This window comes from Diadema antillarum, unplaced genomic scaffold, assembly GCF_040938485.1.
Source record: "Diadema antillarum isolate AM-2024a unplaced genomic scaffold, OU_Dant_1.0 seq00001474_RagTag, whole genome shotgun sequence".
NCBI lineage: Eukaryota > Metazoa > Echinodermata > Echinoidea > Diadematoida > Diadematidae > Diadema > Diadema antillarum.
The window spans coordinates 36507-102350 of NW_027272213.1; the positions used below are offsets into that span (position 1 = coordinate 36507).

The following is a 65844-nucleotide window of genomic DNA, read 5'->3' on the forward strand; positions in this document are numbered from 1 at the left end:
ATGATTCACATTTTTTTTTTTGCAGTAAGAAGGGGATCGTTCGCAATGATCTAGACAAAAAGTCTCCCTCACCCCCCCCCCCCCCCCTCATCCCTCAGAATGAGACGAACACTTTATTAACCCCACGCCTCATCGTCTTCTATTTCTCAAAAGTAAATGTGGGCCTTTGTAACCATAATGGTGAAACCTGTAGTCAATTATGTGGCTGGCGCGTTGACGATGGTGCTGGTCCGTCTTTGGGAGCTTGGGAGGATCCGATTGGGAGATGGAGGGAGAAGAGAGACATCAGGAAAAAGATAATGAAGACCTTGTGCAATTTATTGCAGCCGTTTTTGTTGGCTTTTTTTTTTTGAATGCTGGTTATGAGATTCTAGTTTCGGCATTACGAGGCTGAACTCTATTCACTGTTTAGGGAAATGCCTAAAGTTGTAATTTGTATAAATCCAAATACACACACACACACACACACACACACACACACACACACACACACACACACACACACACACACACACACAATAGTTAGCCTTACCTTATATGGATGAATAGGAATTATGGATGAATAGGAAAGCATTACATTTTGTCTGTATGTAGTTCTGAATATTAAGTAAGGGACCACAATATTAAAGATGAAAATTCTTGGGCTTAACCTTATCACTCCAGTCTGAACACAACCTTTAGATACATTCATTTCAGTTAAAAAAAAAAAAATGGGCTAGTCTATTAATATGATTGTGGGCGTCGAGGATTGTAATTGCTGTTTTGTGCTGGTATACAGTGTCATAATCATTTTGATAGGTTTGAGCTCTCAAGAAAAGTGTTTCTTATTATGGCTCATCCTTTCTTAATGTCCATAATAATATGGTCTTTACAGGGGATTGCATGCGGGGACTGGAAACATGATCATACCGTGCTTTTGTGCGAAACTGCTGATCGTGCCGTAACTCTGTGCTACTCGCTCGACAATTCGTATTCCACGTTTCGGAATATACTCAAGCATTTAGGTTACCCAGCGCAATACATGCACGTTGTTTCAACAAATTCTTATTTCTATTTCATTGGAGCAATACTGTTTACAGTCAAAATAATATCCCTTCTAAAGTTTTGCCAGAAAATCGAACGCGGTTTTTTAAACAAACAGACGCACGTCCAAACGTATGTCCAAACACATCTCACGTTATATCCAAAAGCCAAATTTGTAAATCATAGCACTGTTGTTTCTCTTGAAACAATCAAGTCCCAAGCCCGGACCTTAGTAACTATTTTTTTTTTTTTTTTTTTTTGTTCAGGTGTATCAAAAGTTTAGTTTTTCTACCATCCTGTCAATGCGTCCACTATACCGTTGGGATTAACAATAAAGATCCCAAAGGAGAGATTCATGATTATCGGGACAACGAGTACGAGCTCACAATGCGATCCCAATTATACAAATGCTCTTTGACCGCATGGACAATGAGTCGCCAATATTCAAGGCAGTCAAATCTTCAGAAAATTACCTGATATCACTTTGCTGCTGATGCAACGTGATGGAGCCTCTTGTCTTTTCGATTGCGTGTTCAGTACAATGACATAAAATGTTACGTTGGTAATTACCAGAGGAAATTAATATTTTGTCATGCTCTTCAATGACATCAATTATTATTGCGTACAGTATACATACCTGATTATTTTCTTGTCCAAGGGATTGATTTTGCATATAGTACAGCCCTCCGTCGAGGCTCTGTTATTCCAAGACGTCGCATCGAAATTATGCAGTCAGTAATCTATGATTCAACTGAGTAGATATCTTAGTATTGCCACAGTCACGATGAGAATATCACTTTTGTCCTCACATTTCTCAACCTTCTGGGATGTTCTCTTCTACAGTTCACGATCGGCATAATACGATTCATCCATTTATCTCCTTTCTTTCTCTCCTGCTCAGCTCTTTCTATGGACAACAAAGTAAAAAGATCATGATCGCAATCATAATCAGGGTCGTCTGTCCTGGATGACATGATATCGTTCATCTGGACGTGGCAGTCTCACGACATGATGTTTTTTAAATCATAGTAGGACCTACACTTTCGCTCTCGGCGGGGTTCATCGGGATACCACCTGTTACGTCGAGAGTTTGTCTTCCCTTATTATATCTTTCTTGGCCAGATAACGAAGTACAGACAATGGTGATATGTTAGAAAGTTTCATCCACCATGAATGTGATATTATGCATGTCGATGCCTTTTCTTTGTGTGTGTGTGTGTGTGTGTGTGTGTGTGTGTGTGTGTGTGCGTGTGTGTGTGTGTGTGCGTGCGTTCGTGTGTGCGTGTGCGTGTGTGTGTGTGTGGCTTTGCACTGCACAACGTTCGTAGGCGGAATCGTTCCTGTATGCAACAGTAATTACATTTGGGCCCAGGACCCTGATTTATGAAGAGTTAAAATTGATTATAAAGTTGATTTCAACTGTAAGTCTATAGCAGCCTGTGTGGTAAGGAAATTTAAAATCGATTTTATCTTTTTCCTCACAGCGTTGCCATCATATGAAGTGTCCTGCTGCTCATAACGCTTCCTCCTTCCATTTTACAACTCTCTCCATTTTCCACTACCCTTGCAGAACTTATATGGTTGGGTATTTAGGGTACTCACCCCGTGTTCAGTAATCTATTATGCACATTTAGAATTACTTTCCATGCGTTGAATCATGGGGGTGCAGACATTTAAACTATGCCATTTGCAATCTTATTTGCACAGTATATTGTACTCTCCAGTTAGGTCTCTATGATAGAACCAAGTCTGTAATGGTCCGAGAACTCGTCTTCTCGACTTCTACCCCTGGGGATAGAAGACCGTGTGATGAGAGATCTTGTCTTCTCTAATCTGAACCGGGAATTCAAGACATTGAGATATTGGTTCCCGGTTTTGGACTGACCCCCACCTCCCCCCCCCCAAAAAAAAAAAACAACAACAAAAAAACAAAAAACAAAAACAAAAACAAAAACAAAACAAAACAAAAACAAAAACAAAAACAAAAACAACAACAACAACAAAAAACCCAACAAACAAACAAACTGACAAACACAAAAAACCAACCAACAAACAAAAACCAAAAACGAGAAGGAGATGAATTATCTCGTATTCTCGGTGGCACTTCTAAACTTCCGTGCCTATGTCATGGTCCGTTTCACTGTATGGGCTATATCAATAGATTTCATCATTCTCAGCGGGTCCATATTTCTGTTACTTTTGTGAGTGTCCGGCGTGATAGTTCTTGCTTTTGCGATGTAAGGAAACTCCACCTTTCATTGTATGTCATTTCGCTTTTATTTTCATTTCCATCAATTATATGATTATAACATTTTAATATACACATACACATTTCACGACTATTGCGATCCATTCACGCAGCGGGGAATTTATTCTCCTTTTCTTACACTTCTTTTGTTGATCCAGCAGGTATTTTGGAAGGCCTGTTCCCATACTCCCTCGTCTTCCATGTCTGTTACCCGACGAAAACAAATACCCTAAAATATTTCATGTTTAGTATAATTAATTTCTAAACAAAATTCATGAAGATCACTCAGTGCAATAACGTAATGCCAATGAGTGGTGGAGACGCTTTGAAATCCCCGAATAAAAGATCAGCGCAGTGGGACAAAAGCAATATTATTGAAAAGCCCGAGGGCAAAAGTGGGCCATGCAGTACGCCTGTAGGCCTATCATATTGTGATCTTCTTTTCTCCCTTACATTAGGCCTAGATCTATATTTCAACATATTGTCAGAACTGTGATTATTTTTCCCCTTAGGTCTCATCCGAAAGATATCTATTTTAGTCTTTCAGGCAACAACGTGGGATAGTCTACCTAAAAACAAAACAAAAAAAAACAAAACAAAAAAAAAAAACGAACAAACAAACGAAAAATCTATAAAAAAATATATATTTCCTAGTTTTCCTGACCATCGTAGGTGGCGTAGTACCTCGACCTCGAAAAAGCGAGACGATCAACACGAGTGGCGCTTCACTGCGAAACTAAAAGATGGCGCCACCCATGAAAAGACGATCGACCGTCAGGACGAATTGTAGAGAGAGATGCTCTGCAGATTCACGAGCAATGGAAGTCAAGGACAGACTTCGCCTCAATTTTGAATCCATTATCAATAAGGTATTTAGTATTACAGTAGCTATGATTTATATACGCGCATATCGCGCAGTGTTGTCAAATTAAGCAAGCGAGCGGTGGCCGCAGTATATGTACAGTCCCATATACTGATATTTGAGTTTGTCAACTTTGTGCATGCATCTACCTCAAATTTGTCTAACGTTAGATCTAACCAACTTGAACTTTGAACATTCGATTTCTAAAAAAAGTCAGAGTTGCAAATAATGAAGATGAGGTAGGAGTAAGAAATGGGTGGTTAACCTAAGGGCTGTTTTTGTTGTATTAGGAAAATGTCAATTTTGAGTGTTCCTTCTTTAGCTTTGCTAGATTGGAAATGAAAGTGACGAGTCGAAAGAATAAATCCTATTCCTAATTCAACCGGTGGTTACCGTCAGTAATTTAAAGATCTTTACTACGTTAAGGCCAAGCCTAGACTCTCCTCGTTAGTAATTTTGTTACTAGACTAACAATAACAATAATTAACATGACTTGCTAGACATAAGTCATGTAACAAGGTTAAGTTGTTTGTCCAAAAGTAAATTTGATTTACACGACTGTAGATAAATTTTAATCATGTAAATTTCAGCTAATTGTTGGCTTCATAATCATAAATGAATCTTGCAATTATGAACATGCGATGGACATAGAATCTAGTAGTCCTAATAATGTAAATACGGGGTTAGATTAAGATGTTCAAATACCCAGGTCTAAAGCTTCATCGTATTTTGTATCCACATCTGCATCAGTAGCATCAAGTTGGAATGCATTCCCTTCAATTTCTATGCATAAATTTACATCCCGTCTTTTTTCTTGTCTTTAAAGTATGACAAGCCATTTGAAGATTCTCCAGTTGTGGACCTCAACCAGCTGGCAGTGGATAATGAAACTGGTAAGGTTGAATTTATATGCACATCCTTTTAAAGGAGGTATTAAAATTCATTTCATGACACAAAAACCCACACCAAGGTTTGACCTCTCATGCCCAAAATTGACTCCATGCAAAAGCAAAGGTGTCTACATGTAGCAGGCAGTCAAATTTTGGACGCCATTTGCATTGTGACGTGGATGAATTTATGGGTGGCTTGCTTCGTATTAGTGCACAGGTACCCATACCAAAATTTGACCTCGCGTACCAAATTTAAACCCCCGGAGAATGGAAAGATTTCTACATGTATGTAGCCGGTGGTTGAATTGTGGATGTGTTATCGTCAAATTTTGGATACAGCTGTAGCTCTCATATTATATATATATATTGTTATTTCTCAGGAGTCAGTTTTTTTTTTTAAATCTCTGAAGCATTGAAATAATTTGATTAATACATGATCCTGATGACTGTAAGTGCTTTCCAAACATTTGTTGGCAAGTGATCTGTCCATCTATCCAATTCATGTTTGTTCTTGTGTTTTATTCATGGGAATTCATTGTTGTACCGTATGTAACAAGTATCTTAACAATGATGGCAGTTCTGCTTATCAACTTCACTTCTACTTCTTCTATTGCTACTCTTTGTTGTTGACAATATTTGTTGATGATCATGCAGGGATGTGGGAAGGAAGTTTGATATGATTTCAGACTTTTTACTCTGCCAAAAACACACTTTTCAGATAATTTTTTTTTTTTTAAAGTTGAAATAAAAGTGTTTGAAGGTCATTTGCAGCATTTTTTATAGTTCAAAACTTTATAAAATGTTGTTGATTTAACTTAAACATGCCATGTCTTTCATTTTTTATTTGTAGAATCTCAAAAGCTGAACTTCTTTCAGCCGTTTGGATGGACTGTCCTCGCAACTGATCTGAAAAAAGGTAGTGTTGTATACATGTACTCCTTGATGTATCTTAAAGATCAGAAAACAACTTTCCTATGAAATATACCTTGTTCTGACAGTGGTAGAAATGTATTTTTCTGAACAAAAGGTGGACCACAGGAATTAATGTTTTTCTCCATTGATTATCATCATGACACTCATGTCATACAGGGTACTTTAGAAGGAGGTTCAAGGGATGGAGTCACAACAGTCTTATTCCATTTGATCATATGTTTGATGCCGCCACTCAAAAATATTTAAAGTATGTGTCAACCTTGATCTGCCTCGCTGATAGAAAGACAATTGATTCATGTCTCATTGTATAATGACCAGCCACACTCAGAGGGAGATATGTCTTTATGTTTTATTTGGTCATTACTTTTCACCATCCTTACGTAAAAAATATGAGTGGTACGTAACGGTAAAGACACAAGGATGTGCAAATAGAAATTGTGCAAAGATTGCTGAAATAAAATTCAAATAACTTGACTGGACATGTCTGAAGACCAATCTGACATATAGAGCCATGCTTGAAGCATATACCATAGTAGTTTAATTTGCTGCAATTAATGGGAATGGTGATGAATTGGCTTTCCAGGAAGGCACAGTCTCCAATACTTTCACAACATACACCTCAGATTTGCACTTTTGCACATATTCTGGATGAAATTGACTTCTGTTATACGCTTTATCATTAGATAAAATGTGATTTCATTTAATAATTTAACAAGTAAAATATACCCAACTTTATGTTACAATTCAGAGCAATCAATGCGCAGACTATATATGTATACCTTCCAAGGTAAGTAGAGTGTGAAAGGCTGAAGTGTCTCAACCACAATAGAAGTGAATAACCTCACTGTTTGTTTTTGTTTTTGTTTTCAATTTGCCAGGATTAAAGAGGAAGGGAGGTGTAAGTTCAGACAGTGCCTTGGGTTCCACTCTTTCTTCATCCAAGACATCATCCTTTTTCACTGATGAGGAAGCAAGAGGAGAAGATGGAATTTTCCCGCTGGTAACATTCTATTTTTGTGTGTTTGTTTATTTTGTCTTTATGACATCGAGAGTAATATTGTCTAATATGAAAAATTGCATATCCCCACATGAGCTGAAGCTTTGTGTATGACAGCAACCATGCGGTCCTGAATTGCGTCTCCCCTTGCAAAGTGGAACCAACAAATCATGTAGTCGTTTATGAAAACAGAATTTAAAGCAAGTGATCAATCCTCTTCTTATTCTTCATACCAGACAATGTGCCTGGTTGATCTTGATGCTGACTATTACTAAGTCAGCTGGGGCAAACCATGAGGGGTCGGCATTGTTCGCCAGATTTCTGGAGTGGGTGCGTAGGGTGGACCATGGACTGGGTTCGCACCCTGCTCTTTGCAAGGAAGTGCTGTGGGATCTTTTACACATGTGAGACTTAACTCCCTCACACAAGGGTCCTCCATTTAATGTTGTATCAGAGGGATAGAAGAGATCAGTAAAAGTACTAGAATTAATTAAAGTTGAGAGGACTGATTCACATGTTTCCAGACTTATATTAATATAAATTCTGTTTTTGTTCCTCCAGCAAAACCTTGACTTCACAAATGACACTTCCTCTGCTTTGGGTACACTCATGCGCTACAAGTACAACTCCTTCAGTGCACATCCAGAAATTATTGGAATGGAAAGAGGTAAAACTTGGACTTTACACAGTTTAATTCAAGTTCTAAGTACATGTGTAGTAGAACATATACTCTGCAATAATCAGAAGTACACTGTAGTACAACGTAGTGTGCTTGAGTTCTGCGAATCTGGCGTGAAAACTCAAATAATATAGATGATGAAATCATAATCCAATCATTCAAATAACATCTTAGGCTACAACAGGATTGTTTGATGCTACCACAAGCTGACCAGTCTCTCTTTGATTAACTAAAATGTGATGAAATGACAGTTTAGCAAATTGCTACAATTTGCAATCTGTTATTAACTTCCTTCTTGTTACTTCAGGTCAATAGATCAAGAATGAAAGCAATATGTTCAGAAGTGTCTGTCTTTACACTAGAGATGCAGACTAGATTGAGTCTAAATGGTAGAATATCCAATGCTGACACATTTATTTGCTGCAAATATTCAATTCTGATATACAGTTAATGCAAACGTCTAATTCATCAACTAAAACTCTTAAAATGTTCTTCTCATGGTAAGGTCAGTGATATAGTGGTACATAATTGTCTCATTTACGTAGTTCAAAATAAAACTGCATCATTTTATAGGAGTGAAAATTATATCTAAAGAAGTTGAAAGGAGCAGAGATTGCAAATGATTTGTGTAAAGAAAGAGAATATCCTGTACAGTTTAATCAAATTATGTAGCCTGTATAATTGACAATAACAACTTTTGTTCACTATGTGATTTGTTGTGTTGTCATATGAAATGGGTATCAACAGACCTTTTTGTGATATTCCTTTACCCTCTTGTCAGGTGAAGGCAGGCTTTCTTCTGCTGACTCATCAGATGAATCAGACGATGATCTGGAATCAGTGTGCAGTGGCCCAACAAATACACCCGAGGCTGACAGATGGAGTGGAAAACGTGTTCTAAGACATGAAGATGCAGGGGAGGATGTCTTTGGAGATGACAGAGATTCTCTGACAAGGGAGAAAGCTGTCAATCAAAGCAGACAGTCCCATTCTCCCAGTGACAACATGCAAGTGACCAGTTTGAGTGACGATGCATTCCAGGATGCCTGCATCCAAGATACTACTCCCATCTTGGATGATGATGACGAGCATCCTACAGCAGCTTTGGCTCATACTGATCAAGAGGAAGAGAGCCAAGAGTCCTCGACAGAAGATCTGTTTCCACTGAGTGATGATGAGACTGAAGATGGTGACGAGCTTGTCGAAGAAGAAGTGTCTCTCGCTCAAGTGAAGGCTAGGTTTGTGAGGAAGCTTAAGTCAATGCTTGTTGAAAACAATGGGGATAGTGCCACAGATGATGCTTCTGTTTCAACAGAAGAGACATCGGGTGCACTCATCCGTAAGAAGAGCTCCGTCCAACATGAGCAACACTTTGAACAGTTAAATGGGGCAGAGGGAGAGTCTACAAGGAACACATCAAGAAGAGCTCTAAGTTTTCCTGGAAAGTCAGACATTGTCCAAAGAACTCATGTAAGCAACAGCAGAGAGATAGAAGACCTGTCTCCAGAAGACTCTCCATTCCTTGCACAAGATGGGAGCACTATTTTAGCTGGCCATTTTGATGAAAGTGACTTTGACTTGCCTGGAGATGCTGATGCTGCTACTGATACTACTGGTCATGCAAGAGAGAGCGGTATTGAGCTGGTGAGGTGTCCTGGAGGGCAGATGGAACTGGCCACATTGAGAAGTGACCACAGGAAGAAAGATCATGCCATACCTCTTGCCTCGCCTTTGCCAAAGAAACAGAATGTTCCATGTGGTCATGAAGATCATGGATCAGACCATGTCAGAGAGTCGTGCAGCAAACTCTTGAGGACTCCCAAAACACCACATAGTAGACATTTGGAAAAGTCTGAGAGCAAAACATTCCAGTACCCTTTAGGATGTGAGAGAATGAAGGGTAGGAGTGCCTCTGAAGATATCCTCAGCAACATCATGGACTTCTTCAAGTCTCCCTTACCACAGCTGTTAAACAGACCAATGCCAGTCTTATCATCAAAGGCAGAGGGCACTGGCAGGACTGCCAAAGGCAGGAGGGTTGGTAGAGGTTTAGCTTTTAGCCCCCACAGGGAGATGTTGATCAATGACCATGTGACAGACACTCAAGATTCAGCAGCTTCCACTGACAAACAACACCACGAATCTCCTACCCAGGTTTCCCAGGAAAATGTGAGGGATCATTCAGAGACTAACAGGAAATCCAACACGTTTGTTGTTGCTGAGAATAAAAACGAGCTGGAGAAAAGTGTGCCTCAATGGCATTTATCCAAATTGCAAGCAGCTGAGTTATGTTCCAGTGGTGAGGACGATGAAAGCAACGTGTCACTCTTAACTAACAGCAGCAGTGATGACCTGAAGATGGCAGAGTCATTATCTGGACAGGAATGTACACTGGAGACCATGACAACTCCCTCTCCTTTTCAGCGGTCTTCACGAAATCTCACAAGGTTGGCTAAGACTCCAAGCATTACCTCGCCATTTGGCCACATGACGTTGGATTCTGCTGCAAAATCCCCATCGAACAAAGTTAGCATGAGGAGAGATGAAAAACAAAAGCCAACATCAAGAGGCCTTGAGTTTCAAGAGGAGCAGAAAGAATGTGCGCAATCAAGAAATGGCCTGAGAAAGGACATGGAAATATTGGTCTTTAGCAGTGACGATGATGACAGTGACACTGATGGAGAAGAGATTAAGGATTTGATAAAAGTGTCTCCAGAGTCAAGGAAACCAAACTACCACAAGCCTGAGGTCCAGATGAAAAACCGTGTAAATGGAGATTGTAAGCTATCCGTGTGTACAAAGTATAGCTGTGAACAACTGACTCTGCCTGAGCGAAAGCCGTTTACATCTGGAAAGCAGCACATCCAGGATTTCAGGTGCTCCGAGGATGATCTTGGTGCAAGTGCCTGCATGAAGTCAAACCTGCATGAATCATCATTTGTGCATGATCACTCTTCCAAGAGCAGAGGAAGCAAGGCAAAGGGAGCTGAAGATGATTTGTTTCAAGCCCGCAGACTTTGTGGAACCAGTGGACACAGACCATTCAAAGAGGAGAAAGGAGCAGAAAATATAAAGTCAGAAAGGCCAAAAAATCCTGCAAGTGGGTCTTCTTGCCTCTCCAAATTAGCTAATGGCCCTCCCTGTTCAGACAGGAAACAAACCACTTCTCAGAAATATCATCCTCATAGAGACTGTAATGGGTCTGATGCTGTAGCTCAGAAAGACCATGTGCGCTACCGTCCTAGTCAGAGAGACTCTTCAAAAGACAAGGATGGCAAGCGACCGGCTCATATAGGGCACAGGATACAGAAGAATGCTACACTTGATCAAACAAAACAGGAATGTTACCAATTGAAGGAGTCCCACAGCAACTCTCGGCACCACAAGCCGACAGGTAAGAGCAGCGCTGGAGATAGAATACCAAAAGCCCAAACTGGCAGGAGAAGCACAGAGCAGGAGGAGGGATTTGATGGCCATATGTCATTTCTGTCTTCCACAAGGATTGACGTCAATGGCTCCAGTGATGTCAACTGTCACAACAAATACAACAGCTGCTTTGAGTCTGCATCTGATGATAACCGACAACGAAGAAATCACCACCCAGAAGATGAGGTGAAATCTCGGAGGAGGAAGCAGTCTTCTCTTCAGGGGCACTCAAGATGGCGCACGAAAGAAGAATGCCACCAAAGTCATGGAAGACAAGAAGGTACATATACTTACTTTTCTTATAATTGCATGGTATAACCTGCCATATGCAGATTGTTTTCTCAGTGATCAGTGTTGACTTCAATGGAATCAAGTCAATGTCGTCCCTTTGTTGTATCTGAGCTCATTAAGATGAAATCCTCCTGGATTAGCATAGAAGTCATTCTGGAGGAATTTTTGGTCAGCTCGCCCCGAGTGCCTTTATAACATGCAACATATCATAGGTGCATTAGTCAATGCCAGTGCCATTGTGGTTAAGAGTTGTTTGTACCTCTAGATGTCATTTTGTCCATTACTTTTTTATTGAATTAAACAACTCTACAAACATATCATGAAGAGACTCTGATTCTTTTGCTTTCAGCAGGAGATCTCCCACTTTGAGGCTGTTTTCTCAATATCTCCCACTTTACCCACTTTGGTTTGAATTTCTCCTGTTCGAACTGTGTGCCTCCCTCTCAAGACGTGTTTTCCTCTGCTTTAAACTTAAATTTCTCCCGCTCAACTTTCTTTTTGTCATATACAGTCAACGTTGCTTGAGTCAAATAATCACCTAAGCCAAAGGTTTTTTCAAGTCATCTCCTCTTCATTATTCTATTGCTTTTTATCCCTCAGAAGTCAAATTTTCCCTAAGTCAAAGCTGTTTCTTCAGTCTAAATAGGCAAGGTTAACTATGCTTTAAAAACGGCTGAGAAAGCACCAGAGAGCATTTATGATACTACGTGTTCAGGTCTCTGGAGTTGGCCCTGAACCCAGGCTGCAAAGGATGTTGCACTCCGAGCTTGTGATGTGTGTATGTTCATGCAATCAGATTCTCCAGTTTGCTTAGGGGTTCGGGCAGGGAAAGTCTCCTGTTCAAGGTGCTTGGGGTTGAAGTCTCAGATCATGGACTGTATTCGTGAAGCTTGACAGTAAAAGGAAATGTCCGACTAATTTAAATGTGTTATTGCAGTGTTGGCTAGATGTAGTTGAGGTCAGGACAGACATTGCCAAAGACAACTTATATAAATAGAAAGGGAAGTGCATTTAACAGTTCAATTTTCGGCATGCCTTTCATCATGAACTATCTATAAGTCATTGAAAATTCTCTTTTCCATTGCGTGTTGCTCTGCCAGCCACAAATGGATCCACTCCCTCCAAGCGTAGGCGACTTGGTTCCACCACCGACAGAAGCACAGGTCCTCCAGCGGGGAGAAGTCCTCTAAGGGGGAGAAATCCATCCTCAAAAGCACATACACCCCGGAGCAGTTCGCACAGTGAACATAGAAACTCATGCAACACCCCAAGGAAGTTGCAGTTAAAGAATTCACAGAGATCTTGTGACTTGTTCATTCACACTGATAGTGATGTGAGCCTGGAAACTACTAAAAGGGAAAAGAGGGACAGTAAGGGAAGGGGAAGTGATGAAAGTTGCCCTGAGATGCTCCTTGCTTCGCCAACCTCCTCATCCTCATCCATGCAGTCATCATTCTCATCCGTGTGCCAGGGCCCAGGCAGATGCACAAAGACGATATGCTTTAAGTGTGCGATGGCATGATCACCGCATCGAGGATTTATTGGAGAGATTAACGGAAAAATATTTTGCTCGTTGAAAGTAATGTTTCACTGATGACTGACTGCAATAAAATGTAACTGATGGTGCTGAAGCTGGCATTTGTTGATGTATTTGCTCAGGACATTCGGCTGGCCTTGCTTATGTTGCATTCATGTGGACCTAGAAATAATTTGACTTTTTACTTTTTATTGCAAATGCTGGATTTCAACTCTGCTGAAGTTGATATCTGCCTGTCTTCTACACCAAAGGAAGCGTGACTACAGTGAAATATATTTGGGTTTTTTTTGAAAGCCATTTTAAATGTAAATTAATCAACAATGTTAGAAAAGATTTGGTCCTACTCTCAATGATGATTATAGCAGTGAGAGAGAACCAAGTTTAGCATTCCATTGCAAGTCTTTCAAAACATTAATGCACATGCCAATACCTACTGCCTCATGAGTCAATGACACATCTAATTTCTTTATGTAGTGATTAACTTTTTTTAAAAGACATGATGAAATTGTCTCCTTGACAAACTTTGAACTGTATTTGACTGTACCCACTAGATAGTCGAGCTATTTGTCATACAAATTGTTATGTCTGTCTTTTACTGTTCTTTAACAAAGAAAGGGAGGGGTTTAAAGCTAGTTTTCTGGAGTCCTGTTGTAGGAATAAAGAGGGATATGAAATAGTGTGGGTGCCAAAGTCAGATTTGTTTTTTTTTCCTTACCGTAGTTTACCGTCCGTCCAATATTTTTAGATGGTTGAATTTTAATCTAGATGATGCAACTCTTGCACCTGTGAATGCTCTGAGATATCCAACGTGGGTACCAAAAATTGTAATTTTAAGATAAATTTTTCTGTATAAATAGTAAAAAAAAAATTAAAAGATTTGGTAGGTTTAACATATTTCAAGGATGCTGAATCCATTCTGAATGAGCCAACTCTTTCATCCCTGAGGGTTTTGAGATATTTAAAATGGCTGCCAAAAATTGCAACTTTAATATGAGTTTTTTTTTAAAATTGAAAATAAATTGGTAGGTTAACCCTATTTCTGAATTCTGCTGAATCTGAGTCTGTTTGATGCAACACTTGCATCCTTGAGGGTTTGAGATATTGAAGATTTTTGGTGGCCATTTTGGTGGCATTTTGAATATCTCAAAACCCTCAAGGAAGCTAAAATTGTATCCAGATTTGGATTCAGCACCCTTGAAAAAAGGTAAAGCCTTCATTGTTGTGTCCAATTTTTCACCATTTATGTCAACAGAAATATGTAGGAATTGCAAATTGTGGAGGCCATTTTGTTGGCCATTTTGTTTGCCATTTTGAATCTCTCAAAGCTTTGAAGACTTCAAGAGTTGCATCATCGAGATTTGAATTCCGCACCTGTGAAAGAGGCAAAAATCATCAAAGAACACTTGATGGACAGTAAAACAAGGTTCACCTTGACCATAATAGTAAAACACGATGCATCTACACTGCACTGAAGCTTTTATGTAGAATGAACAATGAATCTTACCGTGGAGGCTTATTTCACTGGTGCAGGTCACACACAAAAGAATCCTAGATACAAACGTTGAGAAATTACAATGTACTCTTAACTTGTTAAAGACGGCCTGATTAATTTTCTACAACACGCATTTCCCATAGACACCTGCCCGAGTATACTCAGGGCTCGTCCTCAACGGGTTAATCCATTATTTTCCATGATAAAAAGGTTGTCGGTTACAGTTCAGTCACGAGAACAAATCTCAAACATGGGCTTTGTTTACTGCACCTACTGAGCTGCCAGCTTTTATTTTTTTTAAACAAAATTTATCATGTCTTTTTTATCTTCACAAGAAATAAGCATTTTTTTGTTCTTTTTGAAAATCTGATATCAGCATGCTCACTATATATAATTTTCCCATTTTTAAAGCCAAATATGATTTTGTCTTTATCAAAAAGTTTTAAATTTGCATCATGTTTTTAGATCTGCAGAAATTGGTAGCACTGGGTATATATTGTGCTTGTGCCAGTTGCATGAAATTGGACATGTGTATTCTCACTAACTCTCTGAAAGTTGAGTCCTATAAACTCAGAAACAAGTTTTGTAGGTGTTCTGTTTCGCAATTTACATGAAATATGGTATTGTGACTCGGAGTGGTCAATCTATCACGATGTGTTGCATCACTTTTGCAAATATGGTCCTGTTTCTTCAAACCCAGCTCTTATATCAGGCGTTGTGCACTACATTCTCAGGAAATGAATTGTATTCCACTTTGCTACTAACTTGTCGAAAATCATTATTTTGTCATTACATTTGCCTTAAAGTTATTAAATTCATTTTATTGTGTGTGTGTGTTATTTTTCATTGCTTGAGATTGTTTCGTCAATGCTAACAAAACTGACGTCTAGTTGTGATAAGGACGGTTGATGATCGGGGAAAGTATATGATGAAAACCAATAAAAAGATAAAAGATGTGCTGAATGCTATATGATATGCACACCCATATATTTCTGGGACTGATAATCATTTATGTTTTTGTAAGAGAAAGACACAAATTATTTTTCCTTCCCCAAAATGTGTCAGTTTTATTTGTTGTTTGATTGTGGATGAACCTGTTCACATATGATATTGTTTGACTTTCAACTTGTATCTAGAAATCACAGTTTTAAAGCACTCTTCCAATTAATTACTGTAGAGTACAAACATGTTTCAAATGGCTTGTGCTTGATGCTCATAACTAAGAACAGATCAGATGGAAATCAAAAATGCAAACTTGTGACACATCATGGTGATTATTATGTCACTGTTTTCACCATTTGTCTACAATGTGTGGCATGTTTGTACATAACTTTGAAGCCATATACATGTCTACAATATTCATTCCAGCTGGAAAAAAATCCCCAACATTCTACTGAGCAGATTATATATAATAATAGACACTTGCTGGATTGAAATTGACTGGAAGCAATGTAGCTGTTTGTTTCATAGTTCAGAGTGTGATGAGATTTTAATGAATAAAACGCCTTTTTAACAGTGTACATCTTTCCTGATGAAAGCACATTGCGTTAGTTTTCGCTCTCCCTCTGGCACAGATAGCTATTGTTGCATAAACGAGAGTTCTGAAGTATGATTAACAGAGTTCTTCGTTGGCTTCTGATATGTAGAGGGAAAAAAAAAGAACAACTACCCCAAATAAACCCAAAATGATGAAACGTCCACCATATTGCTTTCAGCCCAGTTGTTCCTGTTGAGTACATGTAGATGAAGAACTCTTTATTGAGAAAACCCAGAATCAGTGCTGTAATCATTTGATGGGAAATTCTCTCTTATTTTCTGTCTTTGATAAGTGCATGTTTATATGCATATTTTCACTCTGGTATTCTTAATCAAATTGCACTTCTTTTAAGAGAAGACTTTGTTTCCTGGGGGGTCAAGAAAGTTAAATGAAAATAATATGAAGTATAAAAAGGAGGCAACATATTCCAATCATTCCCCAAGTTTATTAAGAAATGTTGCCAAATTGTTTGCTGTAAAGTGAGGGAAGATAGTATTACAGTGTACTGGTAAGCCCTTTTCAAATATAATTGTGTATTTGTCTTTCATGATCACCAGGGTTCTGTACAGAGCATCTACCTTTTTACAGAGGTAGTGCACTCACCTGTGTTTAAAGGGTGTGTACAGTTCTTGTCGAGGTGAGGATTTAGCTTTTAACACTTTGCGAGATGTTCAGAAACCACTCTATATGAGATGTCAAAGAGCATGCAATTCTAAAGGGTATCAAAAGTTTATTTGATGAAAATCGGTTTTGAAATGGCTGAGATATCCAAAAACAAGGTGAAACAAAGAGATCCTAATAAAGTTGTGGCATGTCGCCTTTTATTATCATCACTTTTTTGGATATCTCAGCCATTTCAAAACCAATTTTCATCAAATAAACGTTGAATCCTTCTTAAAATTACATGCTCTTTCATATTTCATAAGAGGTTTCTCATTATCTCACTGAGAAATGTTCAATACATGAATCCCTTACCTCAACCAATACTGTACAGTCCCTTTAAATGAACATGTCACAACCATGTTACAGTCCTGTAAACACTTGATTAAGTGTTGGGCACATGGCCCTAGTGCCCTTTTAGCAAAGAATTGTACCGGTAATCATGATTCTACAGTATCTGCATGGATGAATTGTCTGCGTTGCTGAACTGAATGATTTAATCCTGATTCCATCTGTGAAAAACAGTGAAGAGGTTACTTTTTACTATAATGCTTTTGTCTATTAAAATGTGCCTACCCAGAACTTGTCATCCAATTGATTCCTACTTGTTATCCAAAATGTCGAAGGGGATTCTGGTTAAATACAGGCTTTTATGATACATGCAATGAGATACTATTTACTATGCATGCAAAGCATGTATAGTGCTTTCCTGTTATGGCGAACATGGTTATAACGAAATTCTGGTTACAACAAAGTAAAAATTCAGGCTGCAGCATTATCCGCTCCATGTTTTTTTTTTTTAATTGTTCATTTAATCAATTATAACAAAATTTTTACATGATGAAAGAAAATTGCTGGTCCCGCAGCTGTTGTTATAACGGGAGTCCACTGTATTTACAAACAGGTGACTCCCATTATAACGAAGTCTTTGAAACCAGCAGTTTTCCTTTGTCACATTAAAATTTCATTAAGCCAAACAATTAATGCTAATACATAATTGGGGGACCTGAATTTTTATTTCATTTTATCAACAATTTCGCCATTCCTATGTTCATTATTATGGGAGTGCACTGTATATATATTTTAAAATGTTATGTGTATAATACAATTTTACAGTCAACATGGCCCATTAAAGTGGAATCTATTTGGACTGAACAAACAACTTCAACTTCTAAGGGAAAATTTGACTTATGAGGGAATAAATTCAATAAAATATAAACAGGAAACTTGAAAAGACCGTAGACTTAGGTAATTATTCAACTTTTTTTTTTTTGCCAGGTCGACTTAAATTAACCAAGTTGACTGTATATGTTAACAAACGCTGCAGAGAAATGGGCCACACTACCAATCGATCATTGTCTCTGCATTCATCGTTGGTTAGGTATTGAAGCAAAATTACTTGGTGACTTACGTGAGGCAAGTAATAACAGGATTCCCTCAAATGGGACCACACAATCATTTGGACATAAAGGTGATTTGTAAATTCACAGTGCTGAATTATGCAACAAATTTCATAGGATATGACTAGCAAAAAAAGAAAAAGAAAAAGAAAAAGAAAAAAGAACTGGTAAGTTTTGATTGCATCACTTGCAAAGTGTCAATGTCGAGTTGTGCGGCGTCGAGTTGTGAGGTATACATGTACTGTATGTACACACAAACATGCATAAGCATGTTCGTGAAAGAAAAGGACATCATTTGATTCCAATTCAAACAATCAAGTCATATTATGAATATATAATACATATGTCCATTTGTATGTTATGTATGTGCGTATATATATGTTTGTGTGTGTTTCTACATAACATAATCATACTACATACATACCTTGTACATACATACAATGTACATACATACATGCATGTGTATACGATAATGTATTCATATTCTTCCATCTAACACACATGAGACAATGTACTACCTGGTAAATAAATTATACAGTCTACTGTATATTTGCCCTCTGACAAACTTTTTTTGGGGGGCGGTCGAGACATGAGTTTTGCTACTGCCTGTGCTTTGGGCAGTAAATGTCATTTTGTATTTAGTTTGGTGCCATTATGACAAAAGGGAGAAAGCTTGGAATATGTGAACACTTTCATATAATGAGATTATTTGAAACAGGGTTTACCTATTGGGGGAAAAGGCATATATTAACAGCATAGGCATGCAAATGTGGAAAACGGTGACACGACATTTGCTCCTGTAACAACTGCTCTGGTCTTATTTTCTCCAAGGACTTTGGGCTAGGGTTAGGGTTGTGATAAGGTTTTAGGTTTGGTTCGATGTGAGGATTAGGATTGTATTTGTGGGTAGAATCTATGTTTGGCTGAGCGTGCAGACATTTCATGGGAGCAATTGTCACAGGAGAAAATGTCATGGAACCATGGAAAACATGCACAATTTCTGAGAGAAGTCTCCTGAAAAGGACGACTTAACAAGCACACTCCCCTGGATGACTTGTTTATCTTTCTGCCCACCAAATTTTATTCATCTATCTTAATGAGCGTCATCATTGTAAGGCAGTACATTCCATCACAGACTACATCAACAGCATTTACAATTGGAATTTTACGTGTCACAGACATTAGAGGCATACATGTATTGTCACACATAATTTCTACAAAGGACTGTTTCAACTGCACTTTAACTTAATAGGTGACATTATACAACAAGTATTTTGGATTACATTGATCTATTTTCTTCCTCCTCTCTTTCTTAGGAGGTAAATTGCTAAAATGTGTCACATGCTGCGAGTAATTGGTTTTACAGAATTATACAAAATCAAGACTTGCAATATAAAAGAGAAAGAGAATATACACTATCAAATATTAAAGAAAGTTGGTAGATATAAACCTGGTAAATTTATGTATAAATAAATATAGCAATGTGCACACATGTCTTATACCAAAAAAATATCAACACTAAATGCCATGCTGGACTTAGGTCACCATTCCAGTTTCACGTCTTGGAAATATTTTCTTATATTTAAGATGAACTCCAAAATGATCATGGGCAAATATCAGCCAGATGGCAGCGACAGACATGTGCCTGTTGTTCAATACTTGCACAACCACACAAATGATGCCCAAACAATCTTTTTCGTTGATCACATACCTTTACAAATAGGAAAACATGACAACAAAAGAAGAAACCAGCCTATCCAGACAATTGTGCCCAATTTGTCTCTTCATACAGTGCTGGAAAGAAGGTGGTTCCCTTTTGGATTTAGCGGAAATGTAACGATTTGAAGGTTATGACTTTACTTTTTTTTAGACGTTTCTACACATTCATTCTTCTATCAGACACAAACATGAAGCATGGTAAAACAAATAACAAAAAGACAAATATATTGCATGAAATTATATCATACATGTATACATAAGCATAGCCAGGTGTCTTGAAAAAGCAAGTGAGTCGCTGCTACTTTGATAGTTCATTTGGTTTATGATTCAAACACTCCTCAATCTTAAGTCGGCCTTCAGGAACTTGGTGGAGCTTGTGTATTGTAAGTCTGAAGGGCATTTCAGAACTCTGATGTAGAGCAGATTAAAGTGAATGACTGCTATCGGAAAACCTGGCTCAAGATCTTCCTCGAATTGGCTACACATACTTTCTACTCACTTACATTGACACATATTGACACTGTGCAGACTGATACCACTGAAACACTGAGTAAAATGTTCACATTATTCCAAAAATACCTTTTCTCCTGCTGTAAGGCTTTTAAGTGCATGATACACAACGATATATCAGACATACAGCATTCACTATCAAATATAAATAATCAAATCTTTTCTTCTGCCCTCCTAGATTTGACCAAGCAAAGCTGACCATCAAAACAATAACATATCTTCCAAGAGATTTCATTAAAATAGACTACACTTTTCAACATCAAAAATACTTTTAAATTACATTTCAAAGCAATAAACCCCTATACAAGTACTATTCGTATTCTTCCTTGATACCCTTTTGCACTTTGCTTCATAAATACACGTCAGTCTTGAAGTTGAATACAATTGTACCCTAGTCTCCTCTCCAGACACGAAAGGAATTCTTTGCTGGTCTTGCCACTAACTCAATACATGACTATTTCACACTGTACTTGATGACTAAGGATTTGAAACACCTCAATCAAACAATATTAAAATTGAATAGGATTACCTTTCAATTCACCTCTCTCAATGGTGTATTTTATATAATTTAAATGCAAAGTTCTGTTATCGGAAAAAAAAAAATTAGACTGGAACGGAAAACAAATAATTACATTATTGTGTGCTACGATGAAAAGCTGCAATAAGAAACAAGGTAATGTTTCTGAACTGATTGACGGCTAAAGATAGATTGTGTTATTCATTGAACTCCATTTCCTTGATATTCTCTTTGCTCAAGGCAAAGAATACAGTATAATCACGCACACATCTGAAATCGAGGTACTTGTAAGAAATCCATGGTAGTTCTGCAAATTCTCACAGCATCCTTCTCCCTGAAACATCCATGTTCAATTTCCACCACTGCACTGACATATTTTACAGCTCATTTTCCACCAAGATGGAAGCGTATCCACTGCTTCTCACATGATCCCTACATGTGCAGAACTGCGAAACTTACTCAGCAGTCATAGACCAAGTTTTTAGCGCAATCTATAATTTGTCTCGTTTGCTCATTGAACGCTCGAGAAACATATTTGAAATGCAACATACTTGCGGATATCAGCCGAGAAATTTTGTTCACAGCCACATCTAAAATTTATTGATAATTTTGGTAGACTCAGGGTGCGAGGTTTACATTGAAACATCAGTATCACATGAATGTCAGTATGTTCAGAGTACATTTCACTACATTAAATTTGCTACCATACCCATACCCTGTCTCGATTATGAAAGATAACGTCTATGCTTAATTTTTGGAGCTGCATGTAATGAATGCCAATTCTAATTGAACTCTCTCTTCCATTGAACTGCTGTAACAGCACAAGTTTATTTCATGATTTAAAAAAAAAATGAATGGAATGAGTGACTCAGCTCAGCTATCACCAAAACTACAACGATGAGACACATCATTATCATTTTCATTTTCTACCTTGTTTTTCTTTTTTAAAAATCCTCTCCATCCTCCCCGTATCAAAATACTTACAATAGAAAAAAAAATCACTACTAGATTCTACATTTCTTTCTTTGGATGCAGGCAGCTAGTACCAATGTAAGAGTTTCCATACCATATATACAGACAAGGCTAACAGTAAAGAGACGCCACATAATGACTATCCATCCCAAACATAGCTGCCAGATCAATTCTTCCTCTATACTCTTCACTGTGCCCAGCAACTAAGCAACGAGACCTCAGACAACATCTTTCAATGAGGAAAGTACAGTACTCTCTGCATAATCGGGTAGGCTCGGGCAGAGTGTTTCTTATCCGATTAAGCGGAGTACCCGATTAACAGAAGAACACGTCTCATTCACAACTGACACACACAATGTGTATTTACATACATTGTACACTGCACCAAACACCTACACTGCATGCTTAACACGCGTGTTTACACGGCATATTATACATCCCTTTCGTGTGGCAAGTCGGTAAAGTGTACATGTGTTTTCATGTTTAATCACTTCCCAAATGATCGATCTTCTTTGCAAATTAAGCAGGGAATGCAATTAGCCGTGGAAAATTTGACATGCATGATTTCTCAAAGTGTTATATCTGCGATAAAATGTGGGTAGAAATTAGATTAGAAGAAAATTATTTACCCATTTATGCGGAGAGGCAACCCGATTATCAGGTAATTTTAATGTGCATTGGAGGTGACTCTGACATCACTACCCAATTAAACGGAGTACCCGTTTAAGCGATACCCGATTACGCGGAGAGTGCTGTATTGTCTGTCGGTCAGTACACTAGCTCTTGCTGGCAGCTTTGTTTGGGTTTGACGGTGACTCGCCACATATGTGACCTACAACAAAGTCATCCTGATAAAGTCGCAGACCTTTAAAGCTGAGAAAAGTGCAAAACGGGGAAATTTGAATACAACCAAATATTTGAAAAAGACAGGAAAGACATCTGACATTTGTACAAAACCTAAGCAAAGTTTCATTTCTATTCTCAGCTACAGTCTTCAAGCATTTTGCAATCAGAAACTTTGGGGATTTACAAAGCAAGCTACAAAAATGTTCTGAATTGATGGATGAGTTATGTCTAAATGCACACCTGCATCTACAAAATCCACTCGTCAAAATAAAAATTTATCTAGTGACAGCTTTCATACAGCTTTTGTGGTTGGTTTTAGAAAAAAGATTGTGAGACAATATCTCTTTATTGGAAGGCCTGGAGTTTGGAGAATTTGCAAGTTGACAATATCACAGAAATATAATGCTTGGCGACTTTTTCAGGCTTTCACATGGTGTCAGGTCACATATGATCAGAGCTAAGTGCCAGTGTTCACATATATTTTACCACCTTTATACAGGCAAGCTTCCATGCGTGACATAAATAATGCTAGATTTGAGTCACTCTTAATTGGAATTTGAGACTAGTCACAAGAATACTTTCCTACCTCATGCAGGTGGGTGCCACAGGCCTTACAGTGCAACGAAGACAAACGGTTCCCAATGTGTATGACATCACAAGGTAGTACTTACGCTAAGATGTGAACAGCTTTTGGGGAAGCACTTATGACGTGTCACTAGATCTACAATGCTTGAAGTCATTCGTCCCACTAACTTTGTAAATATATATGTCATGAAGCGTGGGAACGTACTTGGATATGTGCAAATAAAAAGATACAGAAATAAGGATATGCATAGATTATAGAAGACGTGGGACACAGTTCTACTGTCTGTGCGATGAGAAGAAACATGAAGAGTCAAATCCAGGAATGTAACATCTAGATATTTCAAAACAATCATGGGTCTTGTGCTGCGTATATTGAGATCTGTTTCCCTTCATTGCACTGCCAGATATAACTGGGAGCTAGTTGGCGTCCTGCAGACAGCCTACCATTACTAGCCAATGGCTTTGCATTGCACTGCTTTTTCCCGCTCCCTTATAAAAAGTCTACTCTCCCTATTCATCACACGATCTTCCTGCTATATCCAATCCTTGCTCACTTCAGGCCATTGGCTGCCTCAATATCTGCTCCAAGGTTTACTGTTCCCCCTGTCGACAGTCAAAATGTAAGGGAAGAAGATTTGCTGACAATGTGGTACAAACCTCAAGTACAACTTTGAGTGACAACATCAACTAAACTACAATTGTAGGTACACATCAACAATGCCAACAAAACTTTAGTCCATCAGCATATGAAAAGCAGCAGGCAACATAAAACATTCAATAACAGACATATGCACATGCAAAGCAGCACACACACTTTAAGAAGCACGATTTTGTAGAGTTCAGTAAAGCCCAAAACATTCGTGGCATGAAACTTTTGCGAATTGGAGCCGACGGCCATTTTTTGCGGCATGAAACTTTTGCAAATAACCACATGCATTCAATGCACTGTGTGGACAAGAACTTTTGCGGGCATTTTAATTTCGTTGATCTTGCCTCCTTGCTAAATTTGTGAAAGTTTCTGATTCACAGCATGTAATCCAATCTACATTATATCACGTTTCAATACAACTTTGGAAACTGATATACACGCCATGCAATCACAGCAAACATCACTTGATCTGTGGAGAGATAGGGAGATCCAGCTGCACTGATGTTACAGACAGACAGACAGCAAACCAGACAGGCAGACAAAGACAGCCAGACAGAGGGACGCATAGAAACACAAACACACAGACACATGCACACATACACAAATGAGCACCAGTAACAGATAGCATTGTTTCTTGTTCTTGCTCTTAACACAAGCCTGTACAGACTCAAACACTTGATATCACAATAATCGAGGTTGTAAATATGAACCTCATCTTTCAAATTACGCTTGCTATCACTTTGAAAAGTGAATATTTCGTAACTTCTTGCTTCTAAACCTACACGAAAGCCAGCAAAAAGAGACAGCGATCGTCTCTGCTTTCGAACATTGCATGGCATGCCACAATCAAAGCATTATCCTCTCCATGCCCCGTGTTGGGAGAATCAATCTCCCGGCAGTCCTCACCCAGTGAGCTAGCTACACCTCAGGACGTACCTGGGCCGGCCTTCTCTCGGTCAATCTGGATGGTCACTTGCTGCTGGCTGCTCATGGACTGGTAGTTGGCTCCGGTTCGAATGCTGCCATGGAGGTCACCATTTCCTGTGCGGCAGTACCCAAACAGTGCGACACAGATCATTAATTTATTTATTTCATACACACTCTGGCCAGAATTCATAAAGAAAATTTTTGAATGTGTTTAAATGTGTATGAAACAACTGGAATGCCACCAAGACATCCAATAATGAATGCATGCTGATGTGCAAGGAAAGTCTATGATGTTTATGTTTTTAGGTGATACGCTATCAGCGTATCACCTATTGTGATTGTCAAAATCTCTCTTTATTTTTTTTTATTCTTCTTTCTTTCTGGACAATTTTGTGTCGTCAATATCTCAAGAATGACATAACGAAATAACATGACATTTTCAGTCAACATGTCTCATGACAAAATCTAGCCACAATAAGGTTTTCATGACAGTAACATATCTATGACGTCATCTAGGCGCCATTTTGTGATTTTCGGACCTTGTCACATGATCGATCATAACTTCATAACTAGATGTCATTTCTGTATCATTTTCGGTGGACATGAAGTTCAGGTCACGCTCTATCTTACTTTTTAACGCTAGTTACACAGGTCATCATTACGCGCGCGTAAGCGCGCGTCAAAATTTTAAAAGGCTCAAAACGACTTCCCAATGGGAAATCTCGAAGTTTCAGACAATTTTAAGCGTTTCAAACATTTTCTCGCGTGCGCGTCCGTCCGCGCAATTCCGCGCGCAGAGCCCGTAAGCAACATGAAAATGCAATTTTTTTGACTGATTTGGATTCCTGATACTTTGAGTAACAATATCCATTGATTTCCGATCGATTTCGACCTATAACAAAGGAATGCACTGGCGTCAAAGTTGAAATTCCACGTGCGCGTCTTTCTGCAAATATAGTGAAAAAACATGTCTTTGTTTATTTCGCCATGGCTCTTTAAATCGTCCGTTGACCCTATATTTCTATTGCATATTACAAAAGTATATGAATTGTAAATAACATTCCTGGTATCAATATTGCCAGGAAAACGCGATGACGTCATCATATCGTCATTTTAGATGAAAAAAGTGGAATTGATTTTTTTGAGGTACTGTTTCTGACATTCATTTGCTCGTATCTCTGTTGTTTAAGCTCAATATTATCCCAAATTCAGATATGTTGCAGTTTGAACATTTGCCTTTCAAGTCCATGTGATGGTTTTGAAATATGATGACGTCATCACACTAGAAATTGTGATTAAAGGTAAAGACTCAAAATCAGACAAGTTTACGTGTTATGTCTATGGGAGGTGATTTTTTTTTTAAACCATGCATTGACTTGACAACGTTTAAGCACCTTTACCTCATCTGATTTTGCTCCATTTCCTCTGAAACATAAATATGTTGTAGTTTAGACAATAAGCTTTAGTAATCATGCATTTTATGTTTTCAAATCTCCTCATCAGGTTGACAATTTTGCAATTTAAAACTGAAAATGAGAATGCAATCTGTACGGAACGATTCCCAATTTTTCTTTGCAACTGTATATTGATCGAATCCACGCTGCCACTTGTGAGAAATTGAATAGCGCCATCACAAGTCGACACTGTCACAATAGTATTTACATTTAAGTTTTGCACTCGATCTTCAGGACAGCAATGTGGCATAATCTGTTAGCGCGCTGGTTCTTCATAACGCCATACCGGAAGGCGAGAGGTTCGACCCCCGCAGGACTTTTATCCGTTCTTTCTTCTTTTTTTTTCTCTCTTTTTTTTTCGGCAGTTCAGCTTTACTCCGATGTCATTTATCGTATTATTTTATCAAGTGTACGTAACCCGTGAACACGGCTGCTCTATTTCCCTTGCTTTGTATTGGAGTTTGGAGATTGGGTTTGCTTCAATAATTTTGTCACACTTAATGTTGTAAATTTCCCCTTGTTACAGTGTCCCGCTTGCCACGATTCGTTTTCTCTTTCCTTTTCTCTTCATTTGTTCTTGTTATACTGTAGCAGGATATTTAGGAACGTGTTCGTTTACATAACTAACATGAATGGGAACTGAATTAATTAACTCTAGTCCAGGTGCATGGCGTCTCGCTTATCTCTTTGGAATTCCAGGTTATTGTTTGACCAAATAACGGAGTTAAAGACAGGCAGGGAAGGAAGTGACTTGATATTGCTTCATAATGAGGAATTTCGGGCAACACCTTTCCAAGTGTAGTGATTATGACGGGGTTCTCTGTCGTTTATTTTCGTCATGGCTGTTTCACTAGTTAGCCATAGGTGATATTATGTTGCTGGCATCTGGGAGAATAGAACAGATCAGTACCAAACTGGAATAGCCCTATAAGCAATGTGGTAAGCGTTCAATTTTTTGCATCATCTTTCTTCTTTAAAGTCAATCACTACTGATCGAAATACGCAATATAATATGACACGTTCCACTGGTAGTTTAGGCAAAGGGAGTTAATGCATGATGCAATGATAAATGTGCTACCATTGATTTTAGAGACGTCATTGTGGTGTGGTACTGGTGATGGTAAGGGAACCATAGATTGCTTTTAAAGTAATGAGACAATCATTGGACCTTTGCATCAAGACCGTATTCCCATCTAGAATATAATGCATGTTCGTGCGGCGTTTTTTTTTTTAATCCTGACGTGGACATTTTTTTTTCTTGTTTTTAATTTAAGAATGTTATATCTAAATTTGTTTCTTTCCCCTAACATTTGTTTTTTGTTGAATATAGAGTTAGACGTTCCGTGATCGAGTAGAAGAGCAGCGATTTAGTTACAGTTTCAATGCATCTTGTTTACCATCTTCTCTGACATTAAATTGATGGTTTTTATATTTGACATTGTCTGTCTATTTGCCAGTTTATGCTCATAAACCACTGCTATAACAACTAATACATTTGCTTCACCTGTCACACGCAATGACATGGATTGCAGTTGTGCATGCAGTTTTCCTTTTGCCACCTCTCGTTTTTCTCTCCCCTTTTCCCTCACTTTGGTTTTGTTATACTGCAGATGGGAATGATTACAATAGCATAACCCAACTTAAAGTAGGAATGAGAACTGAATAAATTAACTCTGGGCCAGGTGTATATAGCGTCTCGCTCATCTCTTTGAAATTTCAGGTTGCCATTGTTCGACCAACGGAGTTGAAGACAGGCTTTATGTTGCTATAGAGGTATCTCGCGCCACATGAATGGAATGCATACGCTGTTTAGTATTAGTAATACACTTTTTCATGCCCATCCCTGCCAATAAAAGTGTGTTTGACGGGGTTCTGTGTCATTCTGCCTACGAGAAAGCAAAGTTTTATTTTCGCCATGGCTGTTTCTCTATGCGTAGCCGTGGGTGATGGGTGTTGTTGGCATCTGGGCAGTAAAGAACCGAGTATCATGCTATAATACCCCCCCCCCCCCCCCCCCCGTTAGGTTCTAAGCGTTCAATACGGTGATATATCTTTCTTCTTTATTATATCGATCACTGCTGATGGAATTACAGAATTATGTTATGACACGTTTCACTCAAAGCTTAAAAAACAAAGTTTATGCACGATACAAGTAATGGTGCATGAGTCCTATAGGCCATTGATTTTAGATGAGAAATTATGATATGCCTAAAGTAGTGGTGTCATTGATTAGGAATTAATGACACGATTAAGCACTCCTTCCACTTCTAACTGTCCCCTTTGAATGTGTGTCGATCACGTGAGATCGTCATAAATTATCATTCACGTATAAGCTTACGTTCAAAGTGTACTCTTAGTTGGAGGAGACCTATAGTTACATGGTTAAAGGTGATGTTTTGCCCTTTTCTCTTTAATTGAGGTATCACTTTCGTCCAGGATAAATCACATTCTCATGTAAACAGACTCACTTGCTCTATATCCCCTGTTTTGTATCGGAGGCTTCATTGGTTTTACTGCTGGTAAATCTCACAGGCTTGTATATAGTTGTAAGAGCTCTCTGAACTGATCATTGTGATAGCAAGATTAGAGGGAGTCATATTGGTTATGTAAATAATGGTCAAAGGTCATGTTTTAAAAGGCCACTGTTAAAGCCAGGATGGTTATAAACACTTAATTGTCATGTTTTATTTGTACGTGCCGAGGATCACTTGGACCCCGTTTACAGTGCGAGGCTCGGCCGCGTTCGGTGTAAACGCGCAAAAGGCCATATGCGGGGCCAAAATTGGCCTCGCATTAGGCCACGCTCTGGAGGTGGTCTCGGCCGCGGCCGAGCCGCGGTCGCGCCCGGCCTTTTTCTCAGTGTAAGCGCAAACTGGGCTAAATGCGCGGCCAATTTTAGTCTGGCTTCCAAACCCTCGCCTGTACTATTTCGCTATTCAGGATATTAACTACTTCAACGTCGAAAACTAGTATAGTTTAAGGTGGTTTTGTCCTGCAAAGGATTTTCTCCTTCGACAAAGGCCTTTGCCCGAACGGCGACTTCGTCGCCACGGAATTCAGTTGGCAAAGGATCTGAAAACCAGACAATACCAAATTGCGTTTGTTTAAAAGGGTAGAGCGCCACTACGACAAAATATTGAAAGGTTCGAATCAAAAGCGCGGCCGAGCCCGGCAGTGTAAACGGACTAAATTGCGGGGCTCGGCCTCGCAATTGAGGTTGTCCTTGATTGCAGCTCGGCCGCGGCTCGGCCCAGCCCCGCACCGTAAACGGGGTCTAAGTTTATGCACTGTAAGTACTCAAAAAGTCCGTAAATCGACTTAGTCGCACACGCACAGAATTTCCACTTAGTTTGTGTGACAGAAAAACAAATGTGATCTGAATAATGTAGGCCCAAAAAAGTTCAACTAAGTATCTCATTAGAACTTCAAGGTTCTGTATTACATTCTTTTCTTTGTCGATCACGGATGACCGACATCTGATGACCCCAAGCGTATCACCTAACTCGTCTTCAGTGTGACGAGTTTCATATCTCGTGTTTTTGTTGTTGTTGTTGTTGTTTTTATTGTTTGTTTGTTTTTAAAACTATGTAAATCCAAGCTGACTCCATGGACTACTAGAATATCCAAACCATGGATAAAATCTACACTACCTCTCTGAATAACGGCCGTCGTGTTTTCAGCCTTTTTATTTACATTCTAAATTCATCACCTTCTTGTCAATGCATCATTGTGACATCTCAAAAAACAAAAAAGAAGAAAATCTCATAGATAGATGACAAAGACTACATGAGACTGGAGAATATTATTTTCATTTGATTTTTACTTCAAATGATTCAGCAGTTTAGTAGTAAAATCTGGACCCTCCTCTACATTAGCATCCACAAATTTACTAATTTGTACAGCTATATGTTATTCTTTTGACAACATACCGACAATTTGGGCAAATATGGTATGATGGATGAATAAAATTTTTTTTTTGTAACCAGAGTAGGTATGCCATAATTCAAAACATGTGATAATACTGTATGAATATGCAAATAGCATGTGCAGACGTCATTTAGTCGACGAAAAAGATCCACCTCGAGGTACTCCTTGCTTTCATCTGATACATAATTCCCACTGCAGAAATAACTGTTAATCCAAGGCAATTAAAGCTCTGCTTATATGAAGATTACTGTACACTTTCCTGCTGTTTTCTTTGCTTTAATACAGGAATGACACTTCTATGGGGCTTCAAGGCAGTCAGTGGACCCATTATTCAACAAACTCCCCAGCTGTCTCATATAAAGTACATGGTAAAAGGTGCGTAGAAACTAATCAAAACAAAGCACAGCCACTGTGTGAAGTAAGCGCACTCCATCCTCCCAAACTTAGGTACTGGTTTCCACGCCAACAGGCGGGGGATCAACTCACCACTGGCATCCTCCTCCTGCCCACTCAACACATCGCTGTCGATACCGGCATCAAGGAGGCGGTCGGAGTCATCATCCCTACACTGGACTGTGTACACCACACCGTCTCCCTTGCTGCGGTTCACACGAAGAGGATGGCATGAACAGGGAAACAAAATGCACTTGTAAAGCAGTATTTCACACAATGTATATTTCTAAAGCTAAAACTTCAAAGAGTGGTCGGATGTCAATGTTTATAACCAGACTGATATCAAAATGATGATCATCTACACACAAAACCGTCTTGTAGTCTACCCCTGGCAAATGTCTGATCTTTACCAAAAGACTACAAAATAGAGTGTTATCATCAAAATGCCTCTCCTCGCACAGGACTAAAAATGCATGATTTTGGTCACACAGGGGCTCTTACAGAAAGATAATTTTGTCCAGCATACTGTAAAAGTGGATATTTTTGCACGACTAATTTTTCGCGCTCGGCCAGGCAAGAAGAGTTTCGCGTGTTTTTAATTCCGTAGAACCAAGACATCAACTACTGCAACATGTGGCAAGCAAAAATATTCGCATGCTTTTATTTTTGTGCTAGTTCCTGGTAGCGCGAAATGCGCAAAAAATTCCACTTTTACAGTATATGTTTCAATCTTAAAAAAGGAAACAAGTACCATGCCTGAATGAAAGGAATATTCTTAAATGCAATTTTAGAATTAGACCTCATCCCCTATCTTAAGATACCTTTCAATAGTGTCAAAGGTGAATGGACTGAAAATACTGATTCAGGAAATATTGTTGGTATTACCACAATTGACCCCCGCCCCCATAAAAAAACCCACAACCTTAAACCAATCATACATTCATACACGGAAAAAAGGATACAGTACGCCACATCCTGATAGGGGTACTGGAAATGTCTGGTTTGCCGTATACATACCAAGGTATTTGATAATTCATTATCAAACTGCAAACAATTCATCCTATATGAATGGCTATGAATCAGATAGGTCTACTACCTGTGCCACACCAAGATATCCCTGAGAACTTCTTCTTCATCATTAAACTTGCCTTCTAAAAGACAGCCCAGTAATACACCACTACATGCAGATTTTGCTTTCCCACAGATCCTGAAGATGTTAGTCAAAAACCCCAAAACAAACTCAGTGAAGACCTCCTGTATTTCTTGTGCAGGCTAACAGAGAAGAGGATATTTGCTTTACTATTAAAAAAAAAAATGAACTGAAATTCCTTGGCACACCGCATCTGAACAATACAGTGTATCTCACACTGAATGTGTCGAGTACGTGTTTTACCTCACACTCACATACTACCATGTAACTTTTCACTGTTATTCATCTATGCAGTTCCCTCTTTACACCAGCTATGCTGTTCAATATGTTCCATCCAAACTTGTGAACTCTACATCTATACATAAATGAACATAGAAAACGCAAATTTTCCTCCTCAGTACAGCAACACATTTTTTTTTAAAACATTTCTATTTTTCATAAAAATACATTTTTGTTTATGTTTTTGTTTTGTTATTGCTTGTTTGCTTTTTGTTGCAAGTTGGATGAGGATTAATAGAACACCAGCATATATTCCTGGTTCTATATGATGCTTGTGAAAAGAACTTCATCATGTCTCACCTTGTGAAGATTGGCAAGAGCCAGTACCTCTTCCTGTTCCCAAAGATATCTTTGAAGTTTTCGCTGAAACTGCCATGACTAAATCCCTCTTTGTCTGGTCCATGGCGGAATATTGGTGCCCGGAAAGATTCTTCAAATGAGAACAAACGGTCGGGTGTCAGGAAAATCACTACCAATTCTCCTGAATTTGCCTCCACTCTTGTGATTTGACATGCTTATATAATCAACATCACCTGCACATTCCATTCAGCCCCATAAAATTTGCCATTGCCAGTTATCAGTAAACATGCACCATGCCAAAAAATATAACATTCGCCAAGATTCCCATCCACACCATTAGAATAATTTGTCAGCTAACTTGTTACAGAATGTGTATATCTCGGGGCGCATTATTCCTAAACTGGTGTTACAGTAAATGAAAAATATCACATGTAGCAGTCTTATCGGTTCAAAGAAAAATGATTATCATCTATAATCTATACCGCACTCATTTAAAGAAGAACCAATTTGAATCAATTCCTGATAATTTCAGCTAACAGTAATCAAACTGCAGTAATCACACTATCAGCAAATCTCCGTTCATATTTCATACTACACTTCAATGAGAATGAAGAAGAAGGTGTTTTTACTCATGCCAGGGGAATGAACTCTCCATTTTAAGGCTTTCTACTGTTCAGGATCTCAAATGAAACTAATACTAGTCTAAAAAAAACCACACAATTTGTACTACACTCAGCCATGCACATATTCTTTGGGACACATGACTTCAAAATGAATGACAAATAGAGGTTCATAAAATAATTTAACAGGGCACAGGAGAGCATATGAACAACGTTCCATGATGATGCAACGTAACACTAACAGAAAAGCAAAGTTACCACTAATCCCTGTTTTACTCCATGGTAAAAAAATGTTGGTGCCAGAGACATACCCAAAGTACTCTGCATGCATATGAGTTTCATATCTTTGTTGTTGTTGTTGCTGTTGTTTTGTTATTGCTGTTCACTGTTTTTCAGGGTATGTGTAGAAAGTTAAATTTCTCTGAGAATATACAGCATATTGACATTGCTGTCAGCAGTGAACTTTCATGCATATTAAAGGCTTTGATCTCTTCGGCAGAGAGGTCCATATATTCATTTGTATTTCTCATGGCTTTGAAATATTATTTTTAGCTATGGCTTATCCTACTCACTGTAAAAAAAAAAAATGCACTGAAAGTAGTAAATCTATGATGTATTATATAATGCCTGAAGAGATCCTTGTCATTTGATTGGCTGTTTGACATTGATCATTCGGCCCATTTCACTATGACGTCATCATCCGTGCAATTGTGGCTCCATTAAGCCATGCAATTTTGGATCCACACCATTTGCTCCATTGCACGCACGCCGAGAGCCCAGCACACTATGCGTATAAGATGCTTGCGTTTGCAGTGCGTGATGCGACAGCGCGCTAGCATAAAGCCCTCAGTGAGCAATCTCTTGATCTCAGATTCTCTCTTGTTTCTAAAATAGTTAATAAAAAAACATTAGATGACAAGGATCTATTTTTAGGCGTTATGTAAAACAAATAATAAATGCTTTTCATTCGTGCAATGGACAGAGTATCTCATTCGGTGAAAGATGAAATCTTGGATCCATTCAACGAGGCACAGCCGAGTTGAATGGATCATTTCATCTTTCACCTCGTGAAATATTCTGTCCAATGCACTCATAAACATTCATTATTTGTGTAACATTAGACAATAACGATTTCTATTCACATTTGTAAAATGAAAACTTATGTGTTTGATTTAATTATTCTCTTTAGTGATTCATTTATTCTTGCAATAGAAACATGTTTTTCTCTGTACATTAAAGATTGAACTAAGCTACACATTGATCTCTTTCAGTATCTGCCATAAAACAACATAGCTTTACTTTTGTCATGTGATTCTTTGACTTACAAGTTTAGGCACTGAAACTGAGAGAGAAGACAATGGTGAATTTGTTGGATAATATCAAGCATCAGTAAACATAAAAAGTAAATATCTCGTCCGTTTGTCAACAGATGCTGAAATTAAAAAAAAAATATCATGTGAGTGCTATCAAACGTTTATGTTATTGGAAAAGTTTCTACTGCTACCAGCAAGAATTATAAAACTATAAACTAGTATTGTGTTTATGTGCATGGTTATGATACAGCAAATCATATTCAGAGAAGTAAATTAAGTTTCCTTGTCAATGATGGATGTTGAAAATTGTCTCAGTGTTGCAAGTCACAGCTCAAGCTAATAAAATCTCAGCTTTCTGTCTCAAGTACCTGCATAAGATTCATTTTCTTATTCTTGAGTATTTGGATAGGGGCTATTTTCCATTCTGTTATATGGGTTCATAATGCAATCAATACAACCAATTAAACTGGAGTTCATCATGTGTGATGTCCCTGCAAGTAATATATCTATCTTGTATAAGTTTTAAAGGAAACACACCATAGTAACTTTGGTAGAAACTTACATTTTTCAAAAATTATCAAGTATATATACTAAGTCAGGTACAATTTCCTTCCTTCTTTTCATGTTCAGGAGATTTAACTTGTACTAAATGCTCATTATCAGAGTAAAAATATTCTTATTTATTACTTTATGTAATAACTCTGGGCTCTCTCTCCACTCAAACAAGTCCCACCCCAAGGCCCCACCCAAAAGGCCCCACCCACCACTGAAGCTTACCCAGGGTGCTGCGGTTGACGAGACTGAGATGGGTGTGCATACAGCAGAGAATAGAGGTGCTAATACCAAACATGACCGCTGCAAAGAACAGGAAGAGGATGTGGAATCGCCCACTCTTGTTTTGCAAGCCGCCCTGGGTGGGTTGACCGGAGCGGAACATGGGCAGTTGATGCACAACGAGCAGTGTGGGCGGGGCCGGGCAGGAGAAGGGGTGTACTCATTTACAAGGGAGGGGTGTGTTGTTTTTGTTGTTGTTGTTTTAGAGATTCAGATTAGATGGCATGGCAATGTGTAATTTATTAGTGTGTAAAACAAAGTGGTGTGGTAATCATTATTATCATGAAGATTAAAAAAAAAAGGATTTATAACAATCGGATGAAGAAGTAAAACAAGATGTGGAATTGAGCGAGGAACTCAAGAAAATAATAGAATAAGGGCAGGGATGAGCAACGGAAATCAGACAAATTAATGACAGATTTTAGACGAGATGATGTTCAAGACAAAGAAACATAAGGAGGAATTTGAAGGATTGGCAGAGCAAATGATGGATGGATGAAACAAAGCTTGGAGAGAGGTAGAAGTGTATGGGATTTTAAAGCCACGTGCAGGGCATTTTGGTTTATTTATGGACAGCAAGACACCCGATAAGAGCATGTTCAGGGGACAGAGAGAGGGGGGGAAAACAAAAATAAAGGGAAATACATAATGATTAGTGCAAAGAACCAACACCCTTGTTGGATAATTGAGTGGCATCCATCTTGGCTCCTTCCCTTGCCGACACAAAGCCAAATTTTACACTCCACAAAGTTGTTAGACTATGAAAAATCTGGTTCAAAGTCTAAAAATATAACCATACGCAAGAGTTTGTGTCATTTCTCCTCAATGCTAAGTAGTATCATTGTTGGCACTCTTTCGGACATGGTCATGCTAAAAAGCTTCTTGTTCTTGCCCGTTTGAGCCTGGCTGGAAGGGGGGAACCAGGAAGAATCTCACCCAGATGAAGACTTATCTCAACGTTTGTACCCTAAGACCGACTCCTCAGAGCCATCATACCTAGCGTTGACTGATTTTGGGAGACGAGGCGGCTGTGCACGCAGAACAGCGCCAGAACACTGAGCGCAAACACGGCCGACAACAGAAAGAGAAACATGATTTGGAATCCGGACGAACCCTGCCCAGTTATGTCCTGTCAATTCAAAATACGGCAATGCCCAGAATTATATATTTCAATAGCACAGAATCCCACGTACATTCATATCGCAGGGTGGTCTTTTGACTTTCAATCACCTAGGAAACTTTGCTGTCTGTTTGACCTACTGTAATCTGGAGGTATCCTCAACGAATCGGGTCAAAATATTCTTCACAATGCGTCCTTCATCACCCTCTCAAATTTCAGAACACACATTGTCTAAAATCTGCTTCACTGTATCCTCATATTCTACATTTCAATCAATTACAATTCTACATCATTTCATGCCTGGCTTTAATGTGTGCACCATTACATAATTCCTCACAGAGTTTCATCAAATTTCTCATGATGTAGACTCCACAACAAAACAATAACATGGATTCCATTGCAGATCTTTTTATTTGATAATCCATCAATCTTCAGTGCTCTCATATGAAAAGATTTGTAATGAATTACCAAAGAAACATCAAAACAACCCTTGATCTAAACCTCTCCACCAAAGTCTACTCTTAAATGCCAAAGTTTGGCATTCTCTCCTACACCATTTAATCAAACAAAGAATTCATGAAGGTATTTCACAGGAGCACACATCAAAGATTGTGCCAATCTTAATTGCTCATGATCTAGAAAATTAGAGAGTGTCCTAATTTCTCGCCAAGTAAAAACATTAACATGGTTTAATCATACACATTAAGAAAAGTCAGGCTACTCACCGACCAAAACTGGATGAAATATGGTAGAACAGTTAGGGCAACATAGGTACAATAGAGGACTGAATAGAGCAGGAAGAGAACAAAGAATTTGTAGTTGGAGTAGCCGACGCAATTGTTGACCCACGGACAGTGATGGTCCATCTTCAGAATGCATCTGCAGGCAGGATTCAGAAGACAGCAAACAGTGAGGACTCTAGTACTTGTTTTTGCATGGCAGGTAAAAATCAAATCTTATCGAACTGAACTCAATAGAAAAACTAAGAGCTTAAGAATGTCATGACTGTGTTCACTTGAATCAATCTTGTCTGATGAAAACTAAAAGAAGGCCAGTTTGGTTGTGACATTACATCAGCACCTGTAAACTACCACTTTTTAATATCAGTAAGGTACAGAGAAAACATTTTTTTTTTTTAAAGCATACTCGACTGCCTCATGGCAGACATTCATTCATACGCAACACATCATATCTGATGAGGAGAGTTATTTACATATTTCTATTAGGAAAATAGACTTTATTATATTTTCCTATAAAAACTAATGGGCAAAGGTGCAGTGGAGAGATTCCCATATGACATCACAGTCATGATGACGTCAGTCATTCTAAAGCTCCCATGTAAAATCATAATGAGGAAAGCCATAAACACACTGATGGTTAAACATTCTGCATAACAAGTCTGAGTCTGCTCCAAAAATCAACTTGTAGTGCACCTACAAGGGTGCAATAATGTAACATGGTATTATGCTGAAGGAAAGCCATTTCAAAATCCTGACATATGTCGGGTGCTTATCCTTATTCCAAGCTTGATAAGAAAACAATTTTCTTTTCCCCTTCAAAAATGCAAATTTACCTGCAGTATGCAACACTTGATTCCATATCAGAGTTTAGTATCACTGAATTTATAAACCATTCATTGTGTGACCACAAAGAAATTTACATTTCCAACAGCACACAAATTATTTTGTTGTAGTTATTTTGTTTTGCTTTTTTGCCATGTATTTTCACTTGTTTTAAAAACCTGCTGAGGAAGAATTATGATACTGGTAAGGTGTAACTGTAAGGCAACTTCAATCTAATTGTATGGTTAAACACATGTATTACAGAAGCATCATTTTACTAATAAAGACAAAATAAGCATATTCTGGAATTATCTTACTTGTTACACACGGAGCAATGGTGGCACCGGTCAGGTTTGATTGCCTTGCAAACATTGCAAAACCGTATACCTGCAAAGCAACAAGAATAATTGATATTCACTCAGTACACGGTAATATGATTAACATTCTTACAGAGAATCATACACTGTACATTGACCTTCATATTTGCCCAAACAACCGCTCATAGCTATTATACATTGTACGTACTGTAAGTCTGTGTAGTACTCATATCATAACAAAATGCATATGTATATACTTGATGCTACACGTTGTAGGACCAACAATTAAATATCCATATGCATCCAAAATACTATAATCTACATCCTCACACACACACTGGCATATTCTCATATCCATACCCACCAAAATTACTACAATTTACATCGTCACACACAATGGAATGTTCTCATATTCATAGCTGCCATTATAATCATCTACTGTCTTCTCTAATATATCATCAGTCAAATTGTATCACAGTCACCACACTCATCATTTCCAATAATCATAGCTCTGGGACTATGCGGTGAAATAGACATTTGTTAAAAAAACAATAACTGAATCCTGAAGCCATTATACAGTTTTTTTCCCCATATAATTACAAAGAAAAAGAGCAATTGACATCAGTGACAAGGTTACACTGCTGAGAAATCTCCATTAAAAAAAGAAAGAAAGAAAACACATAAAACAATATGACTGCCATGAAATCATTTCACCCTGACCTCCACCATACGTCCTTGTGTGGACAGGTAACCTCTTCTCCCGACATATGTAGCGCAGGACTTCTACTTGGTGCTCTGTGCGGTCTTCACTCTCAAAGCGCTGCAGCTCTGCGCTACTCAGGAAGAACTAGCATACATAAAGAGAGAGAGAGAGAGAGAGTCAGACTGATCTCGAAATCTCATCCCTTTTTCTCACACCTGTCTTTTAATTTTTACTGTTCCATTCATTTCAGTTTATTTTATTCCATCAGGGTCAACCAAAGATATTCAATCATATCTCACTTTAAAAATTTGTGACATATGAACATATGATTTGATTGATAATGGTACATGTACTCTAAAAATAGAAATGCAGTTGTGCTGATTCAATATACCGGCAAGCTGCAGTAGGAAACTTACACACTGGGGTACAATGGAAAGGGGTTGAAATAATGCAAACTTCAATGTAGAAATGTCCAAATAGCAAGAAGAAAAGACAGAGTCAAAACTGAGCGGCACATACATGGTTAAGATTGAATCTCCAACAAGAATATTTTTGTAAACATGTACAGTTAAATGAGCCTCCATACACATACTACAAGCAAAGTAATTGCAGAAGACAGATGAGATGCAATTATACATTTTTGGATCAAGTATTTACATGTAACTTCCTACTATGGGCTCATCATGCTGCTGGTACACATAAACTATATTCTCAAACTTACTTTCATAACTGATTTTTCAAAATATGCTGGCAGTATAGGTCAAAAACATGGCTGTCATTAAAAGTATGTCTTTTAAACCCATTGAGGAAGGGCTGATTTTGCTACAACACGCATTTCCCATAGACACCTGCCCGAGTACACTCGGAACTCGTCCTCAATGGGTTAAAGTGCATCAAGAACTTTCATATTAGGATATGTAAAAACAATTGTACGAACAAAAGACATGGTAATACGTTTTTGCATTAAACAGCTAGAACGTACACCCTTTAATTGTCAAATATCTAATATAAAATAGTATAGAGAATATCATCAAGGTTAAAATAACAACGTTTGATCATGATGGACTGCAAATATTTAAACTAAGAAGACATTTCACGACTGAGGATGTTACATTGAATTTTTCCTGATCAAAACTTTCCGTGCAGCAGCATCGAAACATAACGGTCTTTACTAAATTTGATCACTGGATCTGTAATAGTAGCAAGCAAAGCACTGTGCTTTGCTATGAAAATGGTTACGTCAGTTCCTGTTTTGTTTCATTTTTTTTTTTTTAGCCTTTTTCGCAGGACATGAGTCATGCCAAATAGCAAAAAAAAATATAATGCCATGCCCCCTGTTACTAGGATACAAGACAAAAAAATGAAAATCAAAATCTGATAGTTATGGTGTAGCTCACATAAACACGTATAAATCATACTGGTGACCAAAAACTGGGAAATTGATGGCTGTGGTGGGTTCATGACTTGTCACAGTGTTTTCAGACAGTTGGTCGTCAAATTTATAAATGCAATGCACATAGTACGTTAAGTATATAGAACGGATAGCGAAAATCCTGCAATCTCATTGGTTGAGAGCTGTGTATTGATTTTTACTGGCCCCACATTGCTTCACTGGTGATAGACACAGTATACATACTGAGTTTGCATGCTTCGCAAGCATATGCACACTTGGCAAGCATTCACGCACTTAGCTATAGATGGCTTGCCGTACATGCCAGATCAGTAAAAATGAAAAATGAAAATTGTCTTACTCTTTCAGGAATGGTTCCAACAGGAGCAAAGATAGTTTGCCAGTATGACCAAGCGAACATCACCAGGAACATGTGGTAGAACAGGAGGTAAAATACTGAGAAAAAAAAAGAGAAAATACAAACAATTAATTCTTATCAATATCAAGCATCTTTAAATATTTCTATGAGACTATTTACCACAACAGCAAAACAAAATCACAACACATAAAATACATTGTAAATCTTACACCCTTGTACTCTATGTACAGTATTGTATTCTTCAAAGTCTATTGTTTCAAAATGATACATTACTTTGAATATCCCACTGAATTTCACAAATCCTACCACAGACTGAAGTGACAGGAAAGCCAGTACACAAGATAGACAGTGTTCAGAAAATTGGCTTTGAAGTTTTGTGGTGTTTAGATGGCGTAAAGCACGAAGGAGATTTTGCATAGCATAACAAGTGTCAATTCAAGACACCCAATGTAACATGCTCATGAGAACTACATTGTAAAAGTCAACTTTGTTATTACATCTTTAGACTCTGACACTCACACAGGAGGTAGTTACTGTGTCATTTATCAAACTGTCTACTACTATTAAACAAATACCAAATTTCTAATACATACTTGTAGGTAGAAAAATCATTGTATATATATATTGCTTTTTTTCCCAACTGGAAATACCTTTAACTTCAATACGATTACATGCTGTCTTGTCATATGTATAAACTGAAATAACACAGAGTCAATCCAGTTTGGGTGTAAAGTACTCCCTCCAGTTAACCAGGAAGTGAAATTGAAAGCATTTCTTGGTCTGTCGTCCCAAGTCCATGGATACTCCGGGACTGTGTGACCCATTGTCATGTGCCCAGAAGTTTTCTCATCAGCATAAATTCATTGATCCATCAAAACTTAACCTACAGGTTAGCTGTAAAGTTAGCAAGCCCATTCAGGTGTGGCAATTTGCCACAGTCCAATAGGGAGGCTAAGGTGACAATGGGGATAGCATGGACATTACGAGGTAATCTCTATTCATTGTCAATTAGAGGAAACCCAAACCCAAAGAGAAATGTGGATTGAGTGAAAGCAGCAACATTAGTGAACACATCAGTGAAAGTTTGAGGAAAATCAAATAATCGATGCAAAAGTTATCCATTTTTAAAGTTTTGGTGTTGGAACCGCTGGATGAGAAGACTACTAGAGGTTATGACGTACAGGACAACAATCTAAAGAAAATATAACAAAAATTCCACAAAAATTCACTTTTCTAGCATAATGAAAGAGCACCTGACTAACCACTTTCAGAAAGCAGGGGAAATACAAATGTAATTGCTACCCTTAACAGTGTCAGTATCAAGTTGATGGAATGTAATTTTTATGAAAAATGAATTTTAGTGGAATTTCCTTTAAATATTTTCTTTATATTGTCGTCCACACATGTCATAATCTCTAGTTGTCTCCTCATCCAGCGGTTCTAACACCAAAACCTTTAAAAATTCATAACTTTTGCATCCACTGTCCAGTTTTCCTCAAACTTTCCATGACAATGTGTTCTACTAATGTTGAGCACTGCTTTTACGGTACTCAATCCAAATTTCTCTTTGGGTTTGGGTTCCCTTTAAGTTTCCAGACATCTGTGCCATTCACAACCAAAGCACTCCGGTGTGCATGCCAAGCGGCAACCGAAGCACAGCAAGGGTTAAAAGTTCTGTGTCTGCATTTGAGTGCCAGCAGCAGGCAAAGAATGTCTACTTATGCATGCTCTCCTGCCTGACACACAACACCTTACCCTCAAGCGGTGGCTTAGCACCAGTGTGCTACATACAATCATGGACCTACAAGGTCCATGATACAATCCATGCTGCTTTCTTTAATACTGGATTCACACCTGAGTTATGCAAGAGTTGACAAGACCTTCCCTAGCAAAGCAAAATCCCTGGGATTTCTTTTATAGTGATTTATATTTCATTTGTCTAAAGTGGACTAACAACTATAGCTTCATGTCAGATGACCTCAGAACCTAAAATTGACTATTGTAAGTACCGGTATAGGAGATGAATATTGAGTATAAATATCTTTGGTATCTTACAAAAGTGGTCTCTATGATGAAATGTGAAAGGGGGAGGAGGGGAGGGAAACAATGTGACATTTTCTTGCACTAAAATCAGTTTCACTTCCAATACCACATTGTCAACACAAAGTAAACAAAACAAATGGAATAAGAAAACTCACAGGCCTACAGATTTAGCCAATGGTTCATATCTCTATCTCTTTTGAGAATCTTGACCAGAAAGTAGTTGATCAGCGATCAGGTTTAGAAAGTTGTCATTTGACAGAAACTACAGTCTAAAATAATCAAAACATGCAATAAATTAAATCACATGTCTAGAACAATGGATATTACACTGTAGACAGAAATCATCATTTTCATCATATATTTTAGATTGTGAAAAGTATGAAGTGCTACATAAAAGAAGATTTCATTTGCATTTTCAGGGGTAAAGAAGGACATTAATTCAAATCGCTGCCTGTTACATGTACTACAGGCCAATTCTGAAATAACGAACATGTACAATGGTGTGCCATAAAACTATACAGAAGACAAATTGCACAATGCTTGGTGAAACTGTTCATTGGAAAGAAGCCAAATGACAATAGGAAATTCATCCACATGATCTTAAATGGCAGTTTCCATCTAAAGTCATCCTACAGTACACCAGCCATAGTTTTCTATTTAACCAACTGACATGCATCCTGTGTTTACATAATGTTGACCTTTGTTGCATGAAATTTCACACAAACTGTACTCAATAGCAGATGTGCTAATACATGTAGATGCCTCACCATTCCTGGTGTACAAAGGTATTGTAGTCATAAATCTTGCAGATCGACATCATCATATGTATGTAATTTTATGAAGGAGATACTGATTACAGAAAAATGAATCTCATACAAGGCTATGACAATTCAAATGTACATGATCTGCGTACAAATGTCATATTGTTTGTGCATGTGTGTGTGTTGTTTGTTTGTTTCATTTTCCATCTAAGAAGATGGCTGGATAGCCCATATTTAGCTGCAACGGCTGGTCTTCCATGTGGTCAAGTTGGATGTGTTTGTTGTGTGTGTGTGTGTGTGTGTGTGTGTGTGTGTGTGTGCGTGTGTGTGTGTGTGTGCATGTGTGTGTGAGAGAGAGAGAAAGAAGATAATATCTGTGTGCTTGTGTGTGAGTATGTGTGTGCATTTGGTATAGCTAAAATGCCATTAGAAAGTACTAAGTACTTCAGAAATTGATTCTGGTATATTTAGTGGAAACTTTTGTTTAGTTAATTATTTTTTGAACTAGGCCAATTTCAGTGAACTTTGCTTTGTACAAAATCAGTATAAGAAAAACCCAAAACAAATTATTTTGGTGATACTGTTTTTGCAACAAGTCAGATGAAAATTACAATTTTAAAGGATCTTTGAGGGAGTTTAAAACATGGACTGGAGCAGGAGGTACCCCTTGCACAATACAATGTTGCTGGTAACAACTTTGCAGAAGATATCAATATTACATACTGGTAAGCTAAATACATTCAAGTTACTCAAACTGTGTGGTACTTCTGTTCAACTCTGTCTGGATGTAATTCAGCATGACTTCTACAGGAAATCAAATTTACTGGACAAATCACCATATGTGATTATGGGATCACAAATTTTCATTTAATTGCATAATTGTTACACAGATTTGCACCATGTGCAATACTAGCTCTGTAAGGAAAGTATACTAAAAGTATAAGATTCATAGAGGAATTAACATTGTATATGACCCTGTTAAATATGAACTATGTCTGCTTCGTAAAATCACAAAATCACAAGGGAACAATTTTCAGAAACTGAGTGACAAGCTGCAAATGAAAAAAAAAAAAGATGGTCATTGATTGGTGGTTCGCTAAGCCATACTCAAAAGTCACTTTTAATTTTCACAACTTGTTATGACAGAGATTAGACTCCTAAACTTTACTATGATTACCAAATGTGCTGTTTGTACATACATATCATATCTTGGAAATCATACGTCGGAAGAGGCAAACTTATTTGCCCCTCTGGCCTCTGCAACAATAGAGATGGTTAATTTCTGTGTGTCAGGCCACTTCAATCTTTGACTTTGGAATTTTTGTGGTCCGAAATAAAAAGATACATGGAAAAAAAAATCATTTCAAAGTTTAGCTGCCCAACCTGGCCACCAAGAGATAACCCTTAATTGAAAGTTTGGCCATCCGACATAATTTTCTGGTGGCACTGGGCCATCCAGCCACCAAACCACCGCTGATGTCGAGCCCTGTAAATACATACACATTTTATATACATGTGACATATTTTTGAATGGACTCATCATGATTCTCATGCAGCTATACACAGATTACAAGAACTTTGAATTTACATGAAACTATTTATGAATAGGCACATAACTCAAATACTTACCCATCTGTGCAAACTTGTCATCATGGGCAAGGGTAACTGGAAGAAAAAACGACACGAGTAGAGAGTTATTGAACAATATGATTTCATGTAAAGAATAATATACATAATGCCAATGGAACAAGTTAACTCTTTTGCTATACAAAACAGCATGTACTAAGCAATTATTCAATCTCAAAACAAGTAAAAAAGAAGACATATTTTACAGTTCAAAAGTAGATCACTGTCATACTTGACAAACCTAAATGGTGAAAGTTTGTAGTGTGGCTATAGGGAAACATAGTTCTGATGATTAAAGTTGTTAGCACATCTTTCTCAAAAACATTCCAAATGGCAAGGGGCAAGGTGGCAATGCAATGGGAACCAAGCATGCAAAACACATGGTGACCTTCAAGAGAACATACTGTAGGCGGCCAGTATGATTTACTTGAATGTATATCCCGACTTCCCATTGGCAAAATTTGATAGTTGAATTGTCTCATTATCAAATAGACCTAGACCTACAGTAGAAAAAAAAAATCAGGATGTAAGTTCTTGGATATTACCTCTTTATACTCATATCATCAGGAGTGGTAGACTACATCATGTATTCAATTTATTATGAACTATCTATAGTGTAACCATCTTGACCAATATCTAATAGTCTAATGTTGGCACCATGCATAAAAAGTCAGTTGAAAGTACATAGTCAATGCAATGGTACAACAGTACCAGCAGAACTAGATCTTCTACTTTAGTCACACCATTCTAGACTTCCATGTTCTACTTCGTTCAAAAGTTTGTCGGGGCAGTGATATATTCCACAGAGCTCACGATTACGTCACGGAACCCCCTCCAAAGGGAGGAGTACCGTTAAACTCATAGTTTAAAAAAAAAAAAGTTGTGTTAATTTTGTTATAAAACTTATGACACTACAGACAGATTAATGTTTACGTTCTCCTAGCTAGGCCTAACAGTAACAATATAAGTTTTTATAACATTAGATCGTAACAGCACAATTCACAACAGTGACTTCTGGACTCTATTCAACCTTTCTTGGATATGGATCTAGCCGGCTAGCTATGCCTAACGTTGTTACGCTATGGCTCTGACCGAAAGATTGGTCTGTATGTGGTCGTCGTCGGGGAAATGTTCCGCGGAGACTGCGTCTGGCTTCACGGATCCCCTCCTTGTCTACGGAGGAGAGCGATAACGTCAAAAAAATAAACGACTCCTCCGGACAGACGGATCTTTCTGTCTAACGTTAGCTATGGCTATGCTACCCTGCCCTGCCTGCCATAAATTGAAAGTTAATGCTTCAGTCTTCAGTCTTCTTTTAATCATTCAGTAGAACCCATCTAATTATAATTATATGCCATTCCACACCCCACAGGTCTGCCATGAATCATGATCATTCATAATCATGCCAGAATCTACATAACAGACGGACAAACAAACTCAAGGACAATGACACGGAATCCACACACACAGCATTCACAGCGTATCTGCTTGGGTGCTGTTCGCATAGATACAGTGTATGACACTGCAGGAACCATTCACTGAAGTTGACTCACGGACTCACTGCTGCAGATAAGATCCTGTATCATGTGAATGGGATAATATGAAATACGTACAACACAGGCAAATATCCACACCATATTTTGTATTGTTGCTTTGTATTTTGATAGGTATTACTACGATTGCCCAACTTACGTATACAGAGCTCCACAACATAAGCATAATACGACCAAGCAATCACTGCAGCAATGAAAACTACGGGAATCCACCCGACAATTTTCATGCAGGTTTGCAAGACACCCATCTTGTTTTGATGATTATACGGCTCCAATATTACATGTATAGCGGGTAGCCTCACTCGTTGATAGCTAGTCTAGCTAGCCGCTACATATAACGCACATAAAGTTCCATACTTCGTGCGTCCGCGTCCGCCAATGCGTATCCTTCCTTTCGTTTCGTACGGGCCAAACGCAAACGCGCGTACGTATGAAGCCTATCTGAAATACAGTTGTACCTGTAGTTATAGTTTAAAAAAAAAAAAAAATAATAAATTGTTACACAATACAATTTGTGCTGTTAATTACTAGTAAACGTTTAACTAATCACTGATCGTTACCCCTTGATAAGAGGACATAATAGTAGGGCAGATATGTAACAAAAATTGGTCGAAATGCTCACATCCGGCGGAAAGTATGAAATTTTGCATATAGGGGTATTTTTTTGAGTTGAGTTGAGTTTATTAACAACATACATACGAATATGATAACATGTTAACATGAAATTCCACAGTGTAAGATACAATAACATGAAATTTTTATGAGAATACAATGATTTTGTACAAGGTTCTTACAGCTTTGCAAGCATATATTTTACATACTTATATCTACCTTACATAAGAATACATGTGCTATAATACATTTAGTTTCGTTGTGATACATTTATCACTGAAAAAGCAAAGAGAATGAATAAGTATGTAATGTAGACATATATGCATAGACAGAGGTTCTGAAAAAGAATAATCGAAAAAAAAATAGAAAAACAGAAGATAATGTTGTTAAAGGGGGAACCAAAAGTTAGCACAAGTGCTAGTCGAGAATGGTTCTCCCATCATAGCTACATGTATATTTAAGCTGCTTATTGCAAGGTCTACTCTTTTAAAGTAACTGTACTATAGAAGTACATTAAACTGAACATTGAAATTTCTTTTCTTCACTAAACTTCTTTTAACAAGTGATTTTTTAGGTGTCTTCGAAATGAAGATCTTGTTCTTTCCTCTTGAACATTTTTGGGCAAACTATTCCAAAACTTTGATCCGACAAAAGATATGGAAAATGTACCATGTGTCGTTTTACATTTCGGGAGTCTAAGCATGGAATGATCTTTGCCTCTAGTCCTGTATGCATGATTCATTGGCTCATAATATTGCGTTACAGAATGTGGTAAATGTCCCTTGCGTAGATCATATACAAAGGTTGACACTGCAAGCTTATGCAGGTCAAAAACATCTAACACTCCTAGACTGGTGAATAATGGCCTAGAACCTGTTCATAAGGGGGAAAATGTAATGTAGGTACTTCCCCATATTTCAATTCCATAAAGTATACGTGATTGTATAAAGAATTTATATAAAAGCATGAGAAACATGCCTTGGAACAAAGTATCTTAACTTGAAGATTAAGCCAATTTTGCGCCTAATGCATTTGTTGATACATTTAATCTGATCCTTCCACATCAAGGTCTCATCAATTTGGATACCTACAAAAGATGCTACATTTACTCTTTCTATAACCGTTTCAGAGACTGTTAACACACCTTTAACTGCAATTGGTTGTCTTGGTCCTTTAATAATCATATAATTTGTTTTCTTCAAGTTAATAGTTAATTTATTCACAATACACCATTTCTGTACCTCATTCAATTTTCCATTTACATCATTCATATCAATATGTTTTGTACCTTTGGGAAATGTATGAAAAATATTTGAATCGTCAGCGAATAGTCTGAACTGAAAATAGTTACCTGAGCTAGGTAAGTCATTGATGTATAACAGAAACAGTGTGGGTCCTAGCACTGATCCTTGTGGTACTCCACATGTGATCGTTCTACTACTGGATACTTCATTCTTGTAGCACAATACCTGCGATCGGTTTGAGAGGTAATTTTGGAACCACTGCAACACAATGCCTCTTATGCCATAATATTCTAATTTCGCTGAAAGGATGCGATGATTGATTGTGTCAAACGCCTTTTTGAAATCTATAAATATACCAAGGGTTATTTCACCTTTATCATTTGAATGTATTAATGTATTAACCAAATTGATTAATGATAATTTTGTACTGTATTTCTTACGAAATCCATACTGGTGTCTGTACAAAATTTTAGTGGACTCTAAAAAGTCCATTAGACGACCATTGACTAATTTCTCAAAATTTTTGCAATACTGGTAGAACCGAAATAGGTCTGTAATTACCTGGGTCATCTTTCGAACCTTTCTTGAACAAAGGCGTCACTTTTGCAATCTTAAGTGCATCTGGAATTGGCCCATTTCCAATGACAAATTAAAGATATAAGTCAATGGGGAAACAATGGTGCTGCGTCCTTGATCAATCTTATTGACAAATTATCATAACCATGAGACTTTGTAGCATCAAGAGCATATACAATATCCATAATTTCTTCTTCTCTTATAGGTTTCCAAGCCAAAGACTTTGTGTTTCTGGCACCCAAATAATCTTGAAAACAACTATTAGGAGGCCCATTTGGTATTTGTTCTGCCAAATTTGACCCAACAGTGACAAAGTAGTTATTGAGTTCTTGGGGTATTTCATTTTCAGAAGATACAACTTTATCAATTCCACCTTGATTAATAGTTAACTTTTCTATATCCAAATGCTTATTCTTACCCTTTCTACCAATTAACTCATTAATAGTATCCCAGGTCTTTGTCATGTTACTTTTATTACGATTAAAAGAATCGCAATAATATAATCTCTTTGCATTTTTAATGACTGTTACCAAAGTGTTTCGATACCTTTTATACTTGTTTCCGCATTCGTCACTAAAATTTGAAGACCTGTAGTTTTTGTATAAGTTGTGCTTCTTCTTGATGGATTTAAGAATCGCTGATGAGATCCAAGGTTTCTTTGGGCTGTTCTTTTTCTGGGATACATTATATTCTATTGTAGGTGCATGCTTATCACATATTTTCTCAAACATATCATGAAAAACTTTATAAGCTGTGTTATCATTGTCGTATCTAGATACATGTGCCCATTCAGTTTTCCCTAGATCCTCGTGAAATGACTGGGCATTAAATGACTTGTAGGATCGGGCAAATTTCTGCACAAAGACATTCGATTTTTTGTTCCCATTTTCAAAAATTACAAAAATTGGAAAATGATCTAACACATCTGTCTCAATGACACCTGAATGAATTGTATGACTGTACACATTAGTATAAATATGATCAATAATAGACGACGTAGAATCTGTCACCCTTGTGGGTGACGAGATAATCTGTTGCACTCCTGTACTCTCTACCATACTCAGATAATCATATACCTTTTGATTATTCGTTTGAGATATATCTATGTTGAAATCACCAAGAAGTACAATGCCTGTTTTTCCAACATTAAGTTCCTCTAAAACATTAAGCAAGCTATTTCGAAATTGTTCAACATCAGTATTTGGTTTTCTATAAATTATTCCTATCACAGTTTTATCAAAACAATTCTGATTTATCCTCAACCAAAGACTTTCCGTGTGTTCAACATAATAATTCAGTGTAACATAGTTAAGCATCTTATGAATATAAGCTCCTACTCCTCCACCCCTCTCCTTTCCCTGGCGGCAAATGACCTCCAAAACATAATCCTGTAGTGGTACTGTGTTAACATTTTGGGGCGCTGATTTCAAATATTGCCGGATCCAAGAGATCTGACCAATATGGCCGCCATCACAAAACAAATTCAAAGATCACTATCTTCAGTTCTGAATGACCTGTGGCACCAAAATTTGGTACACATGAGCGTTTTGACACATTGAATTTGATGACAGATTGATTGAGTGTCTGACAAACATCGAATGGCCGCCATTTTGAATTCCAATATGGCCGCCTCGACGAAATATTCAAAATCCCTATCTCGATTTCTAAGTGGTGAGTGACCCTGAAATTAGGTGTAAGCAAGTATTTTAACATACTGAGTTAAAATATTAACTGATGTGATGTGTCTGACAAACGCAATGCCTGCTATTTTGAATTCCAATGTGGCTACGAAGACAAACATCACGACTAACATTCACGGGCATGTCAAAAAGTGCAGCAAAAAGGAAGCATAATGCACCTTTCACTGACGTCACAATGTAAATACATCAGCGCGCACTCTATCAGTTACAAACGCGCGCTCAATCAGGTAGCCTAATTTACAAACCCGAGATAGAGATTTTCAACACTCCAACATGGCAAATATGTATTAAATTCAAATTGGCTGCCGTGCAGCTTGTCAGACACATCAAATAAGTCTGTTATTGAAGTCATCATATCTTCATGCTTTTATATATCAAATTCCAATGGCTAATGTCATTCAGAACTGAAGATAGGGATCTTTGACGGCGGCCATATTGGAATTCAAAATGGCGGCCGACCCCGTGATCAGATCTCTTGGATCCGGCAATCTTTGAAATCAGCGCCTCAAAATTTCATACTTTCCACCGGATGTGAGCATCTTTTTCACATATCTGCCCCACTATAAGTGCTGTAAAACATGGGTACACATCTTTATAAAGAATTTGTTTTCTAGTGACTGGTTGAAAGATGGAGAATGGTTGGCATGTTTGACACTCCATGATGTACCCTGAAAGGAGTCCTTACATGCTATTAAAATTTTGGATAAAGCAAACATAGGCCCTACCATTGCGAATTTCGAATTTCTGGTTAAAACTATAGGATTCTGTGCCTCCAATATAGTGCTGTTCCCTTCGGAGTCTGCCTTAACCATGCAGAAACGAGAAACCACTAGAGCATTATGCCTAATGTAGTATTTAGTTCTATTTCGATCACTTCGTAATCCAATACTGTAAATGAGAAGAGATTTTGAACTTGGTAACGCGTACTCACAATGTTGGGTGTTTGAAGTTAAATTGGAATCATACCTACAAGTGAAGGCAGAAAATATGAAGGGAAGTAAACACTTCAGTGATTATTCACATTGATAAACATTCATTTTTAATGCAGTGCCGCTGTAATATATCGACTTCTTCGTTGCGTACTTTTTTAAACCAAAGCAAGCAATGGTGGAAATCTCATAAAAATCAAAATATAGTCTATATACTTATGGAAGTTTTGGATAGAGAGTGGTATGATCAATTCAAAGGACAATTCTGAGACAGTAATGATATACCTTGATCTAAAAGAAAAGATAGGCAAATTAAGTTTAATACACAATAACGAAAATGTATAAGAAGTTCGGATTAGCAAAACCATTACGAGACTTTAGAGATTAAAATTTGCTGACATTTCTTCAAAACAATTTCGAACAGTTGATATGAATGCACAAAATAAGAGTGATCTGATGATGTCATATCACTTAACAATTTTCCATTGATCGTGTGCGATGATTCAATTCTGCGAAAAAAAGTGTTTGCCTATCTTTTCTTTTAGATCAAGGTTTATCATTTGTTTCAGAATTGTCCTTTGAATTGATCATATACCACTCTAGTATCCAACACTCAAGTACCCTGTTATACCCGGCAATCCAACTCATTTCATTTGCCATTAACTAGGACTATTTTTGCTAAATCTTTATTCTTTTATTGGCGTTTTATTTCTTATACGTCATACTCATTTTTCTATTATTCCTTCTTTTAAATTTATCTCGGTGAGCCATTGCATCTTTTGCCTCGCGTGTGCTGGTATAGACCCGTTATCTCTTCCCCCTTCTCGCCTTTTTCCTGTCATGCCTGTCTTTTCAGAAAAGTTCAGTTTCAGTTTCAGTTTCAGTAAGTTTTATTTCTCCACTTGTACATAACAGAAAGTAAGTATAACAATATCGAGCATATTATTCACAAGTCATGAAAATATAAACAAAATGTCGCATTACAAATATAGTCATGCGAAATAATACATACATATCATTACAGATCTTTAAGTGTACAGGTGGAGGAGACCGTTATCAATAAGCAAAACGCTTGACTTGGATTACGGCCTCTGAACATAATATGCCTTGTAACAATTTTTTTTTTAAATTTAACTATAGGAAGGAACGGAACAATTATACACACGTAGAACAAATAATGTAAATCTTTAAAGTATCTTAAATGTCATTTAACCAAAAAGGACAACACAAGGTGGAATGTATAAAGACGAAAGAAGTCCTAAACTTAATTTTTTGAATGAGATAAATGATATGTTTTCTAGTTTTATATGGGAAAGGAAGCGGGATAAAATAAACAGAATTCAAATGTCTCAGACATATGCACAAGGAGGAGTGAAAATGATAAATATTTACACACAGGTTACAGCATTGAAAATATCATGGATTAGGCGATTGTTATTTACGACGGATAAATGGTCAGAAAAATTATTGAGTATATTTTACCCCAAACCCATCAATTAGATATGAGTCTCGGAAATGATTTTTTATTTCAACAAGCCTCACTTACGTGTAATCCCTTTTGGAAAGAAGTATTCACAGCTTACGGCGATTTACTTTCGGTTTATTGCAATTATTTTCAGTGCCAATTAACCTTTGTGGAAAAATAACAAAATTACTATAGGGAATGTGTCGGTTTTCAAACCAAAGTGGTATCAAAAAGGAATTCGTTTTGTTAATGATTTGTTAGATGAAGAAGGAAATGTATTATCATTTATTGCTTTTAAGAGGAAATATGATGTTGACGTTAACATTTTAGATTATTTTGGAATGTGTCATGCAGTTAAAAAAGCAAGTTGTGATGGAGGTATGAATAATATTGAAAAGTTTTGTCAACCGATTATAACTGATATTTTAAAATTGGTTATGAAACATCGTAAAGGATGTTCCCATAATTTTATGATGTTTTGTTAAGAATAGAAATCATGCATATCAATGTAAAGGACTTTTAAAATGGCGACAACTGATATAATTTGAAGAAAAGAAATGGCAATCTATTTCGTTGGCCCCGTTCAAGAGCACGAAGGATGTTAATTTACGATGGTTTCAGTTTAAAATAGCTAATAGAATTATTTTACATACGAATAAGATGTTGAATACAATTGGATTGGTTTAAAGAAAAGAATGTTTATTTTGTAATGTGTATGTTGAGACTTTAATACATTTTTGAGTGAGTGTCAATATGTTGATAGCTGGTGGGTTGAAGTAAGAGAATGGATTAATGTTAATACGGGGTTAGAAATAACATTTAGGACGGAAAATAAATTATTTGGTTTTGGGGGTTAACAATTCGGCATTGAATTGTATTACCATGCTTGTGAGATATGAAATTTATGTTTGTAAAATAAGCCTCGTTTTGATTTATGTAAATATAGTATAAGGGAATATTTTGATAAAGAGAAATTCATTGGAAGAAATAATCATAAGTTGTAAGTGTTTCAGAAAAAATGGTGTCTCTTTAGACACCTTTTTTCCTGAGGTATATTATATTGTATTGTATTTGAAAAAAGTATGATGTTATTTGAAATATGATGTATGACGTGTATATACAGTCGGATGGAAGAGAATAATAAATATCCCAGTGAGGGAAAAAAATAAGGTTAACATAAAAAAAAGACGAAATAAGAACAAAACAAAACAAAACAAAAAAACCCCGAGAACAAGGTCCTGTCCTGTCTTGTCCTCATGTCTCTTTCTGTTCCTCCTTCCGCGTCTCTCTCTCTCTCTCTCTCTCTCTTTGTCTTTAACAAGACTGTTTGTTTGTTGTTTGTTTGTGTAAGTCTGTATGTGTGTGCTCTTTTATATATATATATATATATATATATATATATATATATATATATATGTATATATATATAGGAAGCCACTGGAGCGTGAAACTGACCCACCGCGCGGCGCAGCCAGCCAGCCTTAGGAGCCAGTCCGCCTGAAGATCGTCCAGCGGAAGGACGTGAAACCATCGGTAGCGGTCTCCGTCAGCCCAAGGTATACGACTACATATATTATATGTACATGTATATATATATATATATATACATATATATATATATATATATATACATATATATATATATATATATATATATATATATAGCAACTTGCTTCCTTGATGTTACAGTATTTAGTTATTTTGTCCACGAGGACACTGAAAAATACAAACTTGGCTTTTCAGCATGTCTCCTCCATTTCCTGCAACTTTAATTTTAGTTCATTTTCATCTGCCTTTGTGATGCGTAGTATTGTTAATTTCATGTATTTTTCTTTGTTACTACATTGTATTGATACTGTGTTATTTTGAATTTTCCATCCGATTTCAATCAAATTTTCATTGTTGTGCCTGTGAAATTTTACTCATTCTTTTCAGACCGGAATTGTCTATTATACCGAACATGCCGAATAACATCTTGTATTTACATAATAAATACATCAAGATTCGACAATTGCAGCAGGATCCAGTGGTCCGGGGCCACTAGAAATACATGTTGGACCACCATTTTGTTTTATATATATATATATATATAGAAATGATATGTTTCGGTAACCCAATAGAACAGCCCCAGACTTGCCACCTGTAAATTGTTTTCATGTGCTTACGGGGGAGAAAATGAGGGGGTCAACGCATTTCAGCTAAATGCCGCGACCAGGGTTGTCGGCCAAGTCGCCGCTGGACTCTACAACAAAACTTCACGCCAAATTTGGCCACATTGTCCTTTTTTTTTCTCATGGTCAAATTTCGTGGCGAAATTGTATCTATCCATAGGAATATATCCTTATGCTGATCGTTTCATGAATATTTCATTTCCTTTCATTTCATTTCATTTCAGTCTTTATTGTCCATATCATGGATATTTGTTTTATTCACATGCTTTTTACAAAACAAAAATATACAATACACAATTACATGAACAACATTCAATAATGACATGTAAAACATAAGAGAGGCACCTTTTTGCCAACGTTATAAAACAGAAAAACATATAACATTATCTTATATCAACATCAATTTTCAAACATTCAACCTGTAAATATATCTTTATCTTTAACTGTGAATACAACAAAAACTAATTTATTATGGGTGATTTATTTCCGCATCTTTGGGGCACAATATACCAAATACTGCCAATTATTCATTTGTAATCACCGGATGAAATATGATTTTATTGTTGTGTAATGGAAAATCATATTTGTGCCTATAGCTATAGTGACTAGTTAGATATTGTGAACTTAGTCACAGTAGGCCCTATAAACGTGTTCTTGGATCCCTAATACGATGATGTCTTCAAGAAGAATCTTAAGACTTTCCTTTTTGATGCCAATCTGTAACTGAATGTTGTTGTAAAGTGCTGTGAAACCAGTCATTGACTGTGTAAGGGCGCTATATAAATGATCTGATTGTATTGTATTGTATTGTATTGTATTGTAATACCTTACAATTTTCACATATCGTGTTTTCAATATTTTATTATTATTATTATTATATTCCATTTTCTGTTGTTTTTCTTTTCTCTTCGTTCTCTTCCACGGACCACGGAGAAAAATACAATCCTTGATGAAGGCCTATTGTTAATGTATACACACTGAGAGTCGATGCTAAACCTTTTTTTTTTTTCATAACATCTCTCTCTCTCTCTCTCTCTATCTATATCTATATCTCTCTCTCTCTCTCTATATATATATATATAGAATGCACATATACATATATATATATATATATATGTATATACACTTGGTGATTCTATCCTTCTATGAAGAGTGCTCGATATCCTCAAAGGAAGAGCTTTAGACACTGAGATATATACAAGTATATATATTCACATATTCGTGAATAATTCATAATCATTCCGTCCCTTGGCCATATGCTAACTATATTATTGATAACTGATCAGTAATTTCGCAATTGCACTTGTGAGAGAACACATGAAACTCAAGATGATTATATACGCTTGTTGTCTGTTTCCACATTAATTCTGAAATTGATCGAGTAATATGAATGTACACGTCTTGAGTTCGTACAATCAGTTGTTTATCTGTGTGACAACTTATCTTGTAATTTTGCTTGTCTACATTTACCATTATATCATCATCATCATGCACGTAAAACACTTGTAGAACCTATACCAGTAGGCCTATAGGAATTAGTAAACCATAAATGTATCTCGCGTCTTGATTGGACCTGAGCAGTCATTCCTTTATAGAAGCAGCTTAGCAGAAGTTTGTTTATTATGCATATTCCATTTCATCTTGGTTCAATCCCAAATGAACGTATTGGCATTTAATTGGATTGCATGGTTTTGTATTATAACATTATAGCCGACTTGACATACGGGGATTGAATTTAACCTGGCTTTATAACATGCACAATGTTCTTACAATATAAGGTATATATAGCAGTACTAATTTAATATTACGTCTGTATTATATAATTACAATGGTATATAAATGCTCTTATATTTCCAGTATTATACAGAATTGTGTTTTGTGCACTGTGTTCACTCACAATTCCATTTTTTTAATGCTAATGTAGAAGCGTAAATGGATTTACCTTAAAGTCGTGCATGTTATTCTGTGTTTGGGATAGCGTATCACAGGGTGTCTCCGTATGATTTTGTCTATTATAACCTGTTCCATACCGGATTCTGAACAAATCCCCATAGACTTAACACAGTCCACCAGGTTCCCGTAGGGAATGGGTAAACATGTTCGGGTTATATGAGTTATTGCGCGGCGGATGTAATGCAGTAATTTTCTATTTTATTCATTGTATTTTCTTCAATGGGGTGACGTTATACGATCGAAATTAGGCGGAACGACCATAAAATTCTAACGCTTGGGTACAGTTCATTCCCCTGTCAAATTGGCAGAGTTAATGGACAAAGAAATCTACATTGCAATTAATAAATTGTATAAAACTTCTCGGTGCATTTCATTCCCTTTTCAAACTACCAGCACATACAAGAAAGTATTGAGATTAATACTAACATTTCAAAGGATAATTGTATAGTTTTGATTGAGATGGGGTTTTAGGTGTCCATTTTTTTTTTGTAAGATAATGAGAAAACTCTTATGACATATGAGAGAGCATACAATTTTAAGAGGAATTCAAAGTTTATTTCATGGAAATTAATTTTGAAATGGCTGAGAAATCCAGAAACAAAGAGGTCCTTGAACGGTGGTATGGGACCACCTTTTCCTGTATAGGACCACTTATAGTCTTTGTTTTACGTGGTTTTGGATATCTCAGCAATTTCAAAAACTATTTTCATCAAACAAATTCTGAATTCCTTTAGAATTGTATGCTCTTTGATGTTTCATAAGTGGTTTCTAATTATATCCCTAAAAGTTAAAATCTGAATCCCCATCTCAACCAAAACTATACCATCCCTTTAAGAGCATCGATTTACTATAGTTTTATATGTCTGTGTCTCTGTGGTTGAATCATAAATAGTGTCCTCGGTTTTGTGTTGTCTTTAGAGTACTCTTCATGCGTTTGTGGTTTAACTGTATCCTATAATAAATGTAAGTCTTGCGTGTATGTTAATGTGCGGAAGACGATTATTTTTCCCCGATAAATGGAGCAAGCTATACAAGAACAAGCTCCCAATATAGAGTTTGCCTGAAACTTACATTGCGGCTACATCGTTCATACTTTGCGTTACCGTGATTTTAGCTCAATGTCAGAGCATCAATGCAATCTATGAAAACAAGCAAACTGGTAATACGTTTTTGGCCACAAAATTATACCTTTATTCAACTCAGATTTTCGGCGTCCAACTCCTTCTTCAGGAATCTTGATAATATCCGGTTTCAATAAAAAGCTTTGTTTTGATACCACGACTTTTGCTTTGTTTTGATACCGCGTTTATTCAATTCAATCATAATTTACATCAGTCAAACAAAAAGTAGTGCATAATGTAGAAGGACATTTGGCACCTCATATTGTTGAGCAATTTGGGAAAACAGTACAAGTCGTGTTGATGAAACAAAATACAAAATGTATGTACGGATAAAACAACGGGAAAGCAATGCACACTTGCGATAGCAAAAAAAAAAAAAAAAATAAATCAAATCAAATTGCTGGAAAAAAGTGACCTATTCTGAGAAACGAAATAATGATTCCATTATTACATTGCTATTTTTAAAATTCTTTGTGAAGGTAATACGTGAAATCTCAACATAAAAAAAAAAAAACACGACAAAGTTATTCAACTGAAGATTACAAAAATACAGATCATAATTATTTAGGTTAACAGGTAGACTGCCATATAAACAATAAGATGAAATGACACGACAAAGTATATATCATCATTCAATAATAGTTTATGCACCATCATCTCCAAAATAAGAGAACAAAATCAATATTGTTTAAGCGTCGTTCTTATCACAAATCTGTTACTGCGCAAGTCGAAAACTCATAATGAGAGAATGGAATCATGATTGTGTAGATTATACTCGTGCATCTAAAGTAGTATTGCATAGTCAATAACAATAACAATAACAATAACAATAACATATAACATGCAACTTCCATATAAGTGAACGAAATCATATCGGGGTATCAATGAGTATTTCTAAGTGCGTCTGATATCGAAGTAACTATACATGTTAATTCGTTATCATCAAGATCTTGGGATGAGGTATGTTCAAACACGAATGGATCCGTTGTATATATAAGAATGAATGGCCAGAAGGTACATTTTGTAATCATGACGCTTATGATGCAACATGCTAAAGTATAACAACTTTACTGTCTGCGTAGTGTCATAATACCTTAGATGATTCAAGTTGACAAAGGAACATTCAACTTCTGTCGAGTTTATGAGTTGTTCGTGCTCAAAATATGCACGTTTTGTTAAGTCAGATATCATCTTCATGTGCCACAGCCTGGTGTAATGGAATGGTGAATTTGACGGTGCAACAGTAAAGTGGTCAGTAAACTGTTGACGGGGAACTTCGTATGAGAAGTGAAACTTCTGTGAAACTGAACAATGAGTCGAAAATCTCTTTGATTCACAGAAAATTAATGTATAGGCTGATATATTATGCCCAATTAAGTCTTGTGTCAAATAATGATTGATATCTTTGCTTTGGATCCATTGCACTAGCGCATTAGAAATTTGTGGGCATGAGGTACACATTCATGACTTATCGTGCTGTTCCGATAAGGACAAACACAGCCCCCGTGGGAGGCACCATATAGGAGTACGTAGAATCGGGGGTCAGGTAACCGGAGTATGTCCCGCTCACCAGGTCTGTGACGTCGAAGCCCAGCACACCGTGCACCGGCAACCCAAGTTCTTCGAACGACACGGTTATGTTGACCGCTAAGCCATCGTTACCGCGGTTAAGAAACGCAGCAGCCCAACTCTGCCCTCTGTAGCTCAGCTCGCGCACGTACGCGTCGATGAGTTTCGTGACCTTCAAAGCAGTAATAGCGAAACCGTCAGGGGTAGGGCCTATACCTAAACTTCAACATGATGGTTATAAATCCTACACTAAGGGTATTGATCAGATGATGTTAAATCTTACGACAAGGAAGCGATTTTAAGAAGCACTGCACCACACTGGAGAAAAATGATGGGACACTGTAGATTTCAATGTCTCAGAGTGCATACACTCGTGATTGTCTGAAAATGGGTGCCCACTGTGTCAGCACAATTTCGATAGGAGTTTGTCTGTCGATGACGGTGTGTTTGTGTGATTGTGTGTTGCAAATCATTCCATCACTAAACACATTGATATCAATGTGTGTGTGTGTGTGTAGGGTCAGATACGGATGTTGGGAGATGAGGGGATAAACAAGATAAACAAGATCAAAATATAATAGAGCGATTATACATTGCTTTGAAATGGAAACGGAACCAGGATTAAAGAGGGCGCTCCATCCAACAGCGCCCTCTTAAATCTCGGGTCAGTGCACCTTTAAGCTATAAAAATCATTTTAAAAAATAGTGTAGGCCTAGCCCTATGCAAACAGAAATTTTGGCAATTGCAAATTAGGCCCCGTCAAAACCAAACGAACAAACATAGCACGAGAGGAAGTCGTGTTGTTCTGGAGTACTATCATGGAAAATGTGCAGCGTGACAAGTAGAGAGAAAGGGGGAAAAGAGGAAGATGGGATGGGGGGGGGGGGGAGAAAGTCAGCTTTAGCTCTTGGGAGAAACAAGATGTGATTATGAGGACACCATCTCCAATGCAATCGGTACGCTGAGTGTATACATATACTCAGAGTATAGCGATGAACAGCAAAAACAACAATTACAGGGAGCATTAAGGCTTTGATGCTAACGATGATTACACCATTATGCTAATTAAAACGATGAATCGTTCCTTTCGGATACCGGCACGCCATGACTACCTGACTGAGGGGATCGGTTCAGTCTTTGAGCTAACGCTTATCATTTATCATCCTCGTTCTATTCATATCGAAACATCAAAAGTACAGGGACCTGTGCTGGCAAATGGTAGAGACGCTGCAGTCTGAGTATTTCGTGTGACATGAAGCGTTGAAAATGTCATTCCAACTAATAGACTTGTAAGAATCACAGGAAATAATTAATGACATTCGGCTGTTGTGTAAAGTAAAATGTGCCTGATTTTACAAGTCCTGCTTCTGCGTCCATGAGCAATCGAGAGATTGACTATATCAAAGGTGCGTTAGGCTGCGTTCACATAGAAGTATTCGGTATTCGGTATTCGGTATTCGGTATTAGGTATTCGCTATTCGCTATTCGGGCACCGAGTACACCATCACCCGCACCGTCAACTCACCATCCCATGCAGTGAGGATTTCTTCCTCCTACATCCCAGCAAATCTTATTAACAATTTCTAAACTGCATCAGAATGTCAGTCTACATGCTTATTTTTGCTAAAGGGCAAATCCAGACCAAAAGTGTCATTATTTCATAAACGAGAGATGGTATACGCTGCAAGAAAATCGAACAAGCTCGATTCCCACTTTGCTATACTTTTCGCAGCTATTTCGGCACTTTCGAATAGTGCCCTCCTATGTGAACCGGTGTGAGGAAATCCTATCGTTCGATTCAAGCTATTCGCGTGCCCTCAAAAAACGAGCCCGAATACCCGAATAGTATACTTCTATGTGAACGCAGCCTTAAGAAAAAAAAAATAAAGGTGATCACACCGATGATACAGTCCGGGTGAATACCATATACAGGCATCGCATCACAAATTGAGATCTCTATATGACCTATTATACATGACTGTATTTCCATAACAGTAATGAATCACCCGAAATGATTAAACTCAGGCTGCACTTTATTTTGCAATATGAATTCTAGTGAATGAACGTCTTTGAAATATACCTGTGCTTTTCCTCTAAGGTATAATGTAACTGCGATACTACCTTTTCCCCTTATAGGTATAGCGTGGTTGGTTGGACGAACGCACGCCTATAGTCAGCAGCTCGTGATTATTAGAAACATCACTTCAGTCAGTTTCAGCAACACCACATCCATCAGTATCAGCAACATCATTTCGATCAGTATCAACAGTATCTCTTACAGACATAATCAGCAACATCATTTCAATCAACATCAGCTTGATCACATCACGTATAATCAGTATCCGCGACATCACTTCAATCAGTATAAGCAACATCACTTTATTTAGTATCCGCAACATCAATTCAATCAGTATCAACAATGTGTTTGTCACTTACAGTCAGTATCAGCAACATCATTCCAATCAGTATTAGCAATATCACTTTATTCATTATCAGCATCATCGCTTCAGTCATCATCAGCAACATCACTGTAATCAGCATCAGCAACATCACTCCATTCAGTATCAGCGGCATCACTTCAACCATTATCACGATTATCACTCTGTCATCATTTTCATGATTACCATCATCCTCCTTATCGATACCATTTCATTTTTTTCTCTTATTTTTTTCATTCTTCCCACTGTCTTCTCCCTATCCTCTTCCTCGAGTGCACTGTGGTCACTCACCGTTGGCCATCTTTGACATAAGACATCATACGAATATCATTACAAATAGTTCTATGCCACACGGTTTTTATCCAACAGCCTGGGGTATGGCGATATATTTTGACGGTGAAACGGTAAGATGGAAAAGAGCAGAGGAGCGACTGATTTTACTTCTGATAAATTTGTTTATATTATACACTTGTAGTTACATTTTTATTAGCTGTATTCAGCAGAAAGAGTAGCAGTAGAAGAAAACGAATGGCTTTCATCCCAAACGTTTTTAAAGGCAACCTTTGTTACATCCATTCTGACGTTTAGATCGAGAGGGGCACTGTACATCTGGGCCTCGAATGAAAGTATATTATACGGGCTGAACTCGAACTCAGACTTTCTTTTCTATAAGTCTAAAGAGACATGGGATACACCATCGGCCTACCACAGGAAGAAAAGGATGAAAAAAGCAGAAGAATGAGATGGAGGGTGGAGAGGAGGAGGAAGAAGAGGAGAACAGAAGTTGGAAACAAATACTATTTCAGAGTTGCTTTCTTTGTCATTAGTATAAGTAAGGCACTGTCAAAAATATAATAAGTACACGATGCTAAAAGTATCGGAGCCACAGTTACAAAAAGTATGGACGTTGAAGACACCCTCACAAACATTAGGCGATGAGGAAAATTAAAGAGATCTTCTCCAGAAATTCTTCGATATACCCAATTTTACTTATTTTTACGTGTTAAAAGTACATGTACATCATTAAAGCAAAAATAAGAAATAAAAAAAAGTGAGAGCAATGATTGATGATCATATACTTTGATTGCATTACGCAACGAATACTACATTGGTCCTTAACATAATATGAGATGGTTTACTGCCTATATAGAATATACATGTACTAACGATGGATAAAAGAGGAAAAAGAGAACACTCCTTATTCTACAGCGCTCCAAAGAATGTGTGTTCGGCGTGAACAAAACAAAGCCAAAGAAATGTAAGACGCTTGAAATCCAGTCATATAACACGCTTACTAATTAATCGTCATACGTTTAACAGTACAATGTATTTGAAAATTGGATTTTTTTTTTTTTTTTGGGGGGGGGGGGATGCTGATGCAGTAAACGATAAAACAATTTATGCAGCAGACATGACTAAAGTGCAGACTTTGCGTACACGCAGGAGCAATATATAGGAATTATTTCAGATGCTACTGAAGCCATTCAGAAGTTATCATAATATTTGAATACATCAATCAATTCAACTTATAGTGGCTATGTTTACTTAAACTGCAGGCCCTGTTATAGACTTTCCGACACTTACAGGATCACACAACAAATTGCGTGGCTTATCATTTTATTCGGCATTTAAGACATTGCACATGTACATGGGTAAACACAAAACACTTTGGCCACTACTTCGTCAGAATAATTTGACGTGTGATGCTGAGTTTATTTTAATCAACAATATTTCGTGTTGCTTGAATAATTATATTCAATTCATTCATTCATTTATTTTTATTCTTTTTCAAACAAAACATAACAAAGAATAAATCAGGAATTATAAACATATACATTCGACTTTGCAAAGGATTTTAATGATACAGATAAAGATGATACATGCATTCTGGCAAAAATACAAAGTTATGCTTCAGTTGAGAGAAAAAAAAAAGAATGGAGAGGTCCATTGCACTAAAAAAGCAAGCTTGTATATTGTGAACCACTCAAATATTATGCAGTTTACTCAGATAACGTCATGATGCATGACATTACATGATTAATTGGTCTCTTTGTAATGTTGGAAAAAGCTCTATCTAATGGCAGAATTTACAAAATTCATGTCTCACTGTTAATGCATCTCCCTTTAAGTAGCACATTAACTTCAAATCAATAGACCAGCCTTAAAAATCTTGCAAATTTTGTGAGAATGTAAAGCCTGATCGAAGTAAGTTTCTATCTTATTTAAGAGGACGCTGGTAATGTTTAGCCTTGAATATATGTTTCTGGATTATTATGAGTAATGTCCCTTGTACGACTAATTTTATTGAGAGATTTGAGTCTGTCGTCCCGAAGTGTCCGACGTTCTACTCGGCTTCACCAATGAGGACAAGAGATACTCCCGTTGGCGGTACTGTGTAGGTGTAATTGGCGTTGGGGCCAAGATATCCTGAGTACGCCCCCGTGAACAAGTTGAGCACGTCAAATCCTTCCACTTGGTCCCAGGGTAAGTCCAGCGCCTTGAACGTCACTGTGACGTTAGTCGGGCTTCCGCCGTCTTCACGGTTCAGGAACGCAGCGACCCATTGATGGTAGCCGAGCGAACGAACGTACGCGTCTACGTGTGACGTCACCTGGTGAAAACAAGATACTTCCTTCGATCTGAAACTATTCTAAGCTAATACTTGAGAAGGTGTCATATTGGCAGAAAGCCTTTCTCCTCTTTTTCCCTTTATAAGTTACTGGTCGTATATTATGTGAAGCTGTTCTCAGAAAGGGGTTAGAGCATGTGAATAATTGGACCCGAATGAAATAAAGCAGCTCACACACGCAGACAAGACAGAAATCTTGGCGGGTAAAGGTTGGTATCAGCTCCACATCTGCGCAGCTCATCACATATCATGACTCAAATGACTCAAGCGTAACTTACAAGAACAGTCTGAACATCAGTATGCACACCAGTACACATCAATAAAAACGTATACTTACATGAATCATATATCATAATCACGTTATTTTCCATAATATATGAGATTGTTATACTTGCACTGATTGCATCATTGAGCAGAACACCAATATGCATTTTCATTTTTTTCTTCAGGTGTGAGTGATGACCTGATTTGACGAAATTATGAGTCTTTTTTCCATTTGCATTCATCAAGCGTGAATAGTTTCATGTGAAAAGTACGATACAACAGCAGCAACAACAACAACAACAAAGAAAGCAAAGAACAATTTTGTATGGTTGCAAGCAAGCTAAATTGCACATAGGATCTACGTGTGTATTAATCGTGTTTCTTGACAACCACATAATTCTGGTTAATTCTAAACTGCAAATGAAAGCGCAAAGATGACATATTTACAAGGCTGCATAGTGATAAAGATGTCATCATCAGTAGGCCTACGTGGCAGTATGGGCAGAGCAAGTACACTCAGAGGGAAAACAAACTTTTCTTGGGTACACGCATTGTATTCTTGTTATCAAATCACAAGAATTGTTAACAAATACTGTGCATTCCGTTATAACGAACACGGTTATAACAAAATTTTGGTTACAACGAAGTAAAAAAATTAGGCATTGTCAGACCGCAACATTATCCGCTCTGTTTTTATTGTTTTGTTCGGTTATAAAGAAATTTCGATATAACGAAAGAAAACTGCCGG

The 65844-nt window shown here is 37.4% G+C and overlaps 1 protein-coding gene across 1 annotated transcript; it reads right to left on the minus strand.

Annotated features, from left to right (window-relative positions):
• Positions 1-21646: 21646 nt before the first annotated feature.
• LOC139709854 (palmitoyltransferase ZDHHC20-B-like) lies at positions 21647-46689 on the minus strand. Its single transcript, XM_071621815.1, has 11 exons — positions 46564-46689; positions 44875-44910; positions 40424-40518; positions 38690-38816; positions 37970-38039; positions 36816-36969; positions 34914-35046; positions 32204-32333; positions 30568-30680; positions 24710-24814; positions 21647-23727 (listed from the first exon to the last, which is right to left on the minus strand). The coding sequence occupies exons 1-11, from the start codon at positions 46670-46672 to the stop codon at positions 23675-23677; spliced, it is 1125 nt and encodes a 374-aa protein (XP_071477916.1). The 5' UTR covers positions 46673-46689; the 3' UTR covers positions 21647-23674.
• Positions 46690-65844: the final 19155 nt, after the last annotated feature.

Excerpts from the sequence above, each read along its gene's own strand:
- LOC139709854 (XM_071621815.1), bottom strand. The coding sequence starts at position 46,672 with ATGGGTGTCTTGCAAACCTGCATGAAAATTGTCGGGTGGATTCCCGTA. Across the intron at positions 38,817-40,423 it reads TTGGAACCATTCCTGAAAGA|TTCTTCCTGAGTAGCGCAGA; the intron begins GTAAGACAATTT and ends TATGTATGCTAG. Across the intron at positions 30,681-32,203 it reads CTCTTGCCAATCTTCACAAG|CAAGGGAGACGGTGTGGTGT; the intron begins GTGAGACATGAT and ends TGTGAACCGCAG.